The following is a 64,625-nucleotide window of genomic DNA, read 5'->3' on the forward strand; positions in this document are numbered from 1 at the left end:
GAGTGACATCAGGACTTCGGTAGAGATTTAAAGATGGAGTGCCACATTTCTTTGTATTTTTCACGTGTCTATGAGGTGACAGTACATCATTAGACACCCTGGAGTCGTTTTTATGTGCAATGGTGTATTCACTTTGTATTTAGGGTTTCTTCCTGGAGGCTGAACCCTTTACAGTCAAACGTGCCAATGAAAAAAACAGTAATATAGTGACATCACATTATCAGCCCCTCCCCTAACCCCTCCCCCTTTATCATACAACTACAGCTGTGGGTGTGGCTTCAGTTCAGGTGGATCACCACCCATCACCACCCACCAGGCAAACCAGGCATACTTAATGAACTGGGGGGCGTGCACACATAAAAACGACATTTTAACAAATACTGTACACTTTTTTGAAAAACTTCTTCCTCCTTATGATGATCATGTTTTAGGGTGGAAAAAACATCATGGCACTCCATCTTTAACCGTCTATCTCAGAGTGTCTCAGCCCTGCGGTCGCTCCTCTTCTTTATTAAGGCTTCTTACTGGTATTTTAAGATCTAACCTAAAGGACCCTGGAGCTAGCCTGGATCCAGCCCAAAGACCCCGCCCACTCTCTGAGTGGACTGCATCTCTTGGTCTGGTGTTGCACTGTGAACCTATCATTTCTTCGGTACAAAAATGTATTATCCAATGAGAATCGGTGGTGGGGGTGGGTCTAACGAACAACCAATCAGCGCAGAGGCCAGTTTTAGCGCCATCACACTGCAGCGCAACACACATGAGGAAGGAGGGGAAAACAACAACAATGGCTATTGGTTGAGAGAAATTCTAATCCCCTCCCCCTTGAAATCGCTCAGACAGGAGACAATGTCAGACTGAAGCTTCAAGAAATAATAATAAAGATAATCAGGCTACCCTGGAGCAGCATTCATATTTGGAGCTGTACTGAATTCTCTGAATCGCAGTTCTATAACCAGACAACGGAGCTACCCAGAGGTGTCGCCAAAAAGTCTACAAAAATGGATGTCACACACTAAGACCTCAAAGAGAGTAACAGAAAAGATAACTTAATTTAATAAAATGTTCAGCGCCTCAGAAAGGTCCTTATACTATAACTATGTATCTGATGCCCTCAAAATGCAGTGGTGGAAAAAGCACACTACACTCACATTTCTTTACTTGAGTAAAAGTATCAATACTTCAATGTATATAGGCCTACTACAGTATGTTACAAGTAAAAGTCCGGAATTCAAAATGTACTTTAAAGTACAAAAGTATTGGAATAAAAATGTACCTCAAGTATACCAAAATTAAAATAACCGATCTTTATGCAGAATGTCCCATTTCCAGTTTTCAAATGGCATACAAATCATTTGAAAATAGCAGATCTACAAGAACACAATGTGTTTCATCGACAAACGCATTGTGAGCTTACGGATCGAATAGTTGCTAATAATTTTTTTTTTAATCTACAGAGTAACTATATGTTTTCAAATAATTGTGGTGGAGTAAAAAATATTTGGATCTGAGATGTAGTGGAGCAGAAGGACAATGGAAATACTCAAGTAAAGTACAAATACCTCAAAATTGTACTTGGGTACGTCAATGTAAATGTAAGTAAATGTAAGGAGTAAATCATGTAAATGTTACTTTACACCTTTACATGTTACTTTACCCCCCTACACACACACACACACACACACACACACACACACACACACACACACACACACACACACACACACACACACACACACAGTCCCCTCTGTCATTACAGTGCCATCCCTTGACAATCCCATCAATCTGTTACCGTGGCAACAGCACTGCCCCCTATACATTCCACCCTCAAGGGTCAGACAACGTGTCAGTGTGTGACAAAGGAGGGCATTTCAGTACCCCCCCCATAACACTGTCTGTTACTGTATATACTGCCACCAAAGAAATACAAATAAAACAGCAGATCTACACCCTCACAAAGTGTTGCGTCGGCTACTTTCGCCACGTTACAGCCACGTTACAGCCATGTCTCAGAGGTGATCAATTATTCAGCTCTCTTATCTCTGCAGAAACCGTGCGTGGCTGAGCAGTTAAGTATGTTAACCCATTCTGACCGGAGATCAGATTCTAAAAATGTCTTCCACATCCTGACAGTTTTTTGAAAAAGCTATGTTTCTGTGTCAGTGGTTCTTCGATTTTTCAAAAATAGCAGACCGACAAGCTCATAGCGCGCCACCGAGTGACAATAGCTTGTAGATCTGCTATTTTTCAATAGCTAAAGCATAACATAACGCTAACACCAAAAGGGGTTCCCGCCCAAAATATGTTAAGACGGTTGACCTATACAAAACCTCCTCAATGACAAGACAAATGCCTCTGAAATGTTTGAACCCATTTCAATCTGACGTCGGAATTAAAATCAGTGGTGCTCAATATTTCATGGCAAGGACAACAAAAATGATTATGTAATTGCTTGGCCACCGACCCCCATCTGAAAATATGTTATTCCAGAAGCAAAGATTTGAGCAAGAAATGCTCTGAAAGAATATGCAATGACTTGCACCACATTGTCACGATTTTTCAAAAATAGCAGATCTACAAGCTCGTAGCTCGTACAAGCTCGTAGCCCCTCTGTGTCCTGTTATAACATGTTTCTGCTGCTTGATTGATATAATATAGGCCTTGTTGCTGAAATGTGCTATACAAATACAATTCCTTGCTTTCACTTGATGAATTCATCGAGTGAAATCGGAACTTTGGAAGCAATGAAACAAAAACAAAAATGACACAAAAAAAAGAGAACATTTGAACTGAAACATTTTAAAATTGAAGCTGATAAATTATGTTTGTGGAGTTGTCTCTCTCTCCTGATTGGATATAAATTGGTATCCCAAAATTAAAATGTATTTTCTGTTCATTCAAGAGCTGGAGAGACGCACTTACAGAGAAAAATGTGGTTCTCAACCAGTGGTCCGGGGACCACCAGTGGTCCTTGAAGGGATGCCAGGTGGTCCCCAGCTAAATAACGGATAGTTGGAAACCTTGGGACGATTACAGATGAAGAGCTAGAAGTCTTGAGAGCATGAAATGAAACACTACGCTCAACCTCGGAATTTCACGAATTTAAAAAAATAGCAAACCTACAAGCTCGTAGCGCGCCGCTTGTAGGCGTGCTATGAGCTTGTAGATCTGCTATTTTTCAATAGATAAAGTATAACATAATGCTTAGTTAAAACACCAAAAGGGGTTCCCGCCCCAAAATGGGTTAACTGGGCGATCACTATATAGGTTCAAGGTGCTAACACGAATGGACTTCAACACAACATCTCTGAAAGAAAGACATTTTTTGGGGAGGCGGTGGAGGAGGAAATTCATGTCAACTACTAGGTACGTGAGCAATGTTCACAATGAATGACATTTAGTCACATTTAATTGGTATATGGGTATTTTAAACTCCACTCCAATAGTAGTTGGTAATAAGAGTGGCCGGTTTTCAGGCCTAGATATTCCTCCGGGGGCGTGAGTGGCCTTGCCAAGAGTAGAGTGGAGAGAGGCCCGGTGGCCCACATACATACAACAGTACATGCAGCTTGTTGAGCCGGCCCCGTGCCAACATGGACACGGCGTTCGACACATTAGAACCCCGCGAGCCATTCTGTCGACGTGATCTCAACATTGTCCATATGGCTCCCTGGATCGCTTGATAACTCAAGAAATGAACAAAGAAACGGGGTCGGGGGCTTGCGGTAAACGAGTGGAAACAAAGACACCAATGCAACAGCAATTATAGGACAACGCTCCACAAATCCTCTTAGACTAACTATTACCTCGGCTCCTGGCACCCAAACTGTGGAAAAAACACCCCCCCCAGTGCAGTCAGAACTGTGGACTCACTCCTAGTTTTCCATTGTAGTCTGAAGACGCACCTCTTCAGACAAATGCAAGAACGCTCACCCCAAAAACGCGTAACCTCAGTAAAACTATGCCTGATCTTAACCTTAATTCCTTAACGTAACCTCAGTAAAACTATGCCTGAACCTAACCTTATTCCATAACGTAACCTTAGTAAAACTATGCCTGAACCTAACCTTATTCCTTAACGTGACCTCAGTAAAACTATGCCTGAACCTAACCTTATTCCATAACGTAACCTCAGTAAAACTATGCCTGAACCGAACCTTATTCCTTAACGTAACCTCAGTAAAACTATGCCTGAACCTAACCTTATTCCTTAACGTAACCTCAGTAAAACTATGCCTGAACCGAACCTTATTCCTTAACGTAACCTCAGTAAAACTATGCCTGAACCTAACCTTATTCCATAACGTAACCTCAGTAAAACTATGCCTGAACCTAACCTTATTCCTTAACGTAACCTCAGTAAAACTATGCCTGAACCTAACCTTATTATTAACGCAACCTCACTTGCCTAAACCTAACCTAAACCTCACCTGATTCCTAAACGTAAACTATGCCTAAACCTACTGTATAACCTTATTCCTAAACTATGCTAAACGAATACAATAACACAGGGACCCACTGGGGGAGAGCGGTCTGCGGTAAAAAATGGGGCAGAGTGTATTTTGGGGCAAGTGTTCCGGTTACGCTTCAGACTCCATTGAATTCCTTCTTTTCACCTTTGTTGGATAGATTGCTAGTGCACTGTTGTGATATATCTTAGTCACTTGTTCTTATGTTTTTATTACTTCGATGAGTTTCCTCTTGAGATATTATAGGATTTTGTTTGGAGAGATGAGAGTTATTTTGTGTACTATAGTGTCTTGGAGGCACTATACAGTGTGGTGACTGCACTTTTCTCTCTCTCACTCATAAACTAAACTTGTGTAACTACACTTACTGTTGTTTATTTATTGACTATAGAGCTCATGCTCACGGGTTCTCGCTCTCACAAGTCGGTCTGTATCAGAGCGTCTGATATTTAGTTTTACAAAGCCGTTAATATGAGGTCATTTTCAGGCAGGCATGGGTGGCCGTCCGGGGATCAGAAACTCCCCCATGGACCCCTCTCACCGGCCCGCCCAGTCCATGTGCTGCAGTGTACCTGCAGGGCCAGTCCATGTGCTGCAGTGTACCTGCAGGGCCAGTCCATGTGCTGCAGTGTACCTGCAGGGCAAGGCACTTAACGCCGTATTAAGGGAAAGAGCCCACTGATCCCAAAACAGTACGGTGGGACGGGTAAATGCAGAGGGATACGTTTCACGTATAGTGAAACTATACTGTGACAAAATAAGGGACCAAAAGATACGCCCCCAAAGGACTGAGGGGCCATATCATTATGACCTTTTGACATGCATTACAATTTACAATGTATAGGCATTTATCAGACGCTCTTCATCCAGAGCGACTTATCAATAAGCAAGGTGAAAACAGTCACTGCAGTGGGCTGTATTTTGCGTGTCTTAAGTACCAGGTCTTACTTAAGACACGCAAAATACAGCCCATATTATACTTCAAATGCAGCGAACTATAGGATCACTAGGTAAACCAAGAACCCGCAGCACCAGTATAAACCATATGCTATCAAAACATTATCTGTATGTACATTGACACCAGTGTTGTTTTAGGCAGCAAATTTCTATTTTAGTTTTAGTCATATATACTCTCTTGAAACGTTTTCATTTAGTTTTAGTCACATTTTTGTCACCTGGAATGTTTTAGTGTTTAGTCTAATTTTAGCTAAATACCGTAAGATTTTTGTCGACTAAATCTACATTTGATTTAGTCGACTAAAATGTATTGTGGCGGGCCTTGATGTCATCGTAATGACTGATTTTACAGAAAATAGCCGATCTACAAGCTTGTAGATCGTCTATTTTCAGCATGCAACTAATTGTAAAATGACTTAGTGGATCTCTTGTCCACTAGTCCCTTCCTAACATTTTAGTCTATAGTTTTTATTTGTTGACGAAATTGTCAGTATATTGTCATAGTTTTAGTGATCAAAGCTTAGTTTACATTTAGTTTACATTTAGTTTTCGTCAGTGAAAAGAGGTAGTCGACGAACATTTTTCGTCTTGGTTTTAGTCTACAAAAACAACACTGCATTGAAACTATATGATAATATAAACAATGAACCTCACATATTATGTCTATTATGTACTGTATGGCCACGGATTAAGATACAATCTACACTGTACCATCTTCAGTTAATTTAACTCCTGAGTGCGTACAACAGAGAACCAAATGGACCCGGATAAGCGTCCATTTAGTTCCATTTGGTTCCATTTGTAAGGTACACACTTTTAAAGTCGTGATTTTTGGTTCTTTACTATCAATCATTTAGCCATCATTTAAGAATGATGGCTTTGATCCTTTCAACGACAACAAATATGGTCACGGTCACGGTCACACACACACACACACACACACACACACACACACACACACTGTGACATAACACTGTTACTGAACAAATATTGTATACAGTAGTGTTTGGCATTGGAATACCGGTATAGAGCTTTGTCTTTTTTTAAATAAAAACATGATCAATTAAGCTTTTTGGGGGCACTCACATTTCACATCTAACCGTTGCAGTCCCCTTTCATGACGACGCTAGAACCAGGAGTGAATTCCTCATTCATTCTCCTCTTAGACTTTCAAAAAGTATTTATTTAAAATGCTGAAAAAAACCCATATATCATCGCTTTCGGGAAGAAATCTCCATATTTTATCTTTTTGTGCTTTTTTCCCCCAACGCCCTACTTGATCGTCTACAGCAGTAGTAGTAGTAAGTAGCCTTGCCGAGCCATGAGGCCCATAGGGGCAGGAGCCTATCTCCTGTTTCTGTAGCGTGGGGCAGCTTGATGTACAAGTACACCCCCTGGACATGACGCTAGTATGTCGCAGGGACTTACCCCCAATCCAACCCTTGATGCTGAGTGTCAAGCAGGGAGGCACTGGGTCCCATTTTTAGAGTCTTTGGTATGACCCGGCCGGGGATCGAACGCCTACCTCCCAGTCTCAGGGCGGACACTCTAACCACAAGGCCACTGAGCTGGTGTCTATGCAGCAGTGGTTTTCAACCACCCTTTTCACATCCAGGCCCATTATGTGTTCCACATCGGAGCCACGGACCACCATGATGAGATTTAGCCTCGCAGACCCAAAACTAGAGAATATTTTGTTGTCGTTGGATGTGATTCTGCCCACAGCTCCATGCTGTATTCACGTTGGTATACGACGGGAGAATAGATAGCAGGCGAACGTTGATCAACAATAACAATTCTTCTACATTCTCTAATTGTGACCAGATTTGACTGACACAATTAGTTAATAGCACAGGCAGTCTCTTCACATACTAGAGCATGTCTGAAATAAGTGTCAGAGCTGAAATCGACATGTACATATGAAATAAATGCTTAAACATGTAGCTAGGTGTAATGTTAGAGACCACAGAAGTGAACTTTTCAAGCCTCTTTTCTCAACTTGCTGTTTTCTGCAAGACATTACTCTATAAGCCATATCTCCTAAACTAGTGGGTCAAACTGAACAACCAATATATCAATTTGAAGCTATGATTCCCTACAAAACACATGTGTAGACTTCTTGTAAATTAAGTAATGCGGATGTTTAACAATAAATGTAACTCTCAAGAGTTAATAATCTTTAATTCAAGGGTCCATTTGGTTGCCAACTCTCTATCGTTTAGCTGGGGACCACCTGAAACCCCCTCAAGGAGCACTGGTTGAAAACCACTGGTCTGGAGCATCACACAAAGGTATCAGAAGTATAGCAGATCTACAAGCTCGAAACACAAGCGTGAAGCGACGCGTTGTGAGCTTGCCGATCTGCTACTTTGGATGCTTTCGAATTGGAACGGTGAAAACAGACGACATGGCGTGAACGACAAATACGGTGCTGTCGACTCCTGACGGGACGTTTTATATGTGCAATAGTGAAACGATACAAGCAGGAGGAGGAGGAGGAGGGATGCGAGCCGCAGTATCTGGGAACCATACTAGTGTATAGCATTAGCAGCGTCACCTTTGGCTGCGTAAATAATGCAAAGGCAGCCATTGGACTGGATGGGTGAATTATTCAGCAGGCGTGGCGGATCACTCGATATAACGGTCCCGGGTCCGGGAGGGACACAACACACACATGTAGGGACAAGGCCCAGACAGACAGACAGACAGACAGACAGACAGACAGACAGACCAGACAGACAGACAGACAGACAGACAGACAGACAGACAGACAGACAGACAGACAGACAGACAGACAGACAGACAGACAGACAGACAGACAGACAGACAGACAGACAGACAGACAGACAGACAGACAGACAGACAGACAGACAGACAGACAGTGTTTACGCCCTATATGCCGTAGGCCTACAATGGCGTCGTTCGCTGAAAATAGATCTACGAGCTCGCAGTGTGCCTCGCGAATCTGCACGCCATTTTCGAAGCGCCGGCGGCCCCCCCATCATGTACGAAGGCGTATATTATGAATCGAGCTCCAGTTCATTCTGATCAATAGAAGCTCTCTCACAGACGGACAACCTATATCCATCAATACAAGCGGAGTGTGATTGGTTTTTTGTTTTTTGTCTTCGTGTGGTGTGTGAGCCATCACCCCACGTCCCACCCACCCAGGCCGTCTCGGTTTGCGGGGGGTGGGGGGGATGATAGTGATTAATCATGACCCCCCCCGGTTGTCACCTACAAGTGCAGTGTTATAATAAAGCTGTGAAGTTTGATGTTTTTATTCGGTCATGATGGTGCAGTTTTGCAGAGAGAGAGCTTGAGCTTTTTTGGGCTTCGATATAGGCTTGTGGGCTGCACCTTTTAACCGCGTGCGTGCGTGTGTGCGTGCGTGCGTGCTTTACGACTTAGGGCACGGGGAGGAGCCGACACCCTCTCTGAATGGCCTGCCACTAGCTCCTGAATTACGACCCCCTCACACACTCTCTCCCACTACCCTCCACACCCACACACACACCCACCCACCCACCCCCACACACACACACCCACCCACACGCATGCACGCACACACGCACGCACGCACACACGCACACACGCACGCACGCACGCACGCACGCACGCACGCACACACACATCAACACCCCCTCTCTCTCTCTCTCTCTGGGCTGAAGGCGGACTCAAGAGATCAGCCATTGGTCGTCGTCGTCACGTCAACCACGTCCACTTATAATGGTGGAGCCACGCCCACAGCAAGCGAAAGGCAAACCAAGTCATTGTGAGTCATCCTGAACATATATAACTGTACAACCTATTGTACATACAGTACACTATAACTATATACAGTAACCTATCGATCATACTGCATACTGTACAACCCATACATACAAATGTAATAATGTAATGGAATGAGAAATGTAAAAATGCAAATCACTGGTACGGTAACCCCTTTTGGTTATAGCGCGGCACTAACTTGTAGGTCTGCTATTTTTGAAAGATCATGAAAATGTGACCCAAATGTTGAATATATATTCTTTCAGAGTGAACGTTTTTAACTCAAATCTTTGCTTCCGGGGGGGTCCCTGGAACAACATATTTTCAGATGGGGGTCGGCAGCCAATTACATATATTTTTGGGGGTCCTTGACATGAAGATGTTTGAGAACCACTGACATAGGTTTTTCGAGAAAACTGTCAGGATTCAGAAGGCATTTGTAGAAACGTTCCCATGGTCAAAATGGATTAAAACAGGCCAAAGGGAGAGGAAATGATCGTTCCTCCTAAGCTTAGTTAAAACCCATTTTGAGCTGGAACCCCTTTTGGTGTTTTAAACATTATGTTATAATTTAGCTATTGGAAAATAGCAGATCTACAAGCTCATGAACTTGTAGGTCTGATATTTTTGAAAGATCGTTAAAATGTGCCTCAAATCTTTCAGAAAATTGTCATGATTTAGAAAACTTTTATTTATTTATTTCGACGTCAGGCCTGAACGGGTTAAGTGACTATATATATACCCCCCCCACCTCTTTTTAAACCCCTTCCTTTTTTCCCAACCTGTTATTTTTCATGTCATGATTATGAATTGAATATACCTGCAGGACCTCATGAGGACTTTTTTCGGGGATGTCTAATATTTTAGATTAAGTGTTTGACCATATACTCTGTTGCTGTTTATATTTCTGCCTAATAAAGTAGGCATATTCAATCAATAAATCAATCAATCAATCAATCAATCAATCAGTATGACCTGTATATTGTACAACAGTCATACAGTATAGGCTGTACTGTATAGAAACTATTGATCAGCATCCTTTCATTTAAACCCGCTAAACATGCAATCTGTATACTTTTCACGTTTTATATTGATTGATTGATTGATTGATTGATTGATTGATTGATTGATTGATTGATTGATTGATTGATTGATTGATTGATTGACAGTTTGCATGGAAAAAAGCGCTGGAAAGTACAGTTCAATGCAAGGTCTGATAAGAAAAAAACTATCACTTGTTTCCATTGGGGTCCTTCATATTCATTTCATCAGAAATAAATAATCTACCATAATCTACCAAATCCAGATGTACAGTACTAGTTATATTGTGTTAACATACTCTAGGCTATATAGTTATTAACATACCAAACAGATGTATATAGGCTATATACTATATTACTTGATTACTATATACTTAGTATACTTGGTTAGAAAAAACATCATAAAAAACGAAACCAATGAACTATTTGTATCCGTTAAACTGTATTGTGGATTAAACACTTTCACCTGAACCACTAGCCTACAGCAGCACACCCATAAAACCGGCCGCAGTGTCCTGCCATGTTTTATGCACATCGGTGTAGCTTACAGCAATACCTCTGGCTCATGGCTATAGTTTATGTGGAGGTGGAGCAGCAGTGTATAGGGAGAATACAGAAGAGCATCATAGCCTACTGTATATGGTGCTGTAAAAAACCCCCCACTATTATAGATTCTATAACGTATATAATCTGTATATGGTGCAGTTAAAACCCATTCTGGGCGGGAACCTCTGTTGGTGTTAGCATTATGCTATACTTTAGCTATTGAAAAATAGCAGATCTACAAGCTCATATAGCGTGCCACCGAGTGGCGCACTACGAGCTTGTAGGTCTGCTATTTTTGAAAAATCGAAGAACAACTGACATAGAAACATAGCTTTTTCAAAACACTGTCAGGATGTAGGCCTAGAAGACATTTTTAGAATCTGATCTCAGGTCAGAAAGTTATCTGTTATGGCAGGGCCGGTTCTGGAAGGGAGGATGGAACAGCCGTTATGTGTCCTGCCCACCCGCAATGAAAAGGGCAGCATTTTGTAGATAATAGATATATATAAACTGATATGATGACAGCATCTAGTTTTCTATGCATTTCGGTGTACTGTCAAACCGACGGTTGCTGAAGGAAATCAGGTTATAGGCTATATTGTATACGTCGGTCAAAGAAGGAGAGGATAGATAGATGGATAGATAACTATCCTATATATAAATCCTATATATAAACTTTTCTATATGCATTCGGGGGTTTACAGGGATTTGACGTCTGAGGGTGCAGTCAAAACAACTACGGTTACGGTAGTGCAGTTTAGCTGCATCTGCAGTAGGCCTACAGTTATGAGATCCTATAGTATTGACAGCAGGCATATAGGACACCTGCCGGTTGATCAGCAGTACTGCCTGTAGATTATAAGCACAATATACCCCCCCCCCCCCCCCCCCCCTCAAGTGGGGGATTCCCTCTTAAAGAGCGTGCAGACGTGGGGTTCGAAATCGAATCATGCGTACACGGTACATTAGTGGTCATGAAATGTATATTATGGGATCACTAAAGGTTTGTATGTGTGTGCGCGCACGCACACACGCACACGCACAGGTCAGCCACACACACGCACACACACACACACGCAAGCACGCAGAACATTTTTTAAATGACACTTACACTCCAGGTGTTTCTTCTTGGGCGCCATAATTTCGTGCGTGGTGGCTTTGCAGACGCCGCGGGCCATGTCCGATCCCGTCAGCTGGTGCTGCGCAGCGGCAATGCGATCCGTGAGCGTTTGCCCCGACATTTTCTCTCCTCGGTATTCTCTGCTGCTTGTGTAGTGTAGCGTCGTGCAGTGCAGTCTCGCTCGCTGTATACCAAGACCACCACCTTCGTCTATATAGCGACGTGTAGATTTCACCCAAAATAATCAATCAGTCAATCCTTGTAAAAAAAAAAAAAAAAAAAAAAAAGGTCGCCAACCAACCCGCGGTTTGCAGGATTTGGGGAATCCTCAGATTCCGGTGCGGTCGATCTGCCTCCCAGTCCCTTACGGATAGGCCTGTGACCTTCTGTATATTGGACGCACAAACACAACCCACACACACACACACACACACACACACACACACACACACACACACACACACACACACACACACACACACACACACACACACACACACACACACACACAGCACAATGCATGTTAAATCGCACATATAGCCTGTTAGTAATGTTAGCATCCGATCGTCATGCGCTCACGCGTATACCAAAGATAATTATTTGTGACATTAATTTATAAGGAGACTTACGGCAAGGTTGCGGTCGCTGTAGGATCCCACCACACACCCGCTTTCCAATTCAGAACCGTGGACAGCGACTCCTCTTCTTATGTAACACACACTCCGCTGTCAGATCAAACGCTCTCTAGCTCTCTCTAGCTCTCTCTCTCTCTCTCTTTCTCTCTCTCTCTCTCTCTCTCTCTCTCTCTCTCTCGAACGCTTTTCGTCCCCAGTACGACGAGAGGAATGATGATAACAGACACGCCACTAGCGGGTTGAAAATGCTTCCTCTACACGCGACAGCCTGCCTGGGTTATAGATTCTGACGAACGTAATAATAATGTAGGCCTAAATGAATAATCCATATATAGCGGGTCGGGTCAAACTATTCCACCGAAGAAGATACAGACATGGAGGGAGGGAGGTTTGGTTTGGCTGACTCCCTTTGCCTCACGTCAATGACTGAATGAATGAATGAAAAAAAAAAATGAAAAAGGCCCTTTTCCTTCAGATATAACGGTTTTTCCGAGGGACAGTGTCTGCAGTGCACAGTCAGAGAGTCCCTTTATGTTATTATTAGCCTGCTGACTGTGTATCTCTCTTCTTCAGAGCTATAGGTCTGCATGTTCCCGTGAAGCGCTTGCCTTTGGTTGTTAACCCTTTCCTCCTCTCCTCGGCTTGTCCGTCCGTCACTCAGCATGCAGCAGCAGGTATAGCCTGCCTATAATACAGAGTAGGCCTACACGTCGACTCGCCCACCCCTCCCTCCAAACGCTATGAGCCTGAGGATGATGAATGATGATGATGATGATGACGATGATGATGATGATGATGATGATGATGATGATGACGATGACGCGGGGACGCACACGGGATAAAACAGGAAAGGGAAAAGAAGATGGAACCATGGAGAAAAGTCCTTAGAAGCTATAGGTCTCTCTCTCTCTCTCTCTCTCTCTGAACAGATCTACAAGCTCACAACCTCGATGCGACGCGTTGTGAGCTTGCATATTTGTGCTTTTTGTGGCAGTGCACTGCCAGTGACACCGTCATGGGTAGGCTGCACTGCTGCAGGCGAGCCATATAGGCTAGGGCCTTATGGCCACCCTGCATGCACCTACTATTATTCATGTGACTATGCGACAAAAAGGGGTTAATTAATTTCCGAGCGTGCGTGACTCAACTGCAGCAGCATGTCCACGCACGGTGCACGCATGCGGATTTACGCGCGCGCACATTGATTGATTTAGCCCAGAAACTGACATAATATCGGTGTGTATAGCCTATAGAGTTGTCCTCAGGCAGGCCTCTACAATCATGTGTGAGGAATAGGATATGTGATATGTCTGTGTTTGATTATATAAAACACTGAATAAACAATCATAGTAGCCTAGCTTATCCATTCCAATGCCGGTATATATTATTAGGATAGCCTATAGGCTACTAATATGATAATATTTGTTTTTAATTTTTCTGCCTGGTTCATGGCAAAATAAATGTAGGCCTAATAAATAAATAAAATACTCATCATGTATTTAGAATAGGCCTGAACAAACAGCCAATAACAATTCATAGCATAATAGGCAGGCTATGGATATTTGAACACTTAGGCCTATTTGTTATTAATTATAATAAAGGAATATCACTCTACCTTTAATCAGTAGACCTATACGCATGGCATGTGGACATCTGCAGGAATGCAGTGGTGGAAAGTAGCCTAGGCTACCGGTACATTTACTCAAAGTAGTGTTATAGGTCTATCTATTTTAGGCTATTCCCAAACTTCAATAATTTGACGTCTAGCCTATAGGCTACTCGACTAGGCTAGGCTACTCCACTATACATCTCAAACTAAGGCAAATATTCGAAAACGTTAGACTATATAGGCTACTATAGTTTAACTAGTAGTAGTCTAACTAACGTTTTCGAACATTTGCAAACAGTTACTTTGCATGTTTTATTTATTATAAGCGTATACAATTACGAAAGCCTGCATGGTGACGCAATGAGGTTAATAAAGGCAAACGTAATAATTATTAATTTGATTTGTAAAACATGTTTCTTTTTTTGTTTTTAATCTAAATCTACTACAGCTCACGCGTTGTGATGTGAACATGCGGTTGACGTTTGTGTGCTTGTAGACCTATTGTAAGTCGTCGCGCGGCACCGCCGTACGACGAGGCATGAAGGAACGTGCTCCAAAATAGGGAAAGGGGCGGGGCCAACGCAACCCTGCACGCACGCGTCCTAACCAATACTCTATGGTCCTAGCACGCAGCACGCATCCCGGAAGCAGCCACGTCACACACACAGAGCAGAGGAGCAGGAACTAATACAACATTAGTTCACAACACACACACACACACACACACAGTAAGTACAATGTTTATATCATTCAGTCATACTAATAATGAACACTAACAATGAAGGCATTTACATGATGAAAGCAGAGTTTTCGTTGATAGATAATGTAGTGTAGGACTAGGGAGAGAGATCTATGCGTTGTGTTGTGATGTTTGTTGACTGTTGTGTTGTAGCCTATAGTAGCCTACTGTAAATCACTCTGGATTAAGAGTGTCTGCTTAAATTGTGTGTTGTGTTGTTGTGGTGTGTGTGTTCAAGGTTCAAGGAGTTTTATTGTCATTCCATACAAGTACAGAACGACATTTGATTAGGTGGTCCTGGTCAGGCATGAATAGAATAAGTGTGTGTGTGTGTGTGTGTGTGTGTGTGTGTGTGTGTGTGTGTGTGTGTGTGTGTGTGTGTGTGTGTGTGTGTGTGTGCGCGCGCACACACATGCACGTGTTCTTTGTGTTGTTGTCTAGCTTTTGGGTGTGTCAGATTAAACTTTATTGAGCTAATCTATTTCTATTTGATAATACTTCTGATAGCCTGACCATAAACTCTGTCTCCATGAGTCCCCTCCGCTTGCTTAAAACCCATTTAGACCACCATCTGGAAATATGTTGTTAGGGGCCGACCCCCCAGAAGCAAAGATTTGAGTTAAAAACGCTCGCTCTGAAATAATATACATTCAAAGATTTGAGCCACGTTTTCAAGATAAAAAAATAAATAGCAGATCTACATACTCATAACATAATGCTTAAAACACCAAGTGGTTCCCGTCCTGAATGGGTTAACCTATAACGACCTGCTTCATTTAATTATCAGAAATATGAATTTAAATGCATGTGCTTTGCTTGCTGTGTTTTTGGCATACTTAATGTAATGTGCGTATGCTGTGAAGCACTTTGGATAAAGGTGCTAAATAAATCCACACTAGAGTTGTTCACATACTGATAATTCTGCCGATATTGCGTAAAATGTTGGTATCGGTATCGTCGAGTATGCCAGTGACTCCACTTTATTTAGAAAGCACATTTAAAAGACAGTGTTGAACCAAAGTGCTGTACACTTGATTACCAATAGCAAAAAAAAAAAAATCCTTTAAAACAGGCCTGAAATTCCACCTTTCAGCAGGCCCAAGGGAGAGGAAATGATCACCCCCCCCCCTTCCTTTTTCCCCTCACTGTATTACTATGATGATATTGAAATTGAAATGAGTTGTTATTGTTTCATGTCTATTCATTGATTGCATAGGGCCTAAATGGAAACCGCAAGGACTTGTTTTGGTGCCATCCCTTTTGATTGTACTCTGTAGCTGTTTTTTGAGTGGCGCTAGCCCCGCCTATACTCAGCTATTAGTGTAGATTTTCATCTTACACAAACATTACATTCCCATTGACAATGAATGGAGAATTCCCATTATGTGGACGAACAACTCGGCTATTACTGTCCTACCCTTCATTGATTAAAAAGGGAACATTCCCTGACGGTGACGGAGACACGACGCTGACGCGCCTGGTGGAGCCCCGGTGTTATACGTATAGCGTCTCAATATTTGCCGTTGACAATGAAAGGAGACATTAGGTCAAATGTCTGCCAAATATATATATATTTTTCACAGTTTTGTTTATTCAAGATTTCAGGGTATAGGCTACAGTTTTAAATTAATATAACATAACAATATATGTGACACACCCACATGGGACATACCAAGAAGATAACATGTACATGTCATAACCACCATATGCAAGATATTGTGGTAGCATAAAATAAAAATAAATGGTATAGTCCTATACTAACAGGGAAGTGACAGTTACAAACCACACACGAAAACCAAATGTCTGCCAAATATGACGTGAATTTAACCAACCAATCGCATGCATTCAGTTGCTCATGAGATAATGTATGATGATGTATAAAGATAAGATCGCCCCTCACTTCACACAAGTGTGATTTCCTTGATATATACACACTGGTATCGAATCGGCACTCCGCATCGATCAGAGCATGTGAGCGTAGCGGAGCGGCCGATAATTCCGCTCTTCGCTCTCGACGGCTTTTGTTACGCTCGCTCCGCGCTCACGTTCATCTCCCCCCACGCCGCTCTACGCTCGCTCCGCGCTCACTTCAAAATCCACCCACTCCGCTCGCGCTCACATGCTCTGTTGTAGCCCATCGTCATGTGTCCAAATCCAAAAGAACAGATATGTAAACTGTCGACACGCCATGAGCGGTGCATTGGTGATTTGTATGTCTATTCTCATGGACAGTCCGTGAAGCAGATTACGCGTATGGGGCTGGGCTTGAGTCTGAGAGCAGGCCCGGCACCAGGATGAAATGACTGAGAGGGCAATTGAGATTTTTGATGGGGCACAAAGTCAAAGAGGTTGATTTAAGGGTGCAAACATCCCCTTTACCCCCCCGTTGTGCCGGGCCTGCTTGAGAGACAATGATTGATGTAAACTGCTAGCCAAGCTTGCACAGTGCCGTGCCGTGTGCACTGAGCGGCTCGGAGCGGCTCGGAGCGGAGGACAGTTCTCGCTCCGGAAGTCAATCTGACCCATTTCAAAACCCACTCCGCGCTCACGTCAAAATGCCCCCGCTCCGCTCCTCGCTCCGCTCCGCTCCGCTCCTCGCTCCGCTCCGCTCACATGCTCTGGCATCGATCGACTGATACCGTAACGCAAGTTATGGGAAATCGGTATCGGGAAGGAATCGGTACATCTCTAAAATGCAGGGTATATCTTTTGTGTCCCCCCCCCCCCCCCTGACGCGTTTCAGGAAAATGGCCCAGTACGAGGCGGCGGTATCCCAGAAGTCCTTGCTGCATCCGAAGCCTGGCGAAGGCCTGGCGTTGCAGTACGGCACGGCGGGCTTCCGGACGCACGCCGGACGCCTGGACCACGTCATGTTCAGGATGGGCCTGCTGGCCGTGCTCCGGTCCAGGAAGACCCGGGGGGCCACCATCGGAGTCATGGTGACCGCGTCGCACAACCCCGAGGTGACACCATTCTGACCTGAGATCAGATTCTAAAAATGTCTTCTGCATCCTGACAGTTATCCATTCTGACCTAAGATCAGATTCTAAAAATGTCAGTCGTTCTTCGATTTTTCAAAAATAGAAGACCTACAAGCTCGTAGCGCGCCACTCTGTGGCGCGCTATGAGCTTGTAGATCTGCTATTTTTCAATAGCTAAAGCATAACATGATGCCAACACCAAAAGGGGTTCCCGTACAGAATGGGTTAACCCATTTAGACCGGAGTTAAAAACATTCACTTTGAGAGAATATATAATTATTCAATGATTTGCGCCACATTTTTTACGACTTTTCAAAAATAGCAGACCTGCAAGCTCGTAGCGCGCCACTCGGTGGCGCTCTATGAGCTTGTAGATCTGCTATTTTTCAATAGCTAAATTATAACATATGTTTAAAACACCAAAAGGGGTTCCCGCCCCAAAATGGGTTAATTGAATGTCTTTGTGTTTCCTCTTGATTACATTTGGTATGCAAGTGTCTGTTGACGTGTTTGTATTTATGAAAAAAAACAAAAAGACTTCTAAATCCTTTCTGTTTCTGTCAGTGGTGCTCAACCTTTTTCATGTCAAGGACTCCCATAATTATCTCTATTTGGCCACCGAGCCCCATCTGAAAATATGTTGTTCCAGGGACTCCCCCAGAAGCAAAGATTTGAGTTAACTCATTTTGGACTGAGGCCGATTCTAAAATTGCCTTCTAAATCCTGACCTAAGTTTTCTGAAAAACTTCAAATATTTATATAGCAGCATAATTATTTTGTAAATATTTTAATACTGTACAGTATGAACCCCGAGAGGGGTTCCCGTCCAGAAGGGAAGGGTTACAAAAAGGGGTTCCCGCCTATAATGGGTTAAAAACGTTCGCTCTGAAAGAATATATTCAAACATTTGTGCCACATTTTTGCGATTTTTCAAAAATAGCAGACCTACAAGCTCGCAGCGCGGCATGAGCTTGTATATCTGCAATTTTTTGAGCACATGCTCATTTAAGCACGGCTGGATGGCCGTTGTCAACCAATCAGATTGCTTCCTTGAAACGACCTGTGGTATAATTGTCCTTAGATCAGGGCTCTTCAAGAAGAGGTTCATTATTCCTAAGGTAGCTCAGGAAAGGAGCGCTCGTTCTACCACGCCCCGCCATACTACTAGTAGCCAAGGAAAGCGCCGCCCGCACGGGCAGAACTACACCTTCTAATACAAACACAAAACCCGTGCTGCACAGCTGCCTCGCTAGCCTAGTGGACTACTACGCCGCCTTGTAATACATGCTTCGCCTGTTCCCGCCCCGCTGCCGCCACTGTTTTTACAACCGCGGACTTCTTAATAGTTTTTGGATTAAGGTTGGTGAGGGGTGCGTTGAAGACAACAATTTTACAACGTTTCGACCGACTAGGACAAAAAGACAAAAAAGACTTGGTCGAAACGTTGCAAAATTGTCGTCTTAAAAATAAAGTAAGTCTCGGAGCTCTACAAACTGGTGTGCGTATGTTCTTCCTCTTCCTTGATGTTTGCCTTGATGCCTGACACCCAGCACCTGGCCTGAATATAGGCATTCTCTGTGAACTCTAATTATTATCATCATTGATTCCACCTGTTCCTCCTCCCATCGTTCAGGAGGACAACGGCGTGAAGCTGATCGACCCCATGGGGGAGATGGTGACCCCGGCGTGGGAGGGCTACGCCACGCAGGTGCAGTGTTGATTTCCTTCGACTAAAACTAACTAAGACGGAAAATGTTGGTCGACTACCTTTTTTCACTGACAAAATTGACATAAGAACTAAATGAAAACGAAGCCACGATGACTAATGCTAAGACTAAATACACTGTCGATTTCGTCAACAAATAAAAACTAGACTAAAAAAAATACTAGTGTACAAGAGATCCCAGTAATAAGTAAAAGACACAAGTCATTTTACACTTGGTTGCATGCTGAAAATAGCCGATCTACAAGCTTGCTGCGACGCGTTGTGAGCTTGTAGGTCTGCTATTGTCAGTCAGTGTAAAAATCAGCCATTACGACGGCATCAAGGCCCGCCAAAATGCATTTTAGCCGACTAAATCAACTGTAGATTTAATTGGCTAAAACTGGACTAACACTGGAACATTGCAGGTGACAAAAAGAATGTGACTAAAACTAACTTGCTGCCCAAAAACAACACTGCGCAGGTGGCCAACGCGGAGCAGGACGGCCTGCAGGGGGCGCTGGGGCACGTCGTGGACGCAGAGGACATCGACATGTCTCTGGACGCAAGAGTCTTCGTGGGCAGAGACACCAGGTAATGTCACGAGACGGCGACTTGCGGTTACAGTGTTGCTTTTGGCAGGAATGGCAGCAAATTTCTATTTTCTTTTTTTTTAGTCACGGTTTTTCTTGAATAGTTTTCATTTAGTTTTAGTCACATTTTAGTCACCTGGAATGTTTTTTTTTGTCGACTAAATCTACGGTTGGTTTAGTCGACTAAAATGTATTTTGGCGGGCGTAATGGCTGATTTTACAGTTGCTGAAAATAGCTGATCTACAGGCGCGCTGCGACGTGTTGTGTGCTGTAGATCTTCTGTTTTCAGCATGCAACCAAGTGTAAAGTGACTTATTACAGGATCTCTTGTCCACTAGTCCCTAACATTTTAGTCTAGTTTTTATTTGTTGACAAAATTGTCAATATATTAAGTCTTAGTTTTAGTCATCCTAGCTTAGTTTTTATTTCGTTTCCATTTAGGTGGTCTTTACATGAGAACGGTGTTCATAGAAAACGGAAAAATAAAGTATCGTTTGCTGGTGTCCCTTTAGACGAGAATGGTGTTTTCAGGAGGTGAAAACGCAACAAAGTGAAACCACCTTCCAGAGTGGAAATCTTTGAGAACGCCGTTTTATCCCTTCTCCGTGTAAACAGGCAAAACGTTGAATCCGCAAAACTTATGACATCATGGCTCACGTTGGCTCACAGCGCATACAGCGGTATGTTTATTACATTAATGCAGAGCCATATATGATATAATGGAGTTCCTGAACAAGCCTCCCTCCTCGCCTACAAAGCGCTGCTCATCAGCGATGGTGAATGTAAAACCATGACGTAAATAAAAAGCCTTGTGATATGCAGCAGCGTTTATGTAGCCTAATGTATTATACAATATATAACCATCCAGTGGTGTGCTCTGCCTGCATGCTCTGGGCTGCCTGTCAGCCTGTCTGTCACCTCGATGCGTTAATAGAAAGCAGGCAGCGAGCGACGGTCCTCCTCTCCTCTCTCTCTCATTAGCAGGCAACAGTGCAGCACTAATACTATCTCTCTCTCTCTGTTTCTGGCACAACAGCGCCCCTACTGGTACGGTAGTCATAGTCCTACTGGTGCTCATGAACCAACACATAAATAGGCACACACATAGGCGAACATGGACATTAACGTGGTCTGGCCTGGGCCAGACCACAGAGCGGTCCAGGCACCTATGCTGGTAATCCCGACGACCTTTGCTGTGTGTCTTCCCACCGCATCTCTCTCCCCCTTTCCTGTCAAACTACTAAAGGCAATTTTGACAGCACATTTTAGATTTGAGTTCTTGAGTGGTGCAACCACTCCTACAACCAGCAATGTCCGTGCGTATCTATGTATCAGTGGCCGTCATGAGCACGAGTATGTGACTTATTAGTACCAGTAGGGGGCGCCGGAAACACAGAGAGAGAGATAGTGATGTGCCTACTGCCTGCTAATGAGAGAGAGAGAGAGGTGGGGGTGGGGTGTGATTTTTTTTTTACAGTACTTTTGAATCAAATTCAAGCCACAATGTCAATCCCCTGTGTGTTCCACAATGTCAACCCCCTGTGTGTTCCACAATGTCAACCCCCTGTGTGTTCCACAATGTCAACCCCCTGTGTGTTCCACAATGTCAACCCCCTGTGTGTTCTGGTCATTCCAGGAGCAGCAGTGTGGTTCTGTCGCAGGCTGTGTTGGACGGCGTGTCTGCTCTCGGTGCTCAGAGCAAAGGTGACCTCATAGTGACTGCTACTGTATACACTAGTGCATATATGTCTGTGTAATGGACAGTGGTGGAAAGTAACAAAGTACTTTTACTTAAGTACTGTGCTTAAGTACAATTTTGAGGCATTTGTACTTTACTTGAGTATTTGCAATTTCCAGTACTTTCACTTCTACTCAGAGCCGAAATTTGTACTTTTACTCCACTATAATTTTTTGAAAAACTAGTCACTAGTTAGGAAAACATACATTAACCACTTCAACCCTATACATTTCGGCCACTTGAAAATAGCCGATCTACAAGCTCACAATGTGTCGCGACGCATTGTGAGCTTGTAGATCGGCTATTTTCAAGATAGATTTTGTACACATTTTGAACTTGTGAAATGGAACATTCTGCAATATAGGTACTTTTACATTTTGATGCTGAAACTTTTGTACTTACTCAAGTACATTTTCAATTCCTTACTTTTACTTGTAACGAAGTACTTCTAAATTGCAGTATTGGTACTTTTACTTAACCCATTTTGGGAGGGAACCCCTTTTGGTGTTAGCATTATGTCATGCTTTAGCTATTGAAAAATAGCAGATCTACAAGCTCATAGCACGCCACCGAGTGGCGTGCTACGAGCTTGTAGGTCTGCTATTTAAAAAAAATCGAAGAACGATAGAAACATAGAAACCATAGAAACATAGCTTTTTCAGAAAACTGAAAAAGAAAACGTAGAAACCATAGAAACATAGCTTTTTCAGAAAACCTTCAGGATGTAGAAGACATTTTTAGAATCTGATCTCGGGTCAAAATGGGTTAAGTAAAACAATTAAGTACTTTTCCCACCACTGGTAATGGATTGTTTGGTCATCTTAACCCATTCTGTGCGGGAACCTTAGAGTATATATGAATAGAGAAGGCACCCAGAGGAAACCCTGAGGCGAAATGGACATAGTGGCCGAATGAAGGTATTGCAGCCTGGCCCCAAACACATGAACACGCTGTCCGTTGACTATCATTGTACACGTTCACGACGGACGACGCTCGTGCGTGTTCAACGGCAGCACGTTCATGTGTTTGGGGCCACTCACCATTGCAATCTGTCCCAGAATGCACTCTGTTCCTACCAGGAAGGAGGAGTGAAATCGCCTCATGCGCTTTTGAGCAACTTAATGCAAGTGGATGGGAGGAGAACTCGGGTGTCTTCTCTATTCATATATACTCTATGGCGGGAACCCCTTTTGGTGTTAGCATCATGTAATGCTTTGGCGCGCTATGAACTTGTAGGGTCTGCTATTTTTGAAAAATCGTGAAAATATTCATTTCAGAAAAATGGAGGATTTAGAAGATATTTTTTTAATGTTGAGGTCAGGCCTAAATGGGTTAAGAGCAGAAGAGTGAAAAAAACGTTGCTTCTCAAGGGCATAAAGAAACAGGATGGACGTCAAACTGAACCTGTCCTTCTTTTACTGTGGCTGAACCATAGACTGTAAAAAACATGGACACGGGTCTAACATGGACGTAAAATGAAGCCTGTTATTCCTGCACTGTAAGTCGCCATCTTTCTAGATCCGTTTGGTACCAGCTGGCCATTGGCTGGCTCCGTTTTGGACCAGCTGGCCATTGGCTGCCCAGACAACGAGGCGGGACTTCCCCCCTTCTTCTCCGTTGGTTTTTATTTTGACTCGAGTGGGAGGGGAATCCCGATCATAGACTGTAACGGTAGCCACGCCCCTCAGAACATACGCAATGTTTTTTTTTCTTTATGGTCATTTTTTTAATTAATGTGACCATAATTTTCCAAAAAGAATATTATGACATTAGAAATGAGACTTTAAACTAGTGACTGGAAGAAGAAAGTATTCATGACCATGTTTATTAAGGTAATACAGTCTAGGTGAAGTTGGGCCAAAATACATGGGCCTCTATGGAGCTATGGGGCTTTTTGGGTCCAGTCCAGCACCACAACAGGCCATTATATGAACTACCGATTTCAAATGAGGCTTCACGAAATATCTGGCTGACTGCCCCCCTGGGCTGAACTAACTGCAAAGCTGCTAGTAATCACTTGATTGCTGATAGGAAACACCTGTGTGGTTCTCCTCCTCCGCCAGACTACGGCCTGGTCACCACGCCACAGCTGCACTACATGGTGCGCTGTCACAACACGCAGGGGGACTACGGCGAGGCCACGGTGGAGGGATACTACAGTAAGCTGTCCCAGGCCTTCATTCAGCTCACCAGGAACGTAAGTACGACACCGGCGAGGCCGCTCTCTGGGTCTATGGGCCCCAAGTTGTGGAACACACTACCACTGCACCTTTAAAAGGGCGACCTCCCTTGATGTTTTTCAGAGCGGGCTGAAAACTTATTTTTTTCAACTTGGCATTTGTTTAGATTTATCTTGTCTTCATATTCAATGTTCTGATACAATTTTCCTTACCATTTTTTAATTTCTTTTTAGTTTTGTATTGCTATTTTTATTTTCTAATTTGTATATATTGTGTCTTGTCTTGACCTGCCTTTTTTTTCGGCATTCCGCTGCTTGTTATTTTTTATGTGAAGCACTTTGGGTTGCATTTTATGCATGAAAATGTGCTATATAAATAAAGTTTATTATTATTATTATTATTAAGTATGGGTGGAGGAGGGCAGTGTTGGGGAAAGTTCACTTTCCGCATGAACTGGTTCAGTTCATAGTTCATCATTCACATTTTTTAACTAAAGTTCGTGGTTAAAAAAACATTTTTCTCTTTCTTTTTACCTCCAAATATGTTGCTGCAAGCTATTGTCAAAACGATTGCCACGGCCCAGTGGCAATAAAGTCCAAACCTTAAAAAAGAAATCACTGGAATTATTAACAATATATTACCATTATCAAAATTTATTCCTTGTTTATTTTTCTACATTTTGGAAAACGTAGCCAATTTAACCACATTTTGACCTGAGATCAGATTCTAAAAATGTCTTCTACATCCTGACAGTTTTCTGAAAAAGCTACGTTTCTATGGCAGTGGTTCTTTGATTTTTCAAAAATAGCATACCTACAAGCTCGTAGCGCGCCACTCGGTGGCACGCTATGTAGATCTGCTATTTTTCAATAGCTAAAGCATGACATAATGCTAACACCAAAACGCGTTCCCGCCCAAAATGGGTTAACTCTGAGGTGCCCACAATGTTTAGGTGCCCGCTCTTCCTGCACCCTTTCGTAATGTCAAGTTCCACCAAATCAGTAATCCTTTTTTTCCACTTATTTGCTTCCGTGTCGTCACAATGGGGCGGGTGAAAATGAAGCCCCGACTTGTGAAAGCAAGTTCACGTTCTCACAGCCTGCATGTCTGCGCGTGCTGAAAAATAGCTGATCTACAAGCTCACACGCGGACACGAAATGTTGTGATCAGGCAGAAATCCAGGGACAACATTGCTGGAGGGTTATTACATTAAGCTGTCCCGTGCCTTCATTCGGCTCACCAGGAATGTACAGTAAGAACAATCGCAAACGACAATTGCCAAAATAAGTTATCCGTTTGCCTTTGTGCAGAGACGAGGAGAAGTTGTTTGTGGGGTAAGTGGTACATTTGTACAGCTTCCAAAGCGCTTTACATACATAACATAGATTGTGTATTACATTCACAGACATTCAGCATACACCGATGGCTGGGGGAAACCATGCAAGGCACCAACCTGGCTGCACATCGGGAGCAATTAGGTCTTGTTAGAGTCTTGCTCAAGGACACTTTGACACCAACTCTGGGGGAGCCCGGGATTGAACTGGGAACCTCGCGGCTCCCATCCGGCCGCTCTACCGGCCACTGACTCTACCCCTGAGCCACTGCCGCCCCGGGGGTGTTGGGCGGCTGTTTTTTTGGGACGAGGGCATGGGGATGAGGTCTGTTTGACAAGAGCTCCATAACTCATTCACCAAAGACGACTTTAATGTATTTTTCTCGAACACCCAGAGCGCCAAAGAAGGTCTTTAACGTTTCACTCTCAGCTACCGGCAATCAGTGTCTGTGACGATCTGTTTCTTTCTCTCCGTCCATATGCCAAAATATTCGGAAAGATTCTGTCAAACAACTATCAGACTGCGTCACATCATTAGCCGTCCTACAATATGACGTAATCATGCAATGACATCACAGCCGTGTAATTGTTCTTTAAAATCAATTGTCCAATGGGGTTAGCAACTTGTACCCACAAAATGGAGGGAGTTTCACCCTAGTGACAGAAGAATGTCACGTTACATCTACTTGACACATATGTGCTTATAGTAGATATTGGCTATATCTGGGGGGAGTGGCCTTGCTGCATCGTTCTTCATGCATTTGATGTTGACACCCACAGATGGTTCAAACCACAGGTTTCCGGGACTGTTCCAGAGGCGAGGAAGTACCACTCAACCTGTGTCTTGGGGAATGTCATGTATATTCATGGAGGATACAACTGGCACTGACAGACTACGCACACTAATGGCATGTTGATGTCATATGTTGGACACCACCACAATGGTCTGGTCCTTTAATTAACACCAGAGGCATTCACTCTGCCACAATCTTCGGGACAAAGATTGTATTTGCGGGCTGGGGTCGTCATCACCACAACACCATCAGAGTGTTTGACACAGAGACCAACCTCTGGCTGGACACGCCTTCTACACAGATTCTTCCAGAAGGACGTGAGGATCATTCAGCCTTTTTAAACCTTACCTACAACGGAGAGCTGTACATATTTGGTGGCTGGAACCAGTAGTACTTCAATGATCTGTGGAAATTCAGTCCAGAGACCTTCCCATGGAAGAAGGTTGATTCAAAGGCGAAACACCCACATAGGAGGATGAAGAATACCAGTATGTTGCTGTTGCATGGTGGGAGATCGTATCATCCTCGTTGGAGGATACAACACAGCTGGTGACCTGTATGTCTTAGACCTCAGTCCTAGCCTCAAGGAATACTGGATAACTCACCCCGTGCTTGCCCGTTTTTCCTCCCGGAATTTTCACCAGTGAGGGGGATAACTTTGTAATATATGCTATTGGCTGTTTGTATTCTTTTTGGAAAAATATAAAAAGATACTCCTGTGGAAAGCCTATATTATTTTACTTATATTGACCTTATAAACGATTTAGTATTATTTAGTATATGTAAGGTTTTTCCCACTCAAATGGTACCTCGTCAGATAATCCCCACATATCCTACAACAACTTATGTGAACTGACTTCACTGTCGTAGCTTTTCATAAATTATATTTGTACTTGGGCTGTCTGCTGTCATGACAGTTTATAGTTAGAGAAATTCAAAGTCCAGCCGTCTGCTGTCCAGCCTCTCCCACCCCTCACTGGGGACAATTCTGGGAGGAAAACAGAAACGGGGTGAGTTGTCAAGACATTATGCAAGCTAGCAGTTCTTCAGTACGGTCTGGATCAGTCTGAACTCCCACACATCATCAGGTGGGAACTGGCAACCATGACTACCAACAGCAGCTGAGAAAATAACATAACAAATAATCAAAAACAGTGAATCAATAACATAATAAGTTAACCTATTTAGACCTGAGGCCGATTCTACAAACGCCTCCTAGCCAAGCTAAGGTTTTCTGAAAACCTTCAAATTCGTATTAAAAACAGTTTAAAAAAAAAGAAGAAATTATGTTGCTATATGAGGCACAGAGGTGTATGTGACACAGAGGACGCAGCCAGCATTTAAGGTAAAACAACGTATAGCTTACACCAGGTCTAAATGGTTTAATGAAGATATGTCAAGTTCAGCTCCTGTCTTGGCTGCTTTTTTAATAGAAGCTATGTTTAGCTCACTGCATTATACTTTATCCACATACTGCGTGCACATGTGGTGAGAGCAGAAGAGTGAAAAAAGACTTTGCTTCTCAAGGGCATAAAGAAACAGGACGTCAAACTGAACCTGTCCTCCTTTTACTGTGGCTGAACTAACCGCAAAGCTAGTAATCACTTGATTGCTGATAGGAAACACCTGTGGAGCATTCAAAGGTGGACTTTATGAACAGAAACCCCTGAACGAGAAACCAGCGTAATCTAGTATGAGAGTGGCGACGCTAGCGTTGACTCCCATTGTAACAATGGAATGCGGAAGTGCTCATTCTATCTCAATGGGATAGTTCCAATGGAACTATAGCTCATAGGCAGCCGCTTTGCGGCGAGATCAAAGCGTGTCGCCACTCTCTTACTAGAGTACTCTGCGAGAAACAAAAGACAGACCACTAGAGGGCGCCAAGCACCACTGAGGGAATGTCAGCATATTAATGTACCTGCTCTGTGACAAGCCCCCAGAGCGGCTGGCCAATGTTGAAGCCAATGCTGAGTAACTTCCATTGAAATGAACAGTGGGGGGCGGAGGCGTCGGGTCTCTAGATTAGATATAACCCTATGCTCTGTGGAGGACACGCCCAATCTCTAGGTGTAGTGGGCCATCGGCTTCACTGACTGGCCAACCCCAACACATTGGCTTCGTGGATTGGCCGAGCTTTGCGTCGCCGCTGCGCCATTATAACTGGTAGCGTGCTCAATAGAACTCCATTCTATTTCCGGGCAATACTAATTACTAGTTAGCCAACCATGGCAATGGGTTTTTAGTCGCGTTGGTGACGTCAGACCAGAGCTCTGGACAAGGCTATATTTGGCTTTTTCATGCCTCTGACTTTCATTTCATTTGCACGTGGAGTAAGGGAAGTGAAAGAGCCATAGAAGGAAACGACTCCTACTTCTCACTTTGACCGACGGAACGACCCACGACGTGTCCCCCCCCGAAGGAACACGTCCAGAGCTCCCCTCCCCGCTCAACAGGACGTCCCGAGCGGCCAGCATGCCCGACGAACCCCCTCCTCCGTACCCCGGAGACCCGCATAGCACGCCTCCACTCGGCGACCCAAAGACCGCCGACCGACCGGTCGCCTCCGGCGAAGAAGTGCGACCTCCTCCTCCTCCTCCTCTTCCAACAGGCCCGCCGCCCTCCTACGAGGCCTCCCTCCTCCCCCACCACGACGTGCCGCCGGGGGACGTCGTGCACGCCTTCCCTCCGCACGGACAGGTGAGCTTCCGGACCGGGCCGGTGCGGACGGTGTGCCCGCAGTGCGAGCGCGACATCGTCACCAACATCGAGTACCAGGCGGGCCTCATGAATACGCTGGTGTGCATGCTGTGCTGCCTGGCGTCGTGCTTCGTGCCTTGCGCGGTGCCGCCGTGGGTCCAGTGCAGCTGCTCCTTGATCCCCTGTCTGATGGACGACCTCTGCGACGTGACGCACAGCTGTCCCTACTGCATGCTGACGCTCCACAAGCACCGACGCACCTGTGGTTAGTTAGCTTAACGGGGACCGAGACGAGGGGGGAGGCGCACTCTCTACTCGGGGCGGGGGAGTCTTGAGGAGTAGTCTCAATGGCTGGAAAAAGGAACATCCGGTACTCTCCTTGAGTAGTTTCTTATGAAGTTATTTTCAGAAGTCTTATCTGGAGAGACGTTCAGCACGTCGGCCTTCCTCAGCGTTTCGAGAGAGAGAGAGTGTGCGGACATTACTTTCTCTATGACGCGCGGCGTACAGGATTCACATTCCGCCCGTGTGGCATCTAATGCTCAACCTTTTCTTCAATTTTGAACAACGTCCTCGGTTTTGATTTTGCACTAGACTAGGCCATGTATCCCCACCCCTCATCCGAGACCATGGTATACACTGTAAATCCTTTACGGGTCCGTTTGGTTTTGGATTTGTATGTACAGTAACATGGTTATGGATCAGGCTGAAACCTTTGAAGGCGTTTCCATCCACTCTCCAATGCACTACACCCCTTACTTCTCTCCTTGTCCCCTATACTATGGGACTATAAGACTACAGCCCTGGGAGAAGGATGTCAGACTTTAGTTCTGTTGTCATGTGGGGGGAGAGAAGCTCCTTTCCTTTTTAAAAGAGAGAAGCGGTATTTATTTCACTTGACGCCTAACCCCTGAATGGAAATGTGGGTTCCAGAGCATGGATATACTGTATATATGACCATGTGACCTCTTGCTTACGCTGTCCTTGTTTCCTTTCTTATCTGCTCGTTATTAGCCTCTAAATATTTATCTTTTTTTTTTTATTAGCTGCAATTAAACACAGATCTGAAGCTTAAGGACTTGATCACGCCCTAGGTCTTGTAAAAAGTTTTACCGTCCGACATGATGGCACCATTGGAATCGCTGAATGGTGTGAAATGTATTTCTCCTGTTTGCACCTTCATGTCGTTTTTTTTTGTTTGTTTATATGCGATTGTGGGTTGTTTTACGTCGTGTCTGTTTTCAACGTGTTCTGCTGCTTGTCCTCAACAGGGGGCTCCCGTGTAAAAGAGACGTCTGATCTCGATGGGATTATCGGACCTGCGTATAAATAACGGTTATAAGAAGCCGTTTCTGTGTTTTAGCCTGTGACGACGTGCCGTCCATTCCAAGGCGGCTCAAACGTCTGAACGCAACGGAAAACGGCACAGGGAGTGCGCCGGGTCGAAACAGCGCCTTTCGCTAACCCTTCCCCCCTCCTCCTCCTCCTCCTCCCCCCATGCTAGGCGCCGAACCGCACCGACGACCAGAAGCGGCTGTCGGTGGACGGGGCCAACGGCGTCGGGGGGCCCAAGGTGCGCGAGATGGAGGCACACCTGCACGGCGAGCTGCAGATCTCCCTGTTTAACGACGGCGGCGCCGCGGGCCGGCTCAACCACCAGTGTGGCGCGGACCACGTCAAGGTGCAACAGTGCCCCCCCGCAGGTATAGTTTACCATTACACCGGAGTATAGGCATTTAAGCTTCAGACACTCTCAGACTTTGTCATTTCCAGGCCCGCTGGTTTTATGTGTGTTATTTATTAGCCCATGGGCCCCCATTTGATGAGCATGTGATGCTCTAAACAGACATTAAAAGTCCATAGACTTGGCTTTGACTTGGCTTGAAAATGGCCAGTCTACAAGCTCACAACGTGTCAGTGTAGATTGGCTAGTTGAACTATTCAACAAAATGTTTTTCAAAATAGTAAACCAAAAAAGGCAAAGAAGTTTAGGGATGAGGGGTTTAGCGGTGACGGAAATGGAGCCCTATGTTTGTTTAAAGTGCTCTAAACCCCGTGTGGGGTTTTGCTTTCAGGGGTAACATGTCCTTTTCGGACCTCCCGTTAGTCAGCTAACTGTGCATGTTTGGGAGCGGACGCAACTGTCTATAAACACAACAAGGGATATCCGACTCTAACCCATTCTGACCTGAGATCAGATTCTAAAAATGTCTTCTAGATCCTGACAGTGTTCTGAAAAAGCTATGATTCTATGTCAGTCGTTCTTCGATTTTTCAAAAATAGCAGACCTACAAGTTCGTAGCGTGCCACTCGGTGAGCCTCTGAGATCTCACTGTCAACCATAGAGTATTAAAAGGATAGAGACTGAACTGGCGCGAAGCTCCGCCCCCTCCGCTATTCATGTCAGTGGAAGTTGCTCAGTGGCGTTTTGAAGCACCCGGAAGGCTGCCGGAAGGAACGTCTATTTCCGCATTTTTTCGCTGATTCAGCATTTGGACACCAAATTTTGGTGTCCAAATGCGGAAGTGCAGCTGGACTTTAACATTGGGTGCTCGGTTGCACGGGGTTTCCTCGTCAAGAATCCCCGGGTCCGCCTGCAGTCCTTCCTCTTACCACTAGGGCCCAGCGCTTCAACATTGGAGTGCATAGCTGGCCCCTTGCTGTCAACCCCTGAGGTCCATGTTCAGAGGACCTGAGTGGATCTGACTTGTGTCCCGATGGCACAATTATTCAAAAATGTACATTCGTGTCCAGCCTATGTAGTACCTAATAAACCATCCAAAGTATTCCAACCTCTTACTTAAACCATTTAGTTGACAGTTTTCCGAAATAACCTATGTTTCTAGGCCTATATCACTCAATATTTCATATCAAGGACCCCAGAAATTATCTGTAATTGGTCTCAGAGACCCCCATCTGAAAATATGTTGTTCCAGGGACCCTCCAGAAGCAAAGATTTGAGTTAAAAACGTTCGTTATGAAATAATATATATTCCAAATTTGAGGCACATTTTTCAAAAATAGCAAACCCTACAAGCTCGTAGCGCGCCACTTGGTGGCGCGCTATGAGCTTGTAGGTCTACTATTTTCCAATAGCTAAATTATAACATAATGTTTTAAACACTAAAAGGGGTTCCCGCCCCTTTTAGTGTTTTGAGGGGGCGCTAGCCCCTCCTATGTCCAGCTTTGAGGATTTGTGTGAACACAAACGCTGCGTAAACGCAAACATTGAAGACGAAGGAGGCAAATTCTGATTGGCCTGGCGGAATGAGATGACATATGATGATACACAGGTGTGATTTTTTTACTCTCAATATCGGTTTGCCAGGGTTCACATGTGATATGTTCCGCAGGAGGGGAGACGTGACCGGAGTGGGGAATCGAACTTGCGGGTCCACGTGGCTCACACGCGGCGTTATGGCTGGCTGAGCCACCAGCAGGACGTACCTTTTTAGAATGTCTTACAACGTTGACCAATCCTGTTACAACAAGGCTTAGTCACAATGTCGTTGATGTCATTCAATAACGTTGTTGTTGTCGGGCAGAAACCTCTTCCCGGTATCTCCAAATTTTAACCCTTCATGTTATATACTGTATATATTAATATATATAAATTAACGCCCTACTTAACCACAGTACACGACAGAGTCACACAAAAGTGTAAGGAAATGTAGGACCAATAACTGATCGATCGGTCATTTTAAAGTGAATTAAACGATCCACAGTAAGGCTCTCGTTCAGATAAAAACGTCAGTTAGTCTGACATGACTTTGAATAAATGCTTTGGAATACCCTTTATGCATATGAAAACATATACACGCACTCAATGAGCCACAAGGAACCGTAGTTATGACTGTGCGAGCAATGTGTGGATTCATTTGACCAATAAGCCAAGTCAAAATACATTCATAGCCATCAGACTTTTGATATGAAATAAAACGCATTGCTGAATAATCATCTCTGGACATAAGATACGGTCTTTATTGTCACCGTATGAGACATAGAACTAAATTCCGTTTAGTGCAACCATAACACACAGCAGCATCAACAGAGGGAACAAAAAGGACAAAAGAAAGACACTCTGATGGGGCAACTTCATGGCATAAAACTGTTAGTCCGTCACGGTCCAGTCCAGTCAAGACATCTCAATCCATTAATAAGAGCACTGTAATGCACCGTTAAAACTGTCCTGAAAAAGAAAGGCAGAAAGCTCAAAGTGGACATTTTCCTTCTTCTCTTATGTAAATATAGCTGCGTGTGTTAGATGACATGTATTACAATGTGTTATATATTCTGTGCTCTGGTGATCACTTGAATACATAGGATCACAATGGAAAGAAGTCCCAGGACATTTATTTTGTGTTATCCTTTCCTTGTAGCCTAAAGAGGCTGGTTACATGATTTTTGAATTAATTCAATCAATCAATCAATCAATCAATCAAACCAGTCTGTTGAGGGATGAGACTTGCTTGTGAGTCCAATGTTTGGCCACTAGGTGGAGACAGTTGATCAACAGTGCTAACAATGCAAGGAATAAATGCATTCGCCATGTATCCGAAAGGAAGTCTGATCCAATCATTTTTAGATTTCTCCAGTTTAATCCTGAGTTTAAGTTTTGTTGTGTTCAAGATCTGATTTTAGGCATGTTTAAGCCTCCAGGAAAATCCGTGTTGAGGTTCTTAATCCACTGTTTTTCATTAAAACGTCTTTGTCCTACTGTCCAGTTGGGATTGTGTTGAAGTCCAGCGCATTTTAGAGCTTCAATGCCATGAGCCATGAAATGTTGCACAAACCTTGTGGTTGTCTTTTTTCCATTGTTAATATTGTATCTGTGTTGTCCCAGCCTTGTACCTATTGTTTTACCCGTTTCTCCGACATATTGTAAACCACATTTGTCACATGTGATTAAGTAAATGCAGTTGCTGGTTCTGGTTGTTATTTGTTGTTTAATCTCTAACACGCGTTTTGTAGTTCTATTTTTGACTAATTGTTTGGGTTTGAAGTATTCTGGTCCCTCACGTGCTGGTGTGTTGATTTCTTTTAGCTTGCTGTGTACTAGATAATCTTTAAGGTTTTAGTTTTTTCTGTAGGCCGATATAATTTTATAATCTTTTAGAAGATCATCCGTTCGGTTCTCAAAATTCCTTTTTATTCTGTTGCTAGTGTGCTCTGTGTTGAATAACTGGTTATCAGGGCCAATTTAGGACCTGGATCTCGCACTCTTATTTCTAAGAAGGTACTTTGAGCTTTCCGGAGGAATGTCCTAGTGTATCCTCTTAGTCTGAGGGCCTTAAATAGTGTTTTACAAGCTATTTTGAAATCACTTCTTTGCGTGCAAATCCTATGGAATCTCAGGTGCTATTTACACGAGGATGGTGTTCATAAAAAACGGCAAAATAAAGTACCGTTTAGCGCTGTCATTTAGACGAGAACGGTGTTCTCAGGAGGTGAAAACGCATCGAAGTGAAAACGCCTCCCAGAGTGCAAATCTTTGAGAACACCGTTTCCTATGGTCTCCATATAAACAGGCAAAACGGTGAATCCGCAAAACTTATGACATCATGGCTCACGTTAATTGGCTCACAGCGGCAGCGCATAGCCTATGTTTATTACATTGATGCAGAGCAATATCATTATGATATAATGGAGTTCCTGAACAAGCCTCCCTCCTCGCCTACAAAGTGCTGCTCATCAGCGATGTTGAATGTAAAACCATGATGTAAATAAAAAGCCTTGTGAAGTTGTGATAGACGGCAGCCGCGGCAGCAACGTTTATTTAATAAATATATATCATCCCGTGGCGCGCCCAGAGCAGTGTTGCGCCGCTTGCGTCTTCTTCTTGTACGTGGGTGACCTGTCTATTTGGCAGCCCGTTATCGCCACCTAGCGACAGTATAGCATAATAGCACATTATATCATAACTTGTGCGTTCTCGTGTAAAGGGTAAGAAAAAATGAGAACGCAACGGGACTTTGACGTGTTATATGGAGATGGTCCCCGTCTAAAAGAGGCCTCAGTAGTTGTGATTTGACTATCCCTGTCTAAGAGTGTGTCGGGTGAAATGACGTTTTGTGTAATAGGGCGTGGGTGTCTGTTTCTTTAAAGAATACTTTTAAGTCTAGTTTCCCATTTGTGTTAAAGTTTGGGCCCTTGAAGATTGTTACATCAAGAAAGTCAATCTTTCAGTGTGTGTCACAAATTTTATCGTTATGGATCTATGATGGCTATTTAGAACATCAATAAATTCCTGGAATTCTTCCTTGCTATGTTCCCATATTCCAAATATATCATCCAGAAACCTATAATAATGTGTTGGTTTAAGTCTGCATTTTTCTAGTGCTGTCTGCTCCCATATGCTCATGTAAATATTTGCATAAGATGGTGCAAATCGCTTTCCCATGGCCGTCCCTTTGATTTGTAAATAAAACTTGTTGTTAAAGGAAAAATCATTCTGGGTTAGATTTAAGTCTAGTAATTGGAGTAATTCCTCCTCTGGTCGATTTGTGTCCGGGTATTTACTAAAGACTTCTTTAACTGCTAGTAGGCCTGCTTCTGTCTCAATGTTTGTGTAGAGGCTGTCTATATCTATCGAAAACAAAAAGGCCTCCTTTCCTACTATAATAGCTTTAATTTTGTCCACAAAATCGTAAGTGTCTTTTATAAAACTGGGGTGTTTTATCGACAGTGGGTTTAGGAAATATTCAATAAACTCTGCTGTCTGATAAGTCTCACTGCCACAGTCCGACACAATTGGTCTACCGGGTGGAATTTCATATGGTATTGTCCATGAATCCGGCTTTTGTGTATTTTTGGTAAAAGATAAAATATCCTAGCTCGAGGGCTGTCCTGTCCTATTAAATATTGATGTTGTTTGGCATGTATGTGTTTTTTTTCCCTCAGTTTGTTAACAATGGCTTGGGCTTTTCTAGCTGTCTCTATGTAAATTGGTTGGTCTAATTGCCTATAATGATCCTGATAATGATCTCTGTGCGTGCGTGCGTGCGTGTGTGCGTCTGCAGGTATCCAGGTGCGTGTGGGCGAGCGCTGCTGTTCGTTCGACGGCGACGCCGACCGCATCGTGTATTACTACAGCGACGCGGAGGAGGGACGCTTCCACCTGCTGGACGGAGACAAGATTGCAACGCTCATCAGCACCTTCCTCAAAGAGCTGCTCACACAGGTGCGTGCAACGTCACGGGGGCCGCCGTCTCTGTCTCGGATGTTTTCCCAAACTGTTGCTTTTTTTTCACCGTTCAGATTAAAGCATCAAAAGTATAGCAGATCTACAAGCTCGAAATGCGCTTAGAGCTTGTGGATAATTATGATGCTTTTGTGTGATGCTTTAAGTTTATTGTGATTTATGACCGGGGGGTAAAAAAAACCCTGTTTGTCTGTCTGTCTGTCTGCCTGCCTGTCTGTCTGTCTGTCTGTCTGTCTCTGTGTCTCTTTCTCTTGATCTCCCTATCTCTTTGTCTCTGCCTCTCTCTCTCTCTCTCTCTCTCTCTCTCTCTCGCTCTCTCTCTCTCTCTCTCTCTCTCTGTGATGTGTGTATCAGGCTGGTCTAGACCTGGACATAGCGGTGGTTCAGACAGCGTATGCTAACGGCAGCTCCACACGCTACCTAGAGGACACTATGAAGGTGAGCACACACACACACACACACACGCACACGCACATGCACATGCACATGCACACACACACACACACACACACACACACACACACACACACACACACACAGAAAATGCATTTGCAGGCATCACTTGGACATCGTCAGGAGAGAGAGAGAACACACTCAGGATGCAGAATAAACAAGTGGACTTGGAAGTGATTAACCCATTTTGGTCGGGAACCCCTTTTGGTGTCTTAAACATTACGTTATAATTTAGCTATTGAAAAATAGCAGATCTACAAGCTCATAGCGCGCCACCGAGTGGCGCGCTATGAACTTGTAGGTCTGCTATTTTTTTTAAATCGTTAAAATGTGCCTCAAATCTTTCAGAAAATTGTCATGATTTAGAAAACATTTATTTAGAAATTTCGACGTCAGGCCTGAAGTGATTAAGAAAGGAAATGAACTGTAACTGGAGCTCTATATAATTGAAGCTGATGAATGTGTAATCTCTCCTGATTAGATTTAAATTGGCCAACCCAACAAAAACAAATCTCACTTACACTACCTTTTTACGAGCGATGATTGTACCGTGTAGCCACTGTCCATTTGTTGCACAGCAATTTATTTTATTTCGTTTTGGTCATAGTCTTTTGCAGTCTTTTATTTGTATTTTTTAGTCATCTGAAATGTTTTTGTGTTACTCTAGTTTTAGTCAACTAAATGTCGTAAGATTTTAGTCGACTAAATCTACAATTGATGTAGTGGACTAAAATGTATTTTGGCGGGGCTTTGATGGTGTCATAATGCCTCATTTTACACTTTGTTGCATGCTGAAAATAGCCGATCTACAAGCTCACAACGCGTCATACGCACGTGTCACGCCGCGTCGCGGCGCATTGCGAGCTTGTAGACCTGTTATTTTCAGAGCTCCAGCCAAACATAAAATGACTCTTCTCCACTAGTCCCTAGTCCCTCCCTAACATTTTAGTCTAGTTTTTATTTGCTGACGAAATTGCCCCCACATATTTATTCTTTAGTTTTAGTCATCATAGCTTAGTTCTAGTTAAGTTTTCCTCCGTTCGCCACGGTTTTTAATTGGGAGGAAATCAACCATACTGTGTATATGTCCTCCTGCCCTCAGGTAACAGTGAGATGCACCAAGACGGGAGTGAAGCACCTTCACCACGAGGCACAGAACTTTGACATCGGCGTGTACTTTGAGGCCAACGGCCATGGAACTGTGAGTAGCACGCACGCGCGCACACACACACACACACACACACACACACGTGAGTGCATGTTGATTTTTAGATTTTTCTTTACAAGTCCGTTTTAGCTTTTAGTCTAGTAGCCAGCCCATAGAGCCCCATTGTGAACCCGGACATGTTGAGTACACCAAGGTTTTATGTTATAAATGTTTAGTATGGGTCCCCAGCTGCCGGATGCTACCTTGCTTATGTTGAGCAATTTTCATAATTGGCATAATATGTGACCATGCCATTAACAACCTATAGAAGGCAAAATATTCAAAATTTCATCATGCTTTATGTAGCATGTGATGTATCAAACTAGGGGGTTTTCATGATGCTGATTCCATTCCAAGCATTAGTTTAGCAAAAAAACACCCATTGGGCTCAAGTGGGCATGGCCGTTTTAAGCCCAATGAGGCTTTTTTTTGCAAAACTAATGCTTGGAATGGATTCAGCCTCATGAAAACCTCCTAGTTTGACACGTCACATGCTACATTTTGAATATTTTGCCTTCTATAGGTTGTTAATGGTATGGTCACATATATTATGCCAATTATGAAAATTTCTCAACATAATGCAAGTTAGCATCCAGCAGTTTCTACATGCTGGGGACCCATACTAAACCTTTCTAACATAAAACGTTGGTGTACTCAACATGTCCGGGTTCATTTTTTGGCTACTAGGCTATTTAGGTATAGAGGGCTTAAGTGGTACTGAATTTGCAGCTCAACAAAAGCTTCATTCCTAGTGTGTGACGGAGGGCACTTTCACAATAAATGTAAATCTCCACCATACAATTATTGTGAGTGTGTTTTATCACTATAAACGATAATATAGCGATCATCGTCCCATGCCTATTCTGTTTAGTAGCCATAAACGTCAAGACGTCTAATTGCCTATTAAGTAATGGATGCCACGGGCGTCAAGACGTCTCTCCCTTGGGAATTTTCATCCATATTTTGAAAATTCTTCTAATCTGGTGTACAGGTGATGACATGCACATTACATGCATAATATAATTACAAATTCTTTCTTTCTTTATAATGGGAGAATTGGCACTCAGAGCCTAAACTGGTGACCACCAGGTGGCGCTGAAGGAGTTAAGCTCACTCATCTCATAATAGTGTGTTGGCAGTGGTCCACTTGTGTGAAGTCATACTGTGTGTGTGTGTGTGTGTGTGTGTGTGTGTGTGTGTGTGTGTGTGTGTGTGTGTGTGTGTGTGTGTGTGTGTGTGTGTGTGTGTGTGTGTGTGTGCGTTCAGGTGTTGTTCAGTAAGGAGGCAGAACAGAAGATCCACCAGCTGGCGTTGGACCCCAACTCTAACGACGAGAGGAAGAGAGCCACCGTACTGCTGCAGAACACTGTGCACCTCATCAACCAGGTACACACACACACACACACACACACACACACACACACACACATTTAACATCTTAATTTGTATTCACATTTTACAAGAAATTTCTTGAACACAAACATAGTGGATGCGCAAACTTGAGAAAACTCTACAACAAGTGCTTCAGATACAGATCACGGGTACAGAAAGCATCGCCTTCTCCATATATGGCGACTGACAATTATTGCAGACACTGAGCAGAATTTTGCCGATGCCTTTATAGCTCTCGGCTTGGACATGCCTGCAATCTGCAGGCCCCTTACGACTGATTTATGGACATTACCGAGGCTTCCAAATATGAACACAAGTATAAGCTGTATAATAGCATCCTTAAGACACTGGTACTTAAGCACCTTGGTAAGGAATGCCTCTTCCAGAATGTGGTCAAATGTACATGCCACTGCCAAAATGGTCACTTCTCTACTGTCCTCATCAACGACAACAATATCTGGTGTATTAGCTGTGACATCTGAAAAAGCATCATTTTCATTATTGTGCATGGACATGGCAGTTGAAACACGTGAGTGCTTATACATTTTGGCAGATGATGAAACATATGAACTTATGTCCTTAGCTAATAGGTCAACAATTCTGTCGTGCCTAGCAATGTACATTCCCTTATATACATAGCAGCCAAACCCATTTTGGGCGGGAACCCCTTTTGGTATTTTAAACATTATGTTATAATTTAGCTATCGAAAGATAGCAGATCTACAAGCTCATAGCGCGCCACTCGGTGGTGCGCTATGAGCTTGTAGATCTGCTATTTTTGAAAAATCGTGAAAATGTGGCGCAAATGTTTGAATATATATTCTTTCAGAGCGAACGTTTTTAACTAAAATCTTTGCTCAGGCCTAAATGGGTTAAGAATATGTGACAGTGTTTCTGTAACTGGAGTGTGATCATGGTGCAGACAACACACACACACACACACACACACACACGGTATTACCATGGAAGAACCATTCTCTCTACACCTACAATAGATTCTAAGTCGGGTCAAGGCACTTACGGTGATCCTACTCTCTGCCAGTCTAAACTAAACTAAAACTAAAGTCTGCTACAGCAGTGTCTTCTTTCAAAAGCAGCAATGTATCTTCCCACAAGCTTTTAGCTAGGTTTAAAGTGTGTTCTTAATTATCTTAATATTGTACTGTTGCTTTATTGTAATATTTAGTTTTTGTTTGAATGTATCTTGTATATGTACATAGCTGCTTTTCCATTACTTGGCCATAGAACATTTTCAAGTGATTAAACGTCAAGTATAAAGTTATTCTCAATCTCTCCTAATGGAAATGGACATACTGTATCGTAGGGGGAAAGAGTTGCATATTTACAAAGCTTAATTTTACATGAATGTGAGGTGCTCTAATTAGGGATGTCGGTAACGGATAGTTTCCCAGCCGGTTAGCCTACAGGATTAACCGGGTCATTAACGGATAGTGCTTGATTTTTTTATTTTCTTATAGGCTACCCCAAATGTATGTAGGCCTATAGACTACATAATTCAAGTTGGTAGACGAATGGTATACATTTATTTATGCTCCTTTTTTAAAAGACAAACCAAAATGCAACATTTAACAATATAAATAAATTGTTGTATGCTTAATCATCAATAAACAATGCATCGCATCTGCATGATGCATCGCATCTGCATGATGCATGCATCTGCGCGTCTACAGTACAGAGGTCCGCCGGTTCTAGTCCAAAACATAAATAAATCCAGTCCAGATCTGAGAAACTATACCTATAAAGCCACTGGACGCATGGGCTAAGCGTTTCTTTATTATTAAGGAAGATCAGCATGCATATCACGTGTTCTGTTTGTTGACTTTTCGCTGACGAGAAAACCCTCAAACATCAATAGCACATGGCTAACTTGATAGCCGTAAGCCGTGCCAGTGTGGGGAGACCTTAGAGTATATATGAATAGAGATGACATCCGAGTTCTCCTTCCATCCACTTGCTCAAAAGCGCATGAGGCGATTTCACTCCTCCTTCCGGTAGGAACAAAGTGTATTCTGGGATGGATTGCAATAGTGAGTGGCCCCAAACACATTAACGTGCTGCCATTGAACGCGCACGAGCGTGCTGCTGTCGTGAACGTGCACAATGATAGTCAACGGACCAGCGCGTTCATGTGTTTGGGGCCAACTGCAATATCAAATTCGGCAACTATGTCCATTTCGCCTCAGTGTTTCCTCTGGGTGCCTTCTCTATTCATATATACTCTAAGGGGGAGACTGATAGGAGGAGGAGGAGGAAGCAGCAGCGGCTGTAAACGTTCTCCCTCCAGGCCAAATGGCCAATAATGGATGTAATAATGCCAAGTAGGTCTCTGCATTGATACGGTCGACATGTGTCAATCTCGTCTCGCTGTCACTCGCTTACATTTTGACTACCGCAAAGCTACCGTTGTAGCCAACTAGCCATTGAAGTACAACAGAGAACTTTGGGACATTGAGGGGGCAGAAAACCGAGCCTGAGCGCTGTTCATGCAGCCTGGAGTGTGACAAGCTGGGCGGCGCAAATAAGAGCAATTTTAGGCATGTGTGCAACATGACAACTGTTTTAAAGTATTGTACAGTGACAACTACAGTCTCTGTAATGTTTATGTTGTACTATTACTAGGGCCGGGACTAATTGCGATTAATTTAGATTAATTAACTACAGAAAAATTTATCGCGATTAACTACAGATAAATTAATCGCACCTTTTTTTCACCGCGGAACGTTTCTCACTGGGCGCTTTTCTATAGTACTGAAAACTGGAAATAATAAAAAGTCACCCCATTTTGTGTTGCCTATAACTGGAGGTCTGACAAAAAACAGTAACAATATGAAGTAAGTACAGCTTTGTGATGTCACTGAGATGTACTTGTTACTGTTACTACATTGTTTTCAGACCTCCAGTTCTAGGCAACACAGCATGGGGTGACTTTTTATTATTATTTCCACAACAGGTATATTAATGACAGTAAAATGTTGAAAATGAGTGGTATCCTGTAGTCACTATTCGTTGATTCACTGGGATACCAAAAAACATTTAAAAAAAAGTGTCTTGCTGTTCTCGGGTTGAATATTGATATGCGATTAAAATGCGATTAATCTAGATTAATTAATCGCAAAGCCTCTGATTAATTAGATTTTTTTTTTTAATTGAGTCCCAGCTCTAACTATTACTAAAAACTATTTAGTAGGCCTACTACAGAACACGTATTTATTATTATGCAAATTAACCGTTAAAGCTGATAAGAATATTTGGATGTTTCTTAACGGTCGGCTAACCGGTTAGCCGGTTAACCCCTGACATCCCTAGCTCTAATGTACGGTAGCAAGGGGGTGCTTTTGTCTGTCTGTCTGTCTGTCTGTCTGTCTGTCCGTCCGTCCGACCGTCATTTTTAGTCTTTGGTATGACTCGGCTGGGGACAAAATCATCGAACTCCGACCTAGTACTCAGTGTGTCCACGCTCAATCTCAGGGAGGATACATTCCAGAGCCATTGAGGGAGAGTTACCAAGTCTCCGTCGTGCCAGGTCCGCACACACACACACAAACACACACACACACACACACACACACACACACACACCGCGAATCGTGACAAAGCCCTGAACCGGAAGTTTACGAAATGGAGACTGGAGACCATGGGGCATTTGTCGAGTTACATGAACCACGTAACTGACGGCTGTTTTCTGCCCCCTCTATGGCGCAACTCTCCTTTAATGGCTCTGGCACATAATTTGTAACCAAGCTGCCCTGAGAACTTGAATTGTATGTGCCTCTCTACGGACGGTGGGTGATGATGCGATGATGACGTGATGATGATGTAATGTGTATTCTCTGCAGACGGTGGGTGATGATGTAATGTGTATTCTCTGCAGACGGTGGGTGATGATGTAATGTGTATTCTCTGCAGACGGTGGGTGATGAATGATGTAATGTGTATTCTCTGCAGACGGTGGGTGATGATGTAATGTGTATTCTCTGCAGACGGTGGGTGATGAATGATGTAATGTGTATTCTCTGCAGACGGTGGGTGATGAATGATGTAATGTGTATTCTCTGCAGACGGTGGGTGATGATGTAATGTGTATTCTCTGCAGACGGTGGGTGATGATGTAATGTGTATTCTCTGCAGACGGTGGGTGATGATGTAATGTGTATTCTCTGCAGACGGTGGGTGATGCCATCTCTGACATGCTGCTGATTGAAGCCATCCTCGCCCTCAAAGGCATGACGGTGCAACAGTGGGACGCCATGTACACCGACCTGCCCAACAGACAGCTCAAAGTCAAGGTGTGTGTGTGTGTGTGTGTGTGTGTGTGTGTGTGTGCGTGTGTGTGTGCGTGTGCGTGCGTGCGTCCGTGTGTGTTGTTTGATTTAGTTTTAGTCCTCTGAAATGTTTTACTTTTAGTCTAGTTTTAGTTCACTAAATATCCAGTCAACTAAATCTATAGTTGATTTAGTCAACTGAAATTAACCTATAATGCCTTTTTAAGATGAATGAAGATGTTTGTACAGGGGGGGGCATATTTAGCACTCATTTCGCCATATAGTGTGTCTGTAGGTGTCTGACCGCTCTGTGCTCCGTCTCGGTGTGTCTGTAGGTGTCTGACCGCTCTGTGCTCCGTCTCGGTGTGTCTGTAGGTGTCTGACCGCTCTGTGCTCCGTCTCGGTGTGTCTGTAGGTGTCTGACCGCCGGCTCATCGACACGGCGGACGCCGAGAGGCGGGCGGTGAGCCCGTCCGGCCTGCAGGACGCCATCGACGGCCTGGTGCGGAGCCACGCACAGGCGCGCTCCTTCGTGAGGCCCTCCGGGACCGAGGACGTTGTCCGTGTGTACGCTGAGGCAGAGACTCAGGTGAGTGAGAGAGAGAGAGAGAGAGAGAGAAAGAGAGCGGGCGGTATAGAGCCCATTCTGGCTCCCGAAATATGGAATGAACTTCCCATTGCGGTCAGAACTGAAGACTCACTCCCGAATCTTCCGCCGTCGTCTGAGAACTCACCTCTTCAGACTCCGTCTTAGCCCTAGCCTCGACGACCCGGCGGGCGCATGCAGAAAGGCTCAATTTATGTCATTTAGATAGCATATTATGTACACAGCATTCCATAGTAGTGTGTATACTTTCATTGTACAGGTATTCTACTGTTAGACGGATTTTAGGTTCTACTTCTTAGTTTACTTATGATGTAATATTACCCTGTGTTGTTCTTGCTTACTGTCAATCGCTCTGGAATAAGAGCGTCTGATGAATGCCGAAATTGTAGCCAAATGATTGAGTTTTAAAATGTTGTGAACTTTTTGTCTTCATTTGGTCTGACAGATGTGTGACCATAGCCTAAATCAATCGTGTGTGTGTGTGTGTGTGTGTGTGTGTGTGTGTGTGTGTGTGTGTGTTTAGGAGAGTGCTGATGACTTGGCTCATGAGGTCAGCCTTGCAGTGTATCGACTGGCAGGTGGAGTAGGAGACCAACCCAAACCTGTGCACTAACTGTGCACACACACACACACACACACACACACACACACACACACACACACACACACACACACCCTAACGATCTATTGAACACAGTCTATCTTTTATACCTGCCCCCCGATTGATCACATTTTCATTTTCTAAAGCGATGGTGATTGTATCTGTACAAACGTATTGTCAACCTCTTCTTTTGTACGATTAACTGCACAGCGTTCAGCCTTTCTATGTCTTTATATACTGTATGTTTGTCACTGTGAATAAAACGGGCATGCACTCTGGCAGTGGTTCCCAAACATTTTGGATCGAGACCCAAAAGAGAGATTAGATGTTCGCTCGGGACACAAACAAGTGAAAATAGCAGATCTACAAAGCTCACAACGCGACGCTTCGCTCCGCGCTGTGAGCTTGTAGATCGGCTAATTTCAACATTTCAAGAAATCTTTGAATCCAAAACTCTTGGGTCTTGTTTCCCAACCTGGGGTAGATCACATTGAGACCATGCAGGCTTTGGGCCCAGTCTTGTTTCCCAACCTGGGGTAGATCACATTGAGACCATGCAGGCTTTGGGCCCGGTCTTGTTTCCCAACCTGGGGTAGATCACATTGAGACCATGCAGGCTTTGGGCCCGGTCTTGTTTCCCAACCTGGGGTAGATCACATTGAGACCATGGAGGCTTTGGGCCCGGTCTTGTTTCCCAACCTGGGGTAGATCACATTGAGACCATGCAGGCTTTGGGCCCGGTCTTGTTTCCCAACCTGGGGTAGATCACATTGAGACCATGCAGGCTTTGGGCCCGGTCTTGTTTCCCAACCTGGGGTAGATCACATTGAGACCATGCAGGCTTTGGGCCCGGTCTTGTTTCCCAACCTGGGGTAGATCACATTGAGACCATGCAGGCTTTGGGCCCGGTCTTGTTTCCCAACCAGTACGATACCGATTCCGGTGCTGCTTATCGATTCCGGTTCCTAACGGTTCCCTTAAATAAGATGTCAAATGTTTATTTAACAAAAACCTTTATTCTTTTTAAGCCTTAGTCAATTTCAATCAATCATGTAATGAATATATGAACTGTTACTGTAACAAAAGATAATCATGGTTATTGTGGAACTCTCGCGTGTCTTTACAGTAACGTAAATGTGTCCTACTGTAAATCAAATGAGTTGAAGCTTAGCAGACATGGAATTCAAAAATAGGATTTAAAGGTACTTTTAAATCTATGTTGGTGAACAGATGACAGCTTCCTTCCTCTGCCTTTGGGTGGTGTAGTTCCAGACTCTATATAGCATTCTGGGTGGTGTAGTTCCAGACTCTATATAGCATTCTCAGTGCTCATCATTGTGTAATAGTTGTCTGGCTATGTGAGACTAATTATGGAACCTATAACTAAGCTATTAATATGTGAATTGCCTAATGCCAAGTAGATTCCCTCGTTATCTTGAATGGATCATTTTTGGATGATGTTGCCAACGTATTGTACCAATATACTGGTACTAACTGGAATACTTTAGTTTAGTCTATTCACGTTTATTGTTGTACTTGTACAGTATGTAATTATTATGCAACGTTTACACAAAGACAATGTACTCATTCCTCTTCCTTGAACCCAAACGCTGCTCTGATTTATATACCATAAAGATGTTTCAAGGGGAAAATTAAAAGAAAGCTGTCTGGTGGAAACCTCATTGTGTCTAAAACAGTTACTTTCAATAAATAGAAAAAGAGATAACATTATAGGTTATGTAGGTAACCCATTTTATAACAAACAAGCGAGACAGCTGGCCCTGAGCTCGTCTCCCGAAAGTGGCCCAACGCCATTTCCCAGTTTTCCCCCTTCCTTGTTTACCTTCTGTTTACGTTGAGCGTGATTCCGGACGCACCCTCACACTATACCTCCATTGGGAACTACCAACAGAATTCACCCTTTGTCAAGTCCCGCCCATGGTTCTGCTCCTCTGGCACCCATTGGTTGCCGTTTCGTGGTTGGACAAAAGTCCTCTCTCTCCATCCACTACCATTGAGAATTTTCAGTTGCTTCGTATTGATATTCTGTGCATTCAATTCGTATTTTAAACTCCGTGTCAGTAAAAAAGAACATCACAGCTGCAGCGTGGTGACTGGGCATATCATGTTTGTTTTTTTGTTTTTTCCAAAGATTATGTTTTAGCAAATTCAACCTAAACTAGGCGGAACCAGGGCAGAAGAGCCTGCTGTTTAGTTAGTCAGGGACCAATCAGAAGGCTGACAAAGGGTGAATTGACCTCTAAAAACACTAAAACTACAGACAAATACATTCAAGCAAAGTTTTATTTTGAACTGCATACGTAGTTCATAAAAAGCCGGGTTACTGTGAATTATGAATTAACAACAATCTTCAACAGTCAAGATGTTTTGTCACATTTACACTACAGCTGTGACAACATTACACACAGGCCCCTTTTACACCAGGGTTGAACCTTTTACACCAGGGTTGAACCTTTTACACCAGGAATGAACCTTTTACACCAGGGTTGAACCTTTTACACCAGGGTTGAACCTTTTACACCAGGAATGAACCTTTTACACCAGAGTTGAACCTTTTACACCAGGGTTGAACCTTTTACACCAGGTTGAACCTTTTACACCAGGTTTGAACCTTTACAACCGTATACAGTATACCTTTTTCATATTTTCCGATGCCTAATTTGCATATAAATGTACAATTTCAGAAAAGTTGTAATATAATAAATCATTGTGTAAGTAATCAACTGGGGTAGTGTCATGGGTCCTGATTCTTCAACGCGCTTCCGCTTATATATTGACGTGACGCTAGCGGAAAGGCATTTACGTGGATTTCCCACATTAATTTGGAATTCATGAAAATGGCCGTGAACTTGACGCTGACTTTGGTTGGTCGGAAAATTCCGCTAAATCCTCCGGGACCTCTTTAGGTGGCGGAGAAATTTGCGGAAGCATACACTTGCGTATAGATTTATTCAGAAGGCTTTAGTCTTCATGCTGAATCAATAAATTGTTCCCAAATCTCAGATAAAATATGTAGGCATGTGTCCCCAACATATTGGTCGATCAGCACATAAAAAAATGATAGCCTATATATATATATATATATATAAAAGCCGAGTGCACTTGTATGCCTAAATGCATGCATTAGGATATTTCTATCATGCGCGATTGCTGCTCACTCGGCAGCCTTCTACTCGAAGTGCAACGGTTGTGAGCTTGTATATCGGCTCTCGCGGACTCGCGCTGCATGTTAAAAAACAAACTCACAATTATAATAAGAACATAGGCTTATCTGCATTCTGCACTGTACGAATCCAACATTGTTTAGTGTAGGCCTAGTAATGCCTGCAGTAGGCGGCAGGCCTATTGAAATTGTTTTGTTACGGAGCTCCTTGAGTCAGTTGACTGTCGGTCGGTGTGTGTGTGTGTGTGTGTGTGTGTGTGTGTGTGTGCAGGGTGTGTGTGTGTGGGGGGGGGGGCAGACAGCAGCGTGCTGCCGATCCGATTCACATTGGAAAATGAATAGGGCTATATAGCCCTATATAAAAAATAGAAGACCACATTTATAGCCTGATGAATGGCATCAGCGTGTTTGAAAGCCAGCTCACCTCCACTCGCGCTTGTTCACAAACATGACGGACAGACTTTATAATAATGTATATTGATCACATGCATGGATGCCGTACACAGAATAGTTTAACTCACTGGATAAACTCACTGGATTATAATTTCTTAAAACAAGAGGATCCCAGGCCTATAGGGTATAGGCTATAGGCCTATAATTATTCACTTATGAATGTATAGGCTACTGTTCTTTATCGCGCAAACAGTGTCGGGCCCATGCCCCCCTTCCTCTCTCTCTCTCTCTCTCTCTCTCTCTCTCTCTCTCTAGCTCTCTCTCAAAAGACGACTTTTGCATTGACATATATCCGATATTTTAAATATCGGATATGTTTTACCTCTGCAAAGGTGTGAGTGAGCACCCGCCAATAAATTATAATTATATTGCTTCAGCGCAGCACGCACCCGTTGTAAGCTTGGAAATCTTTTTATTTCCTTTGATGGATTGATGTCAGTTTGTACATATATAGTAGCCTACAGTGGTAATATACAATGGTGCAGTCTGCGGCTGCAAAGCCTTTTTTCTTTTTTTGACAGACGGATCTCAAACTGCTGTCTGCTGAGTCATGCTTGAAGCCTTTTATGGTACGATATGGGGCGTGGATCAATGCAAATGAGGTTGTCGGGTGCTTTTCCGATCACTTTGCACCAGCTGAATTCAGTATGACATACACCTGCGATACGCCAGCGCACCTGTGTTACACACCACTCTCTGAATAACACGTCATCTCAACGTAGCTTGATCGGACGGATAAATACGATATCTGTTTCCGCCACCGTTACACTCTGGCGCATTTCGTTTTTGAAGAATCAGGCCCATGGTGATATTAAATTCACCTATTGACCTAACATGTATATACTGTAGGTGAAAATAACAGTGTGATAAATCTACTACTACTATAAAGCTACTGTGGAACAACATGTTGATTTACTTATTTTGACCCTATAAACATGGTTTAGGTATGGTTTTGCCCACTCAATTCATAATTAACGTTCCAATTTTGGAGCTCTGGCTCATGGACTAAGAACCGGGCCGGTTCAACCCTGGTGTAAAAGTATTGTAATATTAAAGCTCTACAGTAACAACATTACACACAGTGATATATAAATACAATAACATCAAATGGTTATAATAAGTCTGCAACCTAAAAGCAACAGTAGAAATAGGATATAACTAGAACTGCACTCTGTCGAGTGCATACTTGCTTGTTGCACACTAGTAGGCCATAAATGGCCAACTAGTGCGCAAGCAGAGCGCGCAAGTCCTTTCGACCGCTGTAAACTGTCAAATCTCAGTATCTCTGTGAAGGAACGTTTGAAATGATTAATGTTTAGATGTAACTATTTGCTACCTACCTACTTTATGCATATAAACACCTAGTATTATTAACACTTCTGATGCCAAATTAGCTTTAGGCGTTTTGGGTTTGGTTCTGTACGCTGCAGACCCCTGTATAAAGGACCCCATAAGAGGAGATTTATATGAGAAACTATAATTATTATAATTGTATTGATTGATTGATGTTTCTACAATATACCAAATACAAAATATGCTATATTACATTTTCTCTGGCCCCTCTGGAACCCCCTCAATGACCCCTAGGGTTCCCCAGACCCCACTTTGAGAACCTCTGCTCTAGTATTTCCCTCATGATCTCACTGTAAATATAGCAGATCTACAAGCTCACAATGTATTGTGTAGTAACGCATTGTGAGCTTGTTGTTCGCCCCCAGACTAGGGTCACTAGGGTTCAAGTTGTGAAAGCAAAATGAATAACGTGCTGAAGCATCATCGTTGGTGGTTTGTATTAACCCATTAAGACCTGATTTCTTCTAAATCACTATAGTTCTCACACTTTCAGTATAAAACAGATAGTGAACGCTGTGAGCTTGTAGATCTGCTATTTTTGAATAATGCTTAAATCTAAAATTACACATGGCTTCCCCCCCAGGTTCTCCACTTCTCCAGTACCTGCACAATAAACAACACTGTATTGAACCACATCCACTCAGTCACTCACATACAGTGACTTTGATATAATTACAATATAAAAACATGTCAAATGTCTCACTGTGTTGTCAGTGGTGTTCCATCCACCCACGTCCAAATGGCCTCCCGATCTGTCCTGTTCAGACCGATCCATGATATATAAATCCCAGGGCTCAATCCTCTGATGAATTCCTGATTATTTGTACATGATTGAATCATCATTCGTTTTATCCAATACATTCACTTCTTCTCATAGAAGATTGAATGTAGGCCTATACTGTAACTATGATGGACACCTGGGCACACACACACACAAATGTGCATGCAGGCCCTTTTACGCACACATCAGACACGCTGCGTACACACACACACACACACACACACATAAGGAAGGCTTTTGCCGAAACACGTAAGCGTTCTCAATAGAGAACTGAGCCATTCTTGCATAAGTGTGTCACTTTTTCAACTTTGGTGGTTTATGACTGAGTGAATAATATTGTATCTTGCCGTTCAGACTCTATCACTGCTCAGCACATTGAAAGAAGTTCCCAAACTGTTTAGCTCGAGACTCAAAACAGAAACGTGATGTAGGACCCAAACAAGTGAAAGTGGTCAATCTACAAGCTTGCATCGTAACGTGTTGTGAGCTTGTAGATGTTCACTACTTCTTAAAAGTTATTTTAATTGTTTTCTTTAAATGTATGAGTTTTTGATTTGATTAGATTTATTTGACATAGTCATGATACAATTCATAGAATAGCAGTACAGAATTATCAGGATTGCACTTATTTCCATTGTGATCCAAATAAATAAATAGTTACAGCATATGATAAGAAGAACATGTGTACTAACATTACAATACTAATGACATTTACAACCGGCCATCATAGATCAATAAACAGAAGACAATAAATAGATATATTATAACTTGCCCATCAGCCACTTTTTCAACATATTTTTAAAAATGTTCCTTTTGGAAGATCTTTTTTTTTTCTTCATATTTTACTTCCTTTATATATACCTCCAGGGGAGAACAGAACTCGTAGGGAAATGGTGGTGGGATTAAATAAACAGATACAGTACCAGCAGAATAACAGCAGTATGTCTTGTCTCAGTAATCTCACCAGACTGCCGTATCTTCTTCGGTAGGCCTTTGTCCTTCCTGGGCTTGGTCCGTAGATCTTCATGGACTGCATCGTCTTTCTTTTGCAGATCAAGACTCTCATAATGTCCTTCAGACATTTCTACATTAGTTCTTCTTTCAGTGACGGTGGTTTCATTCTCATAATCTTGGACCTCAATGTTGTCAGAATGCCTAGCTACAGCCATTTGTACCTTTATGATGTACCTTTAAATTATGCCTGCAGGTATTTGACCTCTTCACAACAACTGTATCCTCACTACCCTAAATGTTCTATGGCACTTTCATATCACATAGAACAGATGACTCTGTACCAATGAAAATGAGCCACAGTCAGACACACACACACACACACACACACACACACACACACACACACACACACACACACACACACACACACACATCATTACATAATTTCCTCGCCTATTCTAACCCTTGCACAGCCCTCTTGTCTTTGTCTGATTGTTCAGATGCAGTAGTTCTTCTTCCATTACAGTTGGTCATCGCTTTATTTATCACCCTTGGGAATCTCTTGTGTTGAGTCTAAGGATTACAATTGACTTAAGAGAGCTATATAGTTTCAATTACGGGAGACGCATATATATGTTACGGCCGATTCATACTCCTATTTTATAGCCGAATAAAAGTCGGTTCGGCTCTGTAGAGCCTACAATGTGACGTCATTTGAGGTTCGGGGGAGCGGGTACGTCCTAAAGTCAGCTCTTCGGTGCTACTGAAAATTCCTGAATCATTTCGGCACTACAGCGCCGAAACAGCTGTAAAATAGGAGTATGAATCGGCCCTTAGTCTGACATACCAATATAGTCCGACATGCGTTGCCGGTTAAGACTCGCACGTTGCTCCAACATGCGTTGCCGGTTAACATACGTGGCCGGTAACATACTGTATGTGGCAACCAGGTTTCTGGTTGTAGGGTTTGGCGTAAAGAATCAATCTGGGGACCATTGTTGCACATGAATATCTACAGTATCCAACATTGTTGTGTTGGGTGGGGGGGTATGGGCATGGGGGGGGGGGAAGCTTTCTTTATTTGAGGTGAACTAAATCAAGCCCTTAACAGTCATTATTTAACTGACATATGCTATGTTCTCTTAACCTTCCATAAAGTCATACAGCAGACATGTGCGATTGCATGATTATATGGGCACGTTTCCTAATGGTGGGGACTCAACCAGTCAACCAGGCCTGCTCTTTCCTTTGAAATTCTAATTCCCTTTTCTGTAGAAGTTATCGATGTCCGACTTCCCAGTAACTGACAACGTTGATGTGTCATCATACATCACCTCCAGGTCATTTAGTGCACCAGCTAAGTGGTTGATAAAAACAAACGGGATAATTGCAATTTCCATTCGCTCATAAAACCTTCATTTTTAAAACATGGGCATTTTAAACAAAATCTTAACATTTTCATTAGATAATAGATTGGTCCAAAGTTTGTGTGTAAAAAAATAATGTGAATAGTTTGATCAAAGATCACAAGAGTAGATCATTCAAAATGGTGGGTAATCTTAAAGGTCAGAGGTCAAAAGTCAGAACATGAAAGTTGTTCGGCTTGAGGAGATCCACATGTGCATCAGCGTTTTATTGCTGACGGTCAAACGCTTCAGGAGCCAGGCCTGTTCCAGCTACAGTAGAGTAGCAACACGCTTTGATCTCTGCAAAACGTCTCCCGTTTGTTTTTTATCGACCACTTAGCTGGTGCACTAAATACTATTGTATTTCTCTGTACAAACTGTCAAATCTCAGCTTCTCTGTGAAGGAACGTTTGAAATGTTGAATTATTAGGTTTAGCTATTTGCTACCTACCTACTTTATGCATGTAGAAAAGTAGTATTATGAAGTATGGTACAAGTTTCTATCTACATGTATAAAATAAATACAGTTTTATCGATTTAGAATTATTCTGGATCCATTTTTAGTTTCTCAAAGAAAAATAAATCATCGATATCCGATGAAAAAAAAGTATCATGTATACAGTATAATTATTTAATTATTTATTTTAAATTGGCAATTGCTTTAAATTTACTTAATCTTGGACTATAGTGATATTAATACTAAATGCCTCTGTGTATATGTAATTTGTAAGTTGATTAGCGGTATACTGTGGTTACTTTGCGCCACTTTTGATGCGTATGCACCGTCCCAGCATATTCGATGCGTATATGCACCGTCCCAGCAAATGACGTAATGACTACTTGTGCCTGATACGGCAGTGGTGCCAGATTACATACATGTATACATATAGGAGCATTACCTTTAATCCTCCCGACACTAAAACATATCGTCATTACGTCACCATCGAAAACCAATTACACTCTGGCATTGTACCAGTTAGTTATACAGTTATACCTGACGTCATATGCTGGGACGGTGCATGCGCATCGAATATCGTCCTGGGCGAAACTAGTACTTGCGCGCTCTGCTTGCACAAGTAATTAGGGACCATAGGCACTTCATTCGGGCTTGATCCCTTAAAAATATATATTGAAGTATGGACACTCAAAGGTTTGTGCCGGACATGCAGCAACATACAGATTAATTCTATGTATGGACTTGTATTTTCTTTTCTGTTTTGTGTCATGTCAAATGTTAGGCTGCTGGGTCAAGACACATTTCAGTGCAAACAGACAATAAAGTACTATATCATATCATATCATATCATATATCATATCATAATGTGTCATTTTCAAAGACACATTCATTAGAGAGCTGTGTGTGTTGTCATGCACCAAAAATAACCAATCTACAAGATCACAATGCATCGCACTGCCAATCGGTGTGAGCTTGTAGATGTGGTTGTTTTCAGTACCAATCAAGTAACCAAATCACCCACTTTATACTTTCACTCAAATGAAGACCACACGGACATCATGTTTGCTTGCAGTTTATTATTATTAAATGGCTTTCAAATATAATGCTTCTGACACACAGGAGGATTAAGAGGGCTATAACGGAGAGGTGAGAGGCTGGGAGGGAGAGGGTTAAATGCAGCCACTAAATGACAGCCAAACGAAACGGGAATAATTACGTATATAACTACGTATATAACCCCATGCCATTGGAATCAAACTATAAAAGAAAGGCATCGTGACTTGCGATGTAGAGTCCGCGGCCAAATGCGAATCAAATTGGGGGTCGTTGGCATGACAAGGTTAAGGAACCACTGGCGTTACAGTGATGCATGGCCAGATGTGTTGAATCTGGAGGGTGGATGGGTTGTCCGTTGGTGGTCTCCGTCGCACCGTCTGCCCCGATGCCCGGCTGTCCTCTAGTCCTGTGGAGGAGCCGGGTCGGTCTGGGCCGATGCCACCGCCGTGCCCGGTGCCAGCGGGACGGCCTCCTCTGCCTCGGCCGGGGGAGGAGGAGGAGGAGGAGGAGGGGCAGCAGATCCGGGAGGAGGTCCCTGCGTCATCAGAGACATGACGTGCACCATGGCGCTGAGGCGGCTGTCCTCGCTGTCGATCAGCATCCTGCATGTGGAAAACACGCTTGAGCTTGAATTCTAATTACATTTTGTATATTGAAAGCAGTGTTGTTTTTGGCAGCACATTTTGATTTTAGTTTTAGTCAGTCTTTTGAATAGTTTTCATTTAGTTTTAGTCACATTTTAGTCACCTGGAATGTCTTAGTGTTAGTCTAGTTTTAGTCGACTAAATGTCACGCAATTCTACACTAAATTTACAGTTGATTTAGTCAACTAAAATGTATTTTGTCGGGCCTTGATGCCGTCGAAATGACATATTTTACACTTGCTGAAAATAGCCGATCTACAAGTTTTAGTCATCATAGCTTAGTTTCATTTAGTTTCTATTTAGTTTTTGTCTGTGAAAAAAGGTAGTCGACGAACATTCTTCGTCTTAGTTTTAGTCGACGAAAACAACACTGATTGAAAGCGACTTTGAGTACCTGGAAATGTGCTGTAAATATCTGAACTTAGCTGGGTGACCGCTGTGTGTGTGTGTGTGTGTGTGCGTGTGTGCGTCCGTCGTCCTCACCTGTAGGTGGTGATCTCGATCTCCAGGGACATCTTGATGTTCAGCAGCTCCTGGTATTCCTTCAGCAACAGAGCGATCTTCCCCTTGATGACCTTCAGGTCCACTTGGATGGTGTCTATACGCTCCTGTGACAATACAACACATCATGGAAGGTGTCTATACGCTCCTGTGACAATACAACACATCATGGATGGTGTCTATACGCTCCTGTGACAATACAACACATCATGGATGGTGTCTATACGCTCCTGTGGCAATACAACACATCATGGATGGTGTCTATACGCTCCTGTGACAATACAACACATCATGGATGGTGTCTATATGCTCCTGTGACAATACAACACATCATGGATGGTGTCTATACGCTCCTGTGGCAATACAACACATCATGGATGGTGTCTATACACTCCTGTGACAATACAACACATCATGGATGGTGTCTATACGCTCCTGTGACAATACAACACATCATGGATGGTGTCTATACGCTCCTGTGACAATACAACACATCATGGATGGTGTCTATACGCTCCTGTGACAATACAACACATCATGGATGGTGTCTATACGCTCCTGTGACAATACAACACATCATGGATGGTGTCTATACGCTCCTGTGACAATACAACACATCATGGATGGTGTCTATACGCTCCTGTGACAATACAACACATCATGGATGGTGTCTATATGCTCCTGTGACAATACAACACATCATGGATGGTGTCTATATGCTCCTGTGACAATACAACACATCATGGATGGTGTCTATACGCTCCTGTGGCAATACAACACATCATGGATGGTGTCTATACGCTCCTGTGGCAATACAACACTTATTATATCTAATACAACACAGTACAATACCATTATGGATGTGGTTCAGCATCTGTACACTCTCAGAGTTATAGAGCGTTTCAGAAAGTATTTATTTAAAGCCTCGGACAAAGGCAACTCGGATGGTGACAACTGACAACCCATGACAATAACACTTGTTTTGAATGCCACAGACGAAAAACAGTCCAAGTCCACACTATTGATCCAACTTGACAACGAGGCCTTTTCGTGGAGGGGTCAGAATGAAATTTGGACTTGGACAGTTTTTCGTCTGTGGTACTCATTGTCCAGTTTATTGTCATGGCTTACAGGTCTTTAAATAAATACTTTTTGAAAAGTCTATGGAAGAAATTAATGAGAAATTCTCTTCCGGGCCGCTCGTCGTTATGAAAGGGTCATGCGACGCTCTAAGGGGGTCTTTGAAATCAAAAGGTTTAATTCAGTCTGACCAGCTAAGCAGTTATAAAAACATGTCCCCCTCCAGTGGGAATAGGTTCTTCTATCCCTCCCCGGCAGATCCAACCCATGGTTCTAGGATGCTATGTCCACAAGGAGTTAGTTGTAAGTGACTTTTTACCTTCAGGTCGTCCTCCTCCTTCTTGTGTCTCTCCAGTGTGTCGCGGATCTGAGCCTCCAGCATCTCGTTCTTCGTCTTCGCCGCCTCCAGCTCACGTTCCTTGTTGAGGATCTATACACACACACACACACACACACACACACACACACACACACACACACACACACACACAGACACACACAGACACACGACACTGAATGTCTCAATGGAAGAGTATAGGGAGACCACCTCCAACGACTGCACAGTAACTTATTCGACCACACAGATTGGTTGAAATAACATTGTATTCATTAAATGATGCTCAATCACTCGGCGGTATTAACAGTTGAGGAGAGGGGAGAGTCATACTCACGTCTTTCTTATAATTTGCGATCTCCGACCTCACACCTCGGATGCTCTGGACGTGTTTGGTGGACGCAGAGCTCATGTCCTGGAACTTTGTCTTGTACCACGCGTCCATTTCCTGAGGCATAGGAGGACAAACATGGAGACATGACATTCGGACCAATTCAAGACCAACTCTTTGCCACAGACACATTTGCGGACATGATGTAACCCCTGAACAAATGGAATTAGTTCAATGAGCTGTGTGTGGTCTGCTGCTGCATCATATATATATGCCGCCGGCCGTACACACCTGCAGGTTCCTGGCAGCGATGCTGTCATAGGTGGCCTGGATGTCTCTGACGGCTGACGACAGGTCTGGAAGGCCGAAGCTCATCTCGGCCCCCGCCGTCACCGAGTAGACCTGCTTCATCAGATCCTCGATTTCCTGTCCCGGGGAACATGACGTATATACGGTATATATATACGTTCTGCATGTCAAACAGGTCAAACATTCCTTCCCACCAACCGTGGTGTTGTTGTCATTTGAGGGTTTCTTTTTTCATGATTAGTGCCCTGACTGGCTATAGCTCTCATATGCAACTGAACACGGGGGCCTGCTCAATGATTGACAGTTCTAGGAACCAGTTGGATCCCTGTCGGTCTGTAACTCAGAGAGTGTAACACTAAAAAAAGAAAGAAAAGAAAAGATAATCATAAGAAATCATCATCATAGAAAGACATCATAATCTGTGGCCTGACGCATATCAAACCCGGGGGTCCCTGGAATTCCAAAAGAGGTTAAGAACCATTTGCCTCATGCAAATGCGGATTATTATGAAGTTTAATGAGCATTTGTGCCTGTCGTAGACATGTGCAGAGCAAGTTCAGTGTTCAAGTTCAAGTTCAGTCGCTGCCGGCCGTTATTGGGCCACCTCAGCATCACATGATTCACTCAGCCAATCACACACTCACTCCATCTTCATACCGGCTAGAAGGGTTTGCACTCGTCCTCCTGCTCCCTTGCTTGCTGCTGCTGATTCTGCTGCGCCGCTGTATGCAGACCTTGCTGTGCCCGGCCCACCCCACCCCAGCTACCACCTGTCATTTTGGATCTGCTGTTTAGGTACGGGGGGATTCGGAGTCCCTATGGTCGGGACTGATGCGCTTGATCTGAGTATACCTAAAAAGCAGATCCAACACATCGCCAAACCATAATAAATATATTGCTCATCTTATATTCAATACATATATATTCCATCCATTCTTGAGTCGTCCTGACTGAACTACGACTGTCATCTATGATGTTTGTCACTACAGACCCTAAGCCTACAGGAACTATGGGTTTGGTCATGGCACATCACATTAACCATTCGCAGTCGGCTGTCTGTCCTTCACACTCGGCTGATCGGATGTTTACTCACTTTACCCATCGATGCAGTATGATCTGCCATGGCCATAATTAGTCGCTCGTTAAAGTACGTATGGGAACAATGAACGGCATGATGTTAGTGACCAGCTGTTGACTCACAGAAGCGGAAGAGATTGATGCGCGCGCGCGCGTACACGCACACACATGCGCGCACGCGCACGCACGCACACACACACACACATTCAGTACCTCCTTGTGAATTCTTTGCAGGAAGGCCAGCTGAACGTTGAGGTTTTCCATCTGCTTCTCCAGTCCGATACGATCTGATGTCACTTTATCCACGTCCTGAAAGACACAAATGGTTTAACACAGTGCACAGCGTGAAAATATACCTTTACTGGTCAGTTTGAAACTCTCAATTGATCAATCAATCAATCAATATTCTGATTGTAATCATTATATTGTGCGTGTTTGCTCATTAACAGGGTCTCTCTGTCTCTCCAGCTCTTTAGCTCACGGAAAAATAGGCCCTACATTTTCAGGTTGGGATACCACTTCCATCCAACCAGGAAGTGAAGTGAGAACAAATGAAATTGGAAGTGAAAATCTGCTGTATGTTCTGTTCACTACCAAGCTGGAGAGACAGGGTTAGAGATCCCTAGCTGTTACTTTAATTGTTATGTCAAACACCTTTATGTTGTAACAAGAACATAATCACTATAGCAGCAGCTTTTATCCCTATAGCCTATACCTCGTTATACGATGAATAGCGTAAATAACTACGAGCTCATAGCTATACTGCTGTACTCACTGGGCGGAAGGCCTCGATCTCCAGCTCGGCTTTCTTCCTGGCCTCCACGGCCTCTTCATACTTCATCTTCAGCACCTCCACCTGGCCTCCCATGGCCTCCTTAGCAGCCAGAGCCAGGTCCTACACACACACGTGGATTCAAGTTGTCAGAGCCAGGTCCTATACACACACGTGGATTCAAGTTGTCAGAGCCAGGTCCTACACACACACGTGGATTCAAGTTGTCAGAGCCAGGTCCTACACACACGTGGATTCAAGTTGTCAGAGCCAGGTCCTATACACACACATGGATGCAAGTTGTCAGAGCCAGGTCCTATACACACACACATGGATTCAAGTTGTCAGAGCCAGGTCCTACACACACGTGGATTCAAGTTGTCAGAGCCAGCTCCTATACACACGTGGATTCAAGTTGTCAGAGCCAGGTCCTACACACACGTGGATGCAAGTTGTCAGAGCCAGGTCCTATACACACGTGGATTCAAGTTGTCAGTGGTCCTGGTGGACTCACCTTCTGGGCAGTGGCCTGCTCAGTGGTCCTGGTGGACTCACCTTCTGGGCAGTGGCCTGCTCAGTGGTCCTGGTGGACTCACCTTCTGGGCAGTGGCCTGCTCAGTGGTCCTGGTGGACTCACCTTCTGGGCTCTGGTCTGCTCAGCGGTCCTCAGCAGGTCTTTGAGCTGGGCCTCGTACATCTGCCGGAGGCCTGAGGGCTTGACGTAGCGGTTCCTCATGGCCTCGATCTCGACCTCCAGCAGCTTGTTGGCGCTCTCCAGGCTGCGCACCTGCAGCGCCCGTCAGAGAGGAACAAACACGTGTGTGAGGAACGCACAACTGAAAGGACGGCTGGCAGGACGGCCATCGTCAACGACGGCATCGACATGCCGAAGAAAAGGGAACAGGAGGTAATCGCAGCTGTAACACAATGTTTCTCCCACTCGGGAAAGTGAGGAAACCGAAGATCTTTCACTATAAGCCTATAGGCTTATAGTGCAATTGCCATTGGGGATAATGGTTTCATGCAACTACTCGCAACCATTTGGTTGCAAGGAGTTACATGGCGCATCGTTGGTGCAGTTAGGGTCTTATTAGAGCAGTGCTCCCCCCCCCCCCCCCCCCCCAAACAATGGAAACACCCTTGGGTCTTTTTGTGTTTGTTATCTTTTAGCATAACTTGTGACTGTAGGCTGTACTATTAATAAATTAATAAGCAATGTGTCGCAGGCCCGTTTTTATGGGTTGCGACTTGCGAGTAAGCTCCCATTTCCTTTTTTGTATTCTTTCTAAAGATTTTCAAAAATGCTGAGCTTTTCACTGTAGTTTGGGCCACGGCGGAGAGACATCAAATGTGTCTTTTGGGTCTTGAGCTAAAACGTTAATTGGGAATGTCTGAGTATAGACAAATTCACAGAGGGGTGCCCCATGGGCGAGGCCATTACTGAGGTGTGTAATCCATGGAGCAGGTGCTCCGTAGGCCAGGTGTAGCTAATCAGTGCTGCTGCACCTCGGTAATGGCCGCACCCAGGCAAGCCTCTGTGAATTCGTCTATAGGGGAGACCACCTCCATCCACATTATGTTATGTTTATTTTATTTTAACATTCTATCCGTTTGAATATGTTCCAGATTACAGCTTTAAAGATATTTGTGTGTGTGTGTGTGTGTGTGTGTGTGTGTGTGTGTGTGTGTGTGTGTGTGTGTGTGTGTGTGTGTGTGTGTGTGTGTGTGTGTGTGTGTGTGTGTGTGTGTGTGTGTGTGTGTGCGTGTGCGCGTGCGTGCGTGCGTGCGTGCGTGCGTTGTGTGCGTCTTGCCTTCTCTATGTAGACAGCCAGGCGGTCGTTGAGGACGACCATCTCCTGCCTCTCCCCGGTACGCGTGCTGATGAACTCCTGGTTCTCTGCAGACGCCGCGTCCAAGTCCAGCTGGGGCCCGAGGCCCATGGACATACCGAAACACAGCGCCCCCATGCTGGAGCTGCTGCATGGTGTAGGACAGGGAATGGAATGTAACCCATTAACCCATTTTGGTCTGAGGTCGACTAAAACAAAAAGGCTTCTAAATCCTAAAAAAAATCAGATAAACCCATGTTTCTATGTCAGTGGTATACTCAACCTTTTTCATGTCAAGGACCCCCAGAATTATCTCTACTGGGCCACGGACCCCCATCTCAAAATATGTAGTTCCATGGGGACCGCTCAGAAGCCAATATTTTAGTTAAAAATGCTCGCCACATTTTCACAACTTTTCAAAAATAGCAGAATATACAAGATCTGCTATTTTTCAGCTAGAGCATAACATAACTTTTTTCGTGCCAAGGACACCCAAAACCAACATGATACAAATTATTCAATATATTTGGGGAAATTCAAACACATTTTTCAAAAATGTAAATAACAAAACAAAATAGCATGATGCACAAGCTTGCAATGAGTGTTTTGAGCTTGTAGATCTGCTACTTTTGCCATTTTTCAGTTTGAATCATGAAAAGTAGGCCTAACAGTTTTGGACATAATAGATTTCCACCTGACAAATTATATACTGTATACTTAAGTAGCCTATAACATTTTTGTTACAATCTCATTGGCGGATATTGTACTTACTCCACTACAATTATTCGACATGCAGCTTTAGTTACTACAGTTTCTTTGCAGATTTAGGTCATGATTACTGCAAAACAATAGGCCATATAGGCCTACATAACCTACGTTGAATGACACTTTAATATCAAACAAAACAAAACAAGTTCGGTAAAAATCCACAGACGTGGCTGCCACAATATTCCTCTGCCATGCAGGACATAAAGCTTAACCCTTTTTGTTTTAACCCATTTTGGGGGCGGGAACCCCTTTTTGGTGTTAGCATCATGTCATGCTTTAGCTATTGAAAAATAGCAGATCTACAAGCTCATAGCTCAGAGCTTGCAGGTCTGCTATTTTTGAAAAATCGAAGAACGACTGATATATAGAAACACGGCTTTTTCAGAAAACCGTCAGGATGTATAGAAGACATTTTTAGAATCTGATCTCAGGTCAGAATACTAATCTTCAATAGCACCTACCTAGTCATGCGGCCCCCAGCCCTGCGGCCCAGGGACCCTCCGCTGCGGGAGTAGCTGGCCGAGCGGTGGCGAGTTGCAGCATCCCGGCGGGTGGGGGAGGGGCTCGACACCCGTACCTGGTAGACGGCAGGCGCCGCCACCGCCGCCATGCCCTCGAAATGACGGCGGTAGGAGGACATTCTTTCTGGACTGCGGCTCATGTTTTGGTATATTGGCTCCGGCTGTGACAGACAGGTGTGGGCAGTGTGTGGATGGATGGATGGAGGAACTCTGCTGTAGTGCTGCAGGGGATACAGATATCGTTCACATCCCCCCGGGGCCGGCCAGCGGCATTTAAATAGGCCTGTGGTGATGATGATGATGATGATGAGGAGCCCTTCCCCCCTTCCGGGATGAAGACGCGGTGACCAACAGAACAGGGCGGCCAGGAATGTTGAACCTCCCCATCCCACCACCACGCACGGCTGATGATGGTCCAGGCAAATATCTGTCAATGCTCCGTGAAGAGAAGAGATAGGCCCTACTTATTAAAAACACATGGATGACTCGTATTTAATTACCCCCCCCTTTAATAGGCCTGGACATGTTTCCTGACTCAAAAGGCTTTTTTCCCCCTTTCTATTTAGTTTTTTAATATACTGTAGGCCTATACTAGGCTACTTTTTATATTCTCATTGACATGGAAATGAATAATTATACAGAGACACAGAACCGTGACTTTTGGCAATTAGTGTCAATAAAAGCATTATTTAGTTACTAAATCAAATTGACTATAGGCGTATACTACATTTTAGTATACGCCTATAGTCAATTTGATTTAAAAAGACATAGGCCTACTATAGTATTAATAGTTTTCTCAGTCTCCATTAGGCCTATACCTCGTTGCCTTGGTAGGCAATTTTAATCATAAAAAAAAAGAAAAGAAAGAGAGCTTCGTCGTAGCACTGTTTGCCTGATGCCTGATTTATACTCCTTTGCACCAAATATAGCACCGGACCACAGCCTGGTGGAGGATGGCCAAAAGGCCAAATACATGAAATTCAGATTGGCGCTCGACAAAGCCGGATGCACTGTGGTGGAATCGAACCCCCAGCCTCCGCGGTGGTGGGCGGGGCACTTTACCACTGCCGCGCCACCCAAGCGCCGCAGCCTGCAGGCGCAGATCTCCGCCAGGCCATGGGTGGCCTATACCAGGGTTGTGTCAGTTGTTGTGGCGCAGCCGCCAGGACACGAGGAAGCTGCGAAGAGCACTATAGAGTCTGAACCACAGAGTTTGTGGAACAACCTACTGTATACCCATGGGGAACAGAGGTTCAGTGTGTGGAACAACCTATACCCATGGGGAACAACCTATACCCATGGGGAACAGAGGTTCAGTGTGTGGAACAACCTATACCCATGGGGAACAACCTATACCCATGGGGAACAGAGGTTCAGTGTGTGGAACAACCTATACCCATGGGGAACAACCTATACCCATGGGGAACAGAGGTTCAGTTTGTGTCTTGCAGGCCGAAGGATTGAACGGGAAACCTTCCGATTCCAAGATGACTCCATGCAGCTCCTGAGCCAGTGGTGCGCCGGCCTAGTTATCTCTGCCAGGCCAGAAGGGAGCGATACATGTTTTTTCCCCCCTGTCTGTGTCCACTGTCTGTGTCCACTAGGGTGCCTCACATTGTAAGCTTGTGTATCAGCTATTTTCAAAACATTTTGACAAATCTCCTATTGGGGTCCCTCCCTGGCACAAAATCTTTCAAAATGAGGGTCACACAGATGCATACACATATAACTTTGGGGGTCCTTGACACGAAGCAAAACTCTTTCATTGTTAGTTTTGACTTATTTTGTTTTTTACTTCCCAGCCAGTTTCTTGTACAGTTTGGGGACATAGTCGTCCCACTCGGCCTGGTAGCAGGTCCCGGCCACGGGGGCCCCCAGCCCGTACTTCTTCCGGAAGGCCTTGATCCTGAACTTGCCGCGGTCGTCCCCGGAGCTGTCGGGCAGGACGCGCTCCGTGCAGGCCAGCAGCACGCCCGCCGGCTGCTCGTACGCCAGTGTGGAACGTGTGTGTCGAATTTGAAGTCGGTGGGGCGAAATATTGCAAAAGAATTGCAAAAGAAAAATTGCGAAAAAGAATTTGCAAAAAAGAAAATGCGATTTTTTTCTTTTTTTGCTAATTTGCAAAGGGTGAATTGCAAAGTTGTGTCACTTTGCCCTAGCTGA

At 43.7% G+C, this 64,625-nt stretch overlaps 3 protein-coding genes across 4 annotated transcripts in view; 1 reads left to right on the top strand and 2 right to left on the bottom strand.

Moving 5' to 3' along the window:
* LOC310876811 (uncharacterized protein) overlaps positions 1-12,024 on the bottom strand; it is a gene marked incomplete at both ends in the record, with an annotated part of 57,100 nt that extends 45,076 nt beyond the window's left edge. Inside the window, one exon of the mRNA XM_083790465.1 lies at positions 11,895-12,024. Within this exon, the coding sequence (XP_083646591.1) occupies positions 11,895-12,024 (130 nt within the window). The remainder of the gene's footprint in view (positions 1-11,894) is intronic.
* Positions 12,025-17,633: 5,609 nt separating this feature from the next.
* Positions 17,634-44,903, top strand: pgm3 (phosphoglucomutase 3; the record flags this gene model as incomplete). Its single annotated transcript, XM_083790688.1, has 13 exons — positions 17,634-17,849; positions 19,501-19,575; positions 20,054-20,163; positions 21,800-21,867; positions 23,965-24,098; positions 30,413-30,611; positions 35,928-36,088; positions 36,464-36,547; positions 37,665-37,763; positions 39,036-39,155; positions 43,346-43,468; positions 43,860-44,033; positions 44,575-44,903. The coding sequence occupies 13 exons, from the start codon at positions 17,634-17,636 to the stop codon at positions 44,662-44,664; spliced, it is 1,653 nt and encodes a 550-aa protein (XP_083646814.1). The 3' UTR covers positions 44,665-44,903.
* A 9,404-nt stretch (positions 44,904-54,307) lies between these two features.
* On the bottom strand, positions 54,308-62,835 carry LOC310877038 (desmin-like). Of its 2 annotated transcripts, none has more exons than XM_083790691.1 (10): positions 62,403-62,835; positions 61,156-61,318; positions 59,982-60,131; positions 59,348-59,467; positions 58,786-58,881; positions 57,478-57,612; positions 57,193-57,303; positions 56,841-56,951; positions 55,424-55,548; positions 54,308-54,898 (listed from the first exon to the last, which is right to left on the bottom strand). In XM_083790691.1, exons 1-10 carry the CDS (start codon positions 62,600-62,602, stop codon positions 54,697-54,699), a joined length of 1,413 nt encoding a protein of 470 aa, XP_083646817.1. In that variant the 5' UTR covers positions 62,603-62,835; the 3' UTR covers positions 54,308-54,696. The 2 variants fall into 2 exon arrangements, with proteins under 2 accessions (XP_083646817.1, XP_083646816.1); XM_083790690.1 differs by having other exon boundaries at positions 61,156-61,321.
* Between the last annotated feature and the right edge of the window lie 1,790 nt (positions 62,836-64,625).

This window comes from Protomyctophum parallelum (assembly GCF_964188405.1).
Source record: "Protomyctophum parallelum genome assembly, chromosome: 19".
Taxonomy (NCBI): domain Eukaryota; kingdom Metazoa; phylum Chordata; class Actinopteri; order Myctophiformes; family Myctophidae; genus Protomyctophum; species Protomyctophum parallelum.

Excerpts from the sequence above, each read along its gene's own strand:
- LOC310877038 (XM_083790690.1), bottom strand. The coding sequence starts at position 62,602 with ATGAGCCGCAGTCCAGAAAGAATGTCCTCCTACCGCCGTCATTTCGAG. Across the intron at positions 59,468-59,981 it reads AGCAGACCAGAGCCCAGAAG|GACCTGGCTCTGGCTGCTAA; the intron begins GTGAGTCCACCA and ends GTGTGTGTGTAG. Across the intron at positions 56,952-57,192 it reads TCGCAAATTATAAGAAAGAC|ATCCTCAACAAGGAACGTGA; the intron begins GTGAGTATGACT and ends GTGTGTGTATAG.